We start from the raw sequence: 72,089 nt of genomic DNA on the forward strand, positions 1-72,089 counted from the left end.
ACACTGGGCCCAAAACAGACCACTGTGGGGCTCCGCTTAAAACCTCCTGCCTTGGATCTGACATGGATCCGTTTATAATTTCCCATTTGCTTGAGGATATTGAGACAATTGTTTATCCACCTTACAGTAATTTTATCTAACCCGCATTTGTCCAATTTGTGTATGAGATGGTCATGTGAGACCTTATCAAAAGCCTTGCTAAAGTCCATAGGCAGACAAGGTTCTTTGGGTAAATATGATATATTTTATTAGACCAACTTAAATAGTTGGAAAAATTTTTTGGCAAGCTTTCGGGTTTAAAAACACTTCATTGGGCTGAGGAAGTCTCTGAAGCTGGTGTGTGCTCTTCCTGGATGGAATGAATAGTAAAGAAGCCAGAGGCTGGGCTGTTATGCATGTCAGTGACTGGCCATCTTACATGCATACCATCCCGGCCTCTGGCTTCTTTACTATTTATTCCATCCAGAAAGAGCACACACCAACTGTGAAGGCTTCCTCAGCCTGTATAGGTTACAGGAATGGGCTGACATAAACAGGATGCGTTTCAATACTGACAAGTGCAGGGTGCTGCACTTAGGCAGTAGAAACCAGCAGCACACTTATAGAATGGGAAACTCCCTTCTTGAGAGCACGGAGGCAGAAAGGGATCTTGGAGCCATTACTGACTCCAAGATGAACATGGGCCGACAATGCGAGGTCACGGTTGGCAGGGCTAACCGGACCTTGTCGTGCATCCACAGGTGCATCTCAAGTAGAACCAGGGAGGTGATCCTGCCCATCTATGCGACGCTGGTCAGGCCACAGCTGGAGTACTACATCCAGTTCTGTGCGCCCCATTTCAGGAGGGATGTGGACAACATTGAACGGGTCCAGAGGAGGGCCACCCGCATGACCCGGGGACTACAGGGCAGACCCTACATAGAAAGACTGCAGGACCTAAACCTGTTCAGCCTTCACAAGAGAAGGCTGAGGGGGGAGTCTATAAACTCACTAGGGGGGACCAGAAGGGTTTAGGGGAGACACTGTTTCTCCTAGCGCCCCCTGGCATGACAAGGAACAATGGACACGAGTTATTAGAGAGTAGATTTAGATTAGACATCCGCAAGAACTACTTCACAGTTAGAGTGGCTAGGAGCTGGAACCAACTTCCTAGGGAAGTGGTGCTGGCTCCTACCCTGGGGGTCTTTAAGAAGAGGCTTGATGACTACCTGGCTGTACTCATTTGAGTCCAGTCTTTTCTCCCACCCAGGCCAGGGGTCGGACTTGAAGATCTACAAGGTCCCTTCCGACCCTACTTCTATGATTCTATGATCTACTTAGGTCCCTTCTGACCCTAACATCTATGAATCTATGAACCTTATCTACCTATGTCCTGAGACCAACGCGGCTATAACCTACACCGTTGCTGAAGTCCAGATATATTAGTATCCACTGCATTCACTTCATCCACTGAAGTAATTACTTTGTCAAAGGAGATCAAGTTTGTTAGCCAAAATTGTTCTTAATAAATCCATGCTGGCTAATTGTGATCAACCTTTCCTCCTCCAGATGCTTGCAAATAGCCTTCCTTAGGATATGTACCAGTAGCTTCCCAGGTATTGAGGCGCAGCTAACCAGTTAGTAATTCCCTGGGTCCTCCTTTTTGCCTTTTTTAAAGAAGAGCATTATGTTTGCTCTTTTCCAGTCCCCTGGTACCCTGCCTGTCTCCCACAATTCTATGAATATCATTGCCAAAGTTTCCAAGATCTCCTCTGCCAATTTCCTCAGTACCCAGGGATGAAGTTCATTAGGCCCTGCTGAATTGAATTCATTCAGACCCATCAAAAGCTCTGTGACTATCTCTCCTGTAATCTCATCCTTCATCTTGCCACCTACCTTATCCAAATAATCCTTATTAGGTGTCTAGTTGCAGCCTAAGGGCATTTATACATGTGCTGGACATCTGTTCCGATGTGTGCTAATCAAGTCTGCTGGAGTGTGCTAATTAATACACTGCAGCAGCGTCCATGTCACATCTATTTAGCATCCCCATGCTTGAAAATGGTGGCGGGGTGCTTTAATTAAAACTCCTCAAATGAGCTTTAGTTTAAATGTCTCCCACAGCCATTCTGAAGTGTGGGGCGCTGAATCCACTTAATGCTGTGGATGCTTTTATTAGGGTGCGTCTTGGAGCCACTCTAATTAAAGCACCACCCCCTCTACCCTGGAACATGCATATAAATGCCCTAATTGTTTTGTGAAGACTGAAGCAAAACAGCTGTTGAGTAGCTACACCTTCTTTGCATCTTCTTTATCTAGTTCTAACACTGGAAGACTCCCATATTCTGTTAGATAACAACTAGCATAGATAGGTATTTCCTTGAAAGGCTGGATGCCAATACTATGTCCTTAATCATGAATATACAATGCCTACCAACTAAGTGAAAACTGCAAAGGAAGTGTCAATACAGAAAACTCTTTATTTTATGTGATTGTAAAAAAACAAAAACAAATCCTGTTTGGTACCTGCAGCTAGCATTGCTATCAATACGGAGCTATAGTTACTTAGTACTTTGAAAGATTCATCCTTGAGACACAATGCAGATCACATCACATTCTTCTGCAGAACTCTGATTTACCACTACACTACTCCAGTTTTATTCACTGAAGGCATGGCAGTAAAACTAGAACAAGGGTGGTGAATCAAGCCCAAGAAGCTGAAATGTGCTGCTACTGTTGTCTTTCATAGCTATTTATAGAACACCCAGCTATTCTGGAAACCTTGTTAACAGCCTCTCCCTGAGGATTGGTCACTTTTCATTCATGCTGAAATATAATCATTATTCAACAGCAGAATGACAGATTTAGTATGTACTATAGTTAACCCTTTGGCCCAATTCAGTTTGTAAAAATAGATCTGACTAAGCCTAATCAGAAGCATTTTTGAACTAGCGTTAATTATGTTTGTCATAATTAGCTCACCTGATGTGTGCTTCTAAAACAGGAAATAAATGACAAATTCGAAAGGATGGTTGAGCACAATAAAGAGAAAATTGACTATTATGAAGTATAATCATTTGTGAAAAATTAGCTGAATACAACAGAATCTCTTAGGCTCTCATTATCATTGTTATGTCCATACTTGCTATTTTTCATTATTGATCTTGTCAGAATTTTTTATTGCCATCAACAGAATGGTGTTCATCTTACAATACTGAACCAGGCTTTAATGATTAGCAGCAATTTCTGTAATTCCCAGATGCAAGATGACGTGATTGATGGAACACCACAAATATCATGATTTACAAAATATTAAAGAATAAGTAGAAATACACATTTTCATTTACATGGGATCACCTAAATGCCCTTAATAGTCTTTTTGCATGGCTTCCTATAGAAATACGCTGGCTTGAAAAATATCCCCCCTCAACAGAAGCCAGGTTTACTGTTTTCCCTTAGGCTCCTCATGCATTGGCACAAAATGGCAGGTAGCTCAAGGGTTTCTAAAAGAAATACTGTATTTTGTAGTTCTTTTCTGCTAGTGCCTTCATGCTTCATTTCTCCAGTAAGTTTTGGGTGAACAGATCCCTACAGTCTTGTGGAACCTCTCCTCTTCAAAGAAGGTCTGTGTACATTCTGACCATTGCAAGACAGGCCTGGTATTCTGAAATTCATGAAAAAGTGCTCAGAATGTGCAAATCTGCATTGGAGCCTTGACTTTTCGTTTTTTTTTTTTTTCCATATTTTTAAAATAGGGATGGGGTTTGTATTCCTTTTTTATTTAACTTGCCTGATCAATATATATAGTGTACCTCCCCATCATAAACATTCTGTGTTTAGACTGCCTGCCTTTGATCTGAGCGATAACTTTACTGCCATGATAAAAAACAACAACAAAAATGGTTTTGTTTCTTTAGATACAAAAAAAATATTGCTCTTCTTTCCATTGTCTTATAAGTTAAATGGGATTTCCCTTTGTATAGTATCATGCAATCAGGCCTCTACAAGCACCATATTTACTTGCATACCACATCTATCCTTCCCCCAAAAATTAGCCCCCAAAACCAGTGTGTGCATTTTAAGTGGGGGAAGCTGATTTTCTGCCCAGAATAGAAACACCCTGTTTTGATTCCTACATCACCAGGAAGCAGCAGCAGCACTTTTATTGAGGCAGCCGTGGGAGACAGTTGACTTGATGGCCCATTGTTCTTCACTCCAGAAGCATTCAAGATCATCTCTCCTTTTTAATGGTCTTACTGCTAACCTTTCTTCTGGCAACTTTACTATCAGCTATATGATCCTGGTTTCTTTTCTCATTTTTTCACAGCTCTGGAGATTCTTTTTAGCTCTTTGTGTCTCATTTGGGGGGAGTGATAAATGAGAAAATATGTTACTTTAATGCCAACAGAGGTTATCCTCTGGCAAGCACCTGCCTAAAATATATAGTGGATCTGATTTTATTTTCAGCATTCTGATGCAGGTTTATTTCAGAGATGATCAAGTCAAGGTGGCTAGACCTGGATAGACAGCTGCAAATTATTCTGAATATAAATACAGTTGAGAAAATAGTAGGTGGGACAATAATGAAAAAGAAACAGCTGTGGGATAGGAAACTCATAAATTGAACCTATTTGTTTCTTGTAAGATTTTCAACTTCCAGCTATTGAGGGTATCTTCTACCACTTAAGGCATATTAGTAATAGACCACAAACTGTGATTACTGAGTAAGCAATGTATCTTCACTTACAAAATTGAAATGCCTAATGCATCAATATAAAAGTATTACCTAAAATTATTCTAGCTTAGGAAATATATTACTGTTGCACCTCGTAACCGGCATACCCTTGACCTGGAAGCCTGGGTCAGCATGACCGGCTTGGCGCAGAAGGGATAGATGACCGGACAGGTGGGGAGTAGCGGCCAGTAGGAGTCAGGCAGCTTGAAGCGTATTGGTTGTATGAAAGGTTTATTATACTTACGCTACCGATGGTTGCAGCGTAGGCAGGATAGCTGACTTGTTCAGTTACAGTGCATAAAACAGAACAGTCTAAAGGGATCTGTTGGTTCACAGGGTTCCTGAGCCGAGCCCTTGCTTTCTAACCCAGAGGCTAGGTGTGGCTGCCCGACTCAATAGTCCCAGAACTGGTCAACAGCTCATGCACAAGGAAAAACTATAATGCACTTTCGATCAATAAACTTCCGAGAGCTCTTTGACGAGACAATCAGATGAACCGGTGAGCGAGATATACCAAATGAAGAATGGCTGGCGGGGAGACGTCTACAGGTGGCCAATCTGCTGACTGTGTCTCCTTGGTGTGCTCGGAGTTCTCCGCTTAATGGCGGGAATCTGCTCTTAGTTATAGTCAGCAGTGACCAATCACTTCATGCCAATTGTGAATATTTACTGACCGCAAATTACATTTTTAAACCAGTGACCTAGATACATATTCATCTGACCTAGATACCTATTCATTTGACCTAGATACATTATTCATCTGGCTGCCCTCAGCAGGTTCAAAAGGTCAACCTTATGATTGGCACCTGCAATACTTATCATTGCAGACAACAAGCTTCTAAGTGTGGAAAACAACTTTTAACAAACTCCAATTGTAATGCTACCTTCAGCAAAGAAATAAAGACCACTAATACTGAAGGATCTTTATGGTCTGCAACCCTACCAAATTATAATGGTCTTTTGGTTTGCTGGCATTGGAACTCTAACTTGACAGAGAAAATTCAGACATGACAATTACTATAAATGAAATACTTGAACTAGAAAGCTTCTGGACAACTTAATTCCAAATTGTGAGAAATTCTAGATCAGACACTAATGGAATTCCATTGAAATATTTTATCTTTGGAGGAAAAAAGGACAAAGTTTATTTTACTTTATTCATTTGGTTATTTTAGGATAAGAAGGATAATTATTATAAAGTTCACCCCGAGGCAGACACTCAACACAAAAAAGTTCAGATTTCTAATATTTGGCCACATTACAAACAACTGGGTGCATCTACATGAGATGCTATGGCACAGTAGCAATGAGCTACTGCACCATAGCTCATTGGTATGGTGCCATAGCATCACCAGGCATGAACCATGACAGTGACACTACTGCATAGTAACTCATTGCTACTGTGAAGTAGCATCTAAAAAAAAAAAGTATGGTGACAGTACTTTTGCACTTAGTTAAGCAAATACTAAAGCAGTAACAACTGCACAATTCACCACTAGCGTAGACACCATCACTGAAACGGTATCTTATACTTGTCAGTGCTGTGTGTCCCACCTATAATAATTTGGGTACTCTGAATAAACAACTTCAATACCAGAACCAGAAGGTTTTGTTTTTAATAAAAAAAGCAAAGTCACTAAGGTATTAAATCGTGCCTGCATCTATGTACAAAACAGCTAAGATAAAACTTGGCAAGATGTAAAAGAGATGTTGAGTCAAATGCACTAGGATCACGTTGGGTTACATTGGACAATAGGTTGAATATAAGTCAACAGTGTGCCCTTGCTGCCAAGAAAGCTAACAACATAATGGGCTGCATTAGTAGGAACGTTGCCAGTAGATCAAGGGAAGTGATTCTTTTCTTCTGTGCTGCACTGGTGAGGCCACATCTAGAGTAGTGTCCAGTTTTGGCCCTCCTACTACAGAAAGGACGTGGACAAGTTGGAGAGAATTCAGCAGAGGGCAACATAAATTGTTATGGGGCTGAAGCACATGACTTCTGCCAAGCTGAGGTAACTGGGTTTATTTAGTCTGCAGAACAGAAGACTGAGGGGGGAATTTGATAGCAGTCTTTAACTACCTGAAAGGGGGTTCCAGAGGGGATGAATCTAAACTGTTCTCAATGGTGATAGATGTCAGAACAAGGAGAAATGGTCTCCAGTTGCAGCAAGGGAAGTTTAAGTTAGATATTAGGAAGAACTCCCCCTTGAAGGAGGTGGTGGAATCTCTGTCCTTAGAGGTTTTTAAGGCCTAATTCAACAAAGCTCTGGCTGGAATGATATAGTCGGGTATGGTCCTGTTTTGAGCAGAGGGCTGGACTAGATGACCTCCTGAGGTCCCTTCCAACCCTAATTTTCTATGATTTTATGATATAAAGATAATTATTAAAAGAACATGCCTGGAATTAATTTGCTCCCTCCCCCCCACACTTTGTACTATACTGAATTCCTGAATACCTTGCAGGAATCAACAGTCAAAAATATGAGCAATACCACTTATAATACACCCAGTTAAACCCCACTCACTAACTTATATTAAAGTGTTAGCCACTAAAGCCATATCATGTATAGCAGAGGTTCCCAACCCCCGGGCTGCGAAGGGTTGGCTGCCAGTCTGCTGGAGGGATGGCTGCTGGTCCAGAAGTGACCAGCATACTGCAGAGTGGCAACCAACCCTTTTTTATAGCTGCCAGTCTATGGTATGCCAGTCAATTCTGGAATGCAGTTTGCCAGTCCACAATCTAAAAAGTTTGGGAACCCTTGATGTATATAATATTCTAATGTTTGAAATTTTTTCAAGCTATCCTCACTATTTCCTTAAATATCTAGGGTAGAAAGTTCTCATCACTCTGATAGTTTCATTTTTGACTACTCAAATACTTATAGTTATTAAATTGTTTCTAAAATAGATTTTTTTTATTTATCGTATTCTTACACCTCTATTTATAAAAGACTGCTGTTCACTTATTATGTGTGCATTACTTCTATAATTAAGTGTTTTTCTACCTTACAAGTTAGCGGAGCATGCCAAGCAATTCACAAGACACTAGCTGTTAAAGGGGCCACAGATGCCAACAGAAAGTGCAGAAATGCATAACACATAGCAGTATGCGCTTCTGCCCAAATAGCGGAGCTGTGATTGTAGCTGCACTTACAATGTTCCTGGAAAAATTCAATTTATTTCAGGAAAACTATATAGAGTAGACTAAGTCAGAACCATTCAAAACAATCATGTAAAAATATCAAATGTATATGAATAAGCACATTTATTGATTAAAAATTCAGTATTCAAATCTAGGTAGCATTTTAAACTATATTATATAAAACTACATCTATATTACAATAAAACTCCAAATAGGACATAAAATACAGTTGATGTAGCAAGTGTAACTATTTAATTAGTAAGATTTAAGGTTTACGGAACTGAGTTATGTGATACTATAGTCTCAGAAGTTGGGCTAGTCAGTTTCAATAAAATAAGGTTGCATGTTCTAGGGAGGATTCAACATCTCACCCAGCCACCATTCAATGTCTTTTCACTCTTCTGTCTTTCATTATTTTTGTTGTGTTATTATCTGGTTTGATTTTAAAGTAGTCACCAGAAGCCACGTTTGGAAATCCAAATAGTGGTGCCTGTGGTGTTTTACAATCATTAGAATTAAATCTGGTCAAAACTTTTCAAATATTTAAAAATGTGCTTGAAATTACAAATAACAAAAATCTAGGGGGAAAAAAAAACAGTATGCCTTCTTGTTATTATAGCACTCATTAAACAGCAAAAACTAAAGTTGTAGGTCTTTTTATTTTTCCACTGAACAATCTTATGCGTGATGAGCAGGGATCCTGGTTTTCCCTGATTAAAAAAAAATCCCCAATTTTCTGATTTAAAAACATAACGCTAAATCCTCCATAGATATCTATATCTATATCTATACCTATAACTATACTGATAGATAGATAGATAGATAGATAGATAGATAGATAGATAGGAGGTGTTTCATTTTAATCATGGAAAAATGTAGACTTGGGGTTACTTTTTTGAATCAGAAAATTGGGGTTTTTTTTAACAAGAGAAAACCAGGATCCCTAGGGATAACTCAGCACATTACTCCACATATAGTTATCAGAAACATCATTATAAGCAGCAGTTTGGCTCATATGGAAATTGCTACCAGGCAATATGAAGGGCCTGATGAGTAGTGCCACAGACATGTTTTCCATTGTCCCTAATCACAAACCAGCAGGTCCTATGCTACTATTTTTGGAAAGACACAAACTTAATACAAAGATTATTTGTTCACGCTGGATAAATGAAGATGATGAGATTGAATCTAATGGTATACACCTTCTGCCAAATGGAAAAGGAAGGCTTCTGAGAGCTAATGACTGAAGTATCCTCTAAGTTTATTACAAAATTGCTTTTTCTTATAATATATTAAAATGATGCTACTAAAAAAAAGTGTAGGAACTGCAGAATATGAAAATGTCAAGCAGCTGTTAGTTAATTTTCTAATAATATGCTTATTGTATTAGATGTCACATGTGCAACACTAATGAAAAATCTTAGCCAATTTTAACTGGCCAAATGAACAAGTAAAATTGAGATAGATGTCATTTCTGTCCAAAAGTAATGAATGACCACACTTTTATGGATACGTTATCAATATTTCTTGAATCATTTGCACAGCAGGTAGCAGCAGTGACAAAGAAATCTCCATAATAAATCATACCAGCAAAAATTTGAGTAGGATTAGTGATATATTGACACATGCTGACAATGCACTTCAGAAAACCTGGTCTTTAACACATTTGGTTTTAAATCACATTTCCTTAAAACAGTGATTATGAAATTTCTTCATATGGCCATATCTCCAAGATATAGAAATTAACTTGCTTTCTTTCACTCAGTGAAGTTATATCAGTTTACCTCAACTGTGGATCTGGTCTGACTTCTTCAGAGCTTAACTGACAACTTTTAAAACTTTTTTTTTTTAAAGATCGCAGCAATAAGGGGAAGCTGAGAGTATCTACTATGATAAATTCTTTCCGAGTGTAGATGTTTTACAAGTATTGGCAATTTTCTCTAACCATAAAATAGGGAATAGGTTTAGGTCCATAACCAAAGGACACCTAACAACGCATAATAAACCCAGAGTACAATCCAAAAATATCCCCATTAAGAAGAGGCCTAATCCTGACGCTACCCAAACTCTTAACTTTTTTACTTTTCCTCAACACCTGCAGTTCTACGTTCTGTAGAAATTAGGTGAAGGAGAGCCTGAGTTCCTTGAGCACCCCAATAAGATGCGTGTGCTCAGTGCAGAGTATTCACATACCAACAGCGTTAAATTCAGCAGAAAAATGCAGCAGACATTTATTTCACTAAAATAAATGCAGCCATCATTTAATAATCTTGGGGCTATTTCTGGTTTTTATCCAGTGTTTGGTTAATGTAATCTGCACACAATCAAAGAGTAGGGCCTAGACCCCAGGATGCTTTCCACTTCACTGAGTAACCTAAGCACTAGGCTGCAGAGTCTGGCTGTCATGTTTGCTTTCCTGGCCCCTTGAATATTGCATTCTTTTTCTGCATCACGTTTGTCCCAGTTTAATTGAAAAGGTGCACAATGCCCTTGCCCAAGCTAGCTTACAGCTTGGTTATAACCTTCTCTTGGGAGGTGGGAGAAATGGATTTGAACCCAAGTTTCTCATTTCCTTGCTTGGTAGCATAAGACTACCTCTCACCACTGGGATTCACACCTGGAGTACCCGAGCCAACAGGCAAAGGCTACGCCTACAGCACCACCAGGGAACTGCTCAGACATCAGTCCCAACCTAGCCTGGTCCTTCCCATGAGGTCATTGACAATGAGTCAGGTGACCAGGAGGAACCTGTGGGAACTGCAAGCCCCTGAGAGGCTTGTGTAGTAGCATCTCTACATGAGATGCTACTACACATGGTTACTGTGCATGTATTTGTTACTTGTATAACAAGTGCTAAGTAAATACATAGTAACCCACCTTATGCGCAGTAATGCTGGCAAATGCCTTTTTTGAGACACTATTGCACAATAGTCACATCACAGTTTTTGCTATGCAATGCTACTGTGCAGTAGTATCAGGCTACTGAACAGTTAGCATGTTATGTAGATGCTCCCAGTGGGGGGGAGGGGCTATAAAACTCCTCCTACTTCCTGTGGGACATTTACCAACAATATTCCCAAGAGTGCTTCTCAGACCTCTGCCTTGCTCCAGCCTGACTCCAGCGCTGCTACTATTATTCCTGTTTGCTCTTGCCTGATTTCAGCCTCACCACAGTCCCTGCTTGTTTGGACTTTCTGGCTCTGATCTACCATTCACCCTTAACATGATAGTGCCACAACCCTTGGCCTGATGGCTTGAACTGGAATGGATACCTGGTGCAACCCTGGCTACTTACAGTAACTTGCTAAATGACTACACATAGCCTGGTTGATCCTTACACTACCACTGTGGTCTCTTTCTTTTGGCATAATTTTAAAAGTGTGAACTTTGCTTAGCTCAAAGAATGCTACACCTACCCTCAGGAAAGGGTTCTGAGTTTCAAATTTAAGGAGATCTATAATGGGTGTTTAGAGACACTCCAGTTCCATAGAGGGACAATAATTCATACATGCCTCTATGTTTAGCTTGTTGCATGCTAACTCTACGACAGTGGGGTCCACCTTTTTCATAGGCATGCCAGAAGTTAGCCCCGCACTATTACTGTATGTCACTCCAATTATCTCCCTCTGTTTGATCTGCTACTCTGTTCTGTAATCCCTTCTCCATGGTCCCTACCCAATCTCACAATCTGTTTCTTGTCCTGTGCTCCCTGTTTGGTCTGCTGCTTTGCCTTCTGCTTCCATCCCTATCTACCTCTGCCTGATCTGTCGCATGCTACACATGGAGATTGCCTGTGCCACAGGTTGGCCACCCCGATTTAAGAGGTTCCCTGCTTGGTAAAATAACAAAAGTGAGGAGATCAGGGCACCAGCACCACACACCTAGAGGACTGCAAAAATTGAAGCAGCTCTGCTGCTAGCCTAGCTGTCTCTGCACCACTGATACTGCAGTCACTGAAGTAACCCCATGTGAATTTGCCTCCCAGGGCATGCAAGTACAGTTATATATCTGCCCCTGGGCTTTTTAAAATTAGATCACCCTTTTAAGGGGACTATCTATATATATATTGTATAGGGAGTCTAAGTGTCTAATTCTGGACTTTGGATTCCACTCTGGGAACCAAGCAGAACACAAACACTGTGAAACCTAACTTAGAAACACTAAAATGTTTCTCTGAATCAGGACCTTAATACTTGTAAACAAACACATTTTTCAGTCCTAGAAAGCATGTGCCCTTATATCTGGGATCAGTGTGATGCAGCATATTATGGTATTTAATGTGATCAGCTTAAAATATTGAGTCCATTCTCAGAACCATAAACTCTGATTAATGTCCATTCGGAACACATTTAGAACACTGGGGAAGTTTCCAGAATACAGAAAAAAAGTTAGTATTTTGCCACCATTTAAAAGGGTAAGTGAGATAATCCAAGTAATTATAGATCTGTCAGTATTCATCTTGGGTAAAACAAAAGAAGGACTAATATGATACTTAAATAATCAAGAACTAAAGGACAGAAATACAAGTAAAGCCAGTTAACATAAGCTTATAAAAATTTAGATGTCTTTTTTTTTTCAAACTAAGATTAAAGTTTGGTTGACAGGGGTAGGTTTTGATGCAATAAACCTCCATTAGCTATTTCACTCAGTACTGCACGGCATTTTCATTAGAACTACAGTGCTCCAAAGTCAACATGGCACTGAAACAGGGGACTGTCCCGAGGTCAGTCACAATATTGGACCCAACCACCTGTCAAAGGCAGCCCACCCACCTAACTTACCTGCCATGCCTTAGTTGGAATTAAATGGTTGTTTCTAGTGGGAGGCTTCCCATTTAATGCCTTGATGCCAAGAGTCAAAGACACAGCTCCAACCTCCCCTTTACCGTGTCCCATGCCTTGCAGATAGCATCACTATATGGATCCAGCCCTACACTGGGCCCCACTATATTCTCAACTGATGTTCGGATGCCAACCTGGATCCCTCCTACTCAGTTGGCCTAACCTCCACCATCATCCTGGGCCTCAAACCCCCTATACCTCCTTCCCTGTCAGCAGTGACCCCATATGGGACCTTTGACCTCATAGCCCCTGTGAAGGTTTGAGGGCTCGCTGCTGTTCTAACTTTCCCCCTTGGAGTGGGCATGCTGGAACCAGGGCCACTTGGGCCCTGGCCCCAGCTTGAGCTAGCAGAGAGCCCTGGGTCAATCTACAATCAGCTGGCTCCCCCACTTGATCGGGGTCCACTCCTGGGCCCTACCATAAAGCCATCCTTTCGCAAGGTATAAAGCAGCCCTTTACTTCACTGAGCTCATCTGAGCCCTGCCAGAGACCCCCCTGCCCCCCAAAGCAACTTCATTTCCTGGGTTTCCCCAGGCCTAGCCTCAGTTGCCTATGCTTGTTCTAATCAAGGGCTTACCTAGCCCCTCTGCAGGCTCACATACTCTAAGGTCCTTCTGCTCAAGCTGTCCTGTGCTTTCGCTGGGCCCTTGTCTAGCCATCCTCTTTCAATAGGCCATCCTGGCCTCTCACTTGGGCCTCTGTCTATATAGCCCCTCCCTCTAGGCTGGCCTTCCCACAGTCACAGCCATTCAGCCCCCTCCTAAGAGCTCTGAACCCCACCTGGGTCCCTAGGAACCTCTTCTACCCGCATAGTTCCTACCCTGACCTCGGGGTGTTCTGGGAGGAGACTCTTCTGGCTGAGCAATGTTACTTCACTGGCATCCCTGACGCACCTGGCCATCTCTCCTCTCAGGGCCTGGTCTTATACCCAGGAGGCCCAGCCCTCCATCAATCAAGCAGCCTCCTGCATGCCATGTGATGGTGTCTGCTCCCACCTGCAGGTTGATCCATAGCCTGCTCAAACCCTTAAAGTGGCAGGCACCCAAAGGTGCTCTGCCATAGGCACCCACTAAATAAATTAAAAACTAGACATTATTCCAATTTGTAATCTATTAATTAAACCATGGTGACCAAGCGCATTTCTACTGGGTTCTCACATGCATTTCTTAGTTCTTTGCCATTTAAGAATGTTGTCAATGATTTAAAAGAAGAAAAGATCATTATTGATAAAGACTACAGATGATATAAGGATTTCAGGAGCAGTAAATAATGAAAATAACAAGTCACTGGGTGCATCTGTGCAGTAGTGCCATTTACGGCACAGTAATTTAGTACCTGTAATAAGATACTAACTTAATTTGCCATAATTACAGCATGAGGAAACAATTGAAATGGAATAGAAACAGCTATATTATATCTATACGTGGCACCCAGGTGGCTGTTACTGGAATAGCATGTCCCATTCTGGGGCCCATACTCCAAGGATTTAGAAAAATGTTACAGAGTTCAGGGAAAAGCTATGAGAATTATTAACGGACAGGGAAACCTGTACTATGCTTAGAGTCTGGAAAAAAATATGTAGCTTATCAAAGAAAAGAGGAAAGAGTCATTTGATCAGTCTATAAATATCTTCATGGGGAACAGAAATTGAGCAACAAAGGCTTCTTCAATTTAGCTGACAAAAGATTTTACAAGTTGTTGAAAACTGAAGCTACACAAATTCATGTTAGAAGCAAAGGAACAAATGTACACATTTAGAAAACCTCACTAGTTTCCCCAAGTCCACCCTGCCCCCAATCCACCCACCCACACACATGCATTCACTTACATTGCCCTGAATGTTCTTTAGTACTTCCATAACACATGACTACATCCCAATTTCTTAGCTCTTACTTATGTTATATAAGTAGTCTTTCCTACGTTATACCCTTCTTGGTCCTCCTCCTCTTCCCCTCCCTTCCATCCTCTGGCATTTAATTTTCATTATTAATAGTTTTTTGCATATGCCCTTAAACCCCAAGTCTCAGCTCCATAAAGTTGAGTCCATTATTCCTTTTAGATGAAAGCTAGATTGCTTCTATGTCATACTCTTTATTGTTTATAGCTTATTTGATGAATGACAATACAGTTCTAGAGCAAATGGGGAAACTGCACTCACTATTAAATTGCTGGGAACAGAAAAAAGTAGATTGAAATTAAATGACTAATTTCCATTAGAAATAAAAAAAAATAATGAAGCAAATGAAGCAAATGGTTCAACAGCAGGTAAGTGGAGAAAGCTATCACCTTTTGAAAGTCCATTTCAAATTTGATTGTATTACAGAAGAGGCTCTTTTCTAATACATATGGAGGCAGTATTCATTTTACTTCTAAAAGACAAGGCTGTTTTTCTGAACTAAGTTATCCAACCCTTGTTGTCTTCTCTTTTGTTCCCACGTACAAGCTAAATGTTTTAGGGAAAGGCAATTTTCATTGCAAGTCATGAAAATTCCAGAAAGGAGATATGTAAAAAAAATTAAAAAATAAGCTACATTTAAAAAAGAAGATGCAATGGCAACAGTATTCACATGTATTAGCCCCCAAATTATCACTATATCAAAAAGTGTTTACAAAGTAAGATCTGAGAAACTGAATTAATCTGTCCTTTTCTTATAGGAAAACCTGAACTCTCTCCGGTTTTCCTGGTATTCAGGAAGACTGATATTTATCCATGGGTATTTTCCATCAGGTTAGTCAGAATTTAGTTCTCTGAATGTGGCAGCTAAAGAGAAAGTTAACCTTTTGTGTCACTGATGAAACAAGTTCTAACCCAGCTTGTTCATGGTATTTTAATTTTAGGCCCTGATATGAGTGTCACCAGAAAACACAGCATTAACCTTAGATAGATTTCCACAGGGAATTTCATGTATTTATAGTACAACAGAACACTGACATGAATGGTAGCTCCTCTCCTCCTGCTATTCTCTTCTGACTTAGCGTGTACCAGATCTTAGGAAGCCTCCACCATTTTGCATTTCCATGGAAATAAATCATGGTCACAAAAGGGAAGCAGACACCAATTTTGGCATATCTCTGATATTTCCTAGCTACTTTAGTAATCATTTGAAGTCAATGGAAATTTTTACAAATGGCTGCAAAAGGAGCAAAATTAGGCCAACCCCACAGATTTTCAAAAGTATCTTGTGATATGTTCAAGTTAATGTCCAAATGTTTAAACACTTATTTTGTTCCTTCTCTTTTTTCTTTTTTGCCCTTTCCCATTTTGAATAGCAATGCACTAGCTTCTCTCACTGCCCTTCCACCCTGACAAGTTGTATATGGCTTTTCTCCTGAGGCATCCTTAATTACATCAGGTTTTACCAGTTGTTCATGTAGCCCATTGCTAGTGTTCTTTTGCAGGGATACAAAATGACATAGGAACGATATTGCTTTTTCTAATTAAGTTTGATAATAAACTTGCTTAGATGTGTTTATGAGGAGTCATAAAGGGACTATGGCCTTTTTATTCTTTCTAGGTTCTTATTCCATTCCAATCAATAAGATGTCCATATGCCTTTCATATTTCATGTAGAAATTCTGTCCTTGACTCATTCCATGGAAAAATATTATCTAAGTAAACTTTCTAGTTTATTTAAGGGAATGCTGGGTATCTTTTGTTTATTATTCTACAACATCCCTCCTCAATTTTATTCTACAGCTGAAATATATGGTACATTTTGCTTAGAATTAAGAAATCCCTTAAAGAGCTGTTACTTAGAACCACTGTGATTCTTACACTTTAATATTCTCATGTGTTATATTTAATGGGGGAATAAAATAAAGTCATCCTGTATTCTATCAGGTTATTTAAAATCACAGGGGGACATCAAAGGAGGAAACAAAATAAAATGACAGTAAAAGTTAACTATACTAAGGTAACATCAGCACATGGGATATATTCTATAAAATACCAGTGTTACACATGTATATTAAGGCATCTTGAATATTCAGTGAAAACTCTTTTTCTCCATCATAAACTTTAACTGATAGGTTTTCTCAGGAGACACCAACTGTTAAAAAAAAAAATTCTGTCAAATGCCAGAAGGCATTTAAAAAATTACACAGAAAAAGTGAAGGGCTAGCAGATGCTTGTGAACTAAAGTTGAAGAGTACCAACAATTTTACCATGAACAACAAAATAATCTTAGTGTTGTGAAGAATCCCCCTTTTCACCTTTAGCTACCTATTTCAATAGTCTCAGTGCATTATACACCCCACTTGCCCCAAGCGGGGAAAACTCTCGAGAGATCAGATGATAGAAAAAAAACTGACTAACCTGCAAATTTGAAACCTTTCTACTTACCCAGCCTATCTCCCCTGTTGCTACTCCACCAGCCCTTTCTTTTTTCTGACATGACAGATGAAGTAAATTCACAAGAATTTTTCTTTATCTTCCTCAGGAAAAAAAAAAAAGCTTACCTTGAATGCTAGAAGTAAATTACTACTCTGACTCATAATGCAGAGATACAAGACAGATTTTTGCCTTATTATTATTGGAGTTGAATTATTCAGTGGTGCCCATTAGCAAAACGATAGCATGACAATTTTATATTTAGACTTCCTTGTACACTGCATCAGCATCTTACTTCCAAGCCACTTTTAAGCATGCCTGACAAGCAATGTGTGCACTGACTCAGAGATTAGTGCAATTAGTAGCCATCTGATGTTTATAAATCCCACTCCCCCAAAACACACACTCTTAAAAAAAGATAGGGTCTTTATAAAGCCACCCCCAAATCTCCCCACATAGAAACAAATTACACTTCTGGTACTGTTATCCACTAGGTTTTTACTATTGTTCAGTTTACAACTTGTAAATGTTGCATTAATTGTAATCAGCAAGTTTAGAGTGATACCTTAAACATCATTTTTCTTATCATATAGTCTACATGGCTTTCCTGAGAGGCCCATTTGTCCTGATTAGTCACAGTTTTTTAAAGAGGCCATATATTTTTCTTAGGTTGCCTGCACTGTAATTCATAAACTGCCAAGCAAATCCTTTTCCACTTTGTTAAAAGCTGTTGCTTTCTCAGATTATTTTATTGCAGAGCTACCAAATTGAATCCTGCAGACTGAAGTTATTTCAAGCTGAGAAGAAAGCTAACTCTTTCCATAACTTTCTCTAGAAGATTTGCTGTAACTTTCTTCAACTTTGTGAAAGAGAGAGGCAACTTTTCTTCATATGAAGAAAGACAAAACTCAAACTTGGGTAAATGTTTTTGGGTCTATTTTTGCCCTTAAGGGAAGACAAATACCAAATTGCTTCTTTTAGGTATCTCAAATAAATCATATAAAATTAAGGATCTATTCTTTAAAAATTACAAATAAGGAGCCATATTTTAAGTGCTTTTGAGGAAGGGGAGAGGGTAATAGTAGCTTTACAAAGCCTTTGCATTTTCAGAATTCTGAGCTACTCTACAGCTCAGTGGATACCTTGCCATAAAGTAGTACAAATCTACTCTCTACTACCATTTACAACAGCTGCCCAAGTAAAATCAGATCCAGAGCCTTTGAGGCAGGCTTTTCCTCTGCCAGTCTTCCTCCTATTCCCAACTAAGCCTATATCAGCCCTCCATTGTACTTGTGGAAGCCAAAAGAAAAGCAGATCCAGAAGATATAGGATTTTGAAACAGCAGGGGCAGCAAAGGTGTTACTGGCACAGTGGTGTTACTGGCAGTGGCAACCAGAGCTCTACTATCAGAGAACTCACTGTGCATGTACTACACAGTAGGGCTGTATGATGCTTCGGCTGCTGATTTGATTAGGAGGAGATTCGGCCCAATTCAGTGGCTGAATCCAGAATCTGAACTGAATCAGGAGACCCATTAATCTCCGAATTGAATCAGAAGCCTCTGATCTGATTCAGAGAGATTCGACGACTCGGCGATAGACACAGCTTTATATGTTTTTTTAATTATCTTGAGTACCATATGTACCATATGTGGCTCGAGGTACATAGAAAAAAGATACAAAGCTGCGTCTATGGCTGAATCGCTGATTCTCTACATTGGAATTGAATCTTCAGATTCGGCCAAATCTCATCAGGACAGTGATCTGAATCAGCGAATCAAATCACTGTCCCCTGAATCAGGCTGAATCTGAATCCAAATTGAATATTACCCACTTCACACACCCCTACTACACAGCTGAAGGGGTGTGATCTGCCACTGATCAGATCTAAATTAAATACAGAAAAAATAGTTTTCCTATATTTCCTAAGTGTTGTTTCCTTCCTAACTCTGTTTATGAATAAAGCCATTTCAGTATTGAAATAACAGTAAGAAAGTCATGATAAAGACACAATTTGTGGACATTTTTTTAAAATTCTGTACTACTGTACAGTTTTTAAAAGATGTCTCAGGCAATGTAGCATTTCTTTGCAAAATGTTCACCTGCAACATCTTATAGTACTTTTCCAACTCCTATGGATTTCCAATTTACTGCCATTTATGCTAAAACAAAGAAGTACAAGTTAAACTATTAAGTCAATATATACTGCTGAATGGAACATATGGCTATTTAGAGGGAGAGGCAGTAGACACTAGCCTTCAACTCAAGCACAGGCTTGAGTAGCTATATCTATCCACTAAAATGCTAAAATACTGCCATGTAAAGCATCACTGTAAAGCTTCAGCTGGAAAAATATGGGCCAGATCTTATTCCTGTTAGGTACCTAAATGGATTCATATGCCTAAGTGTGATCCCCTTCTATCCTGCTTGTATCACTTAAAAACTTGTATTCACTGTTTTTAACTAACTTTCTTAAAGCTAGCATGACGCATGTTACAAAAATAGATACAGTTAGGGATTTTCAGTCATGCAGGATGGGGTAGGATTGTGCCAAGAAGGTAGAGCAAGAGCTGACTCCATGGGTGAAATTCCAGAAATGTTGCACAAAAGGTAGATCCAAAGGAAGAGGCCTTTAGTGTTTTAATGCCTTTGTAATCAAAGCATTCTAACTGATGCAAAGGCCAAGTCATAGAATCAAAGATAGGAAGAGCTAGAAGGGACAGACGTAGATCATCTAGTCCAATCCCCTACCTGAGGCAGGTTCATCCCTATCCAAACCATCCTATGTAAATCTATAAAGTAACTTCTTAGAAAAACTACCATTAACCCTGACACAACACAACACAACACAACCACCCCAATCTGCCACAGGTAAAGCAGAGGGACTATGGTAGTCAATGCCCTGCTTCTGTAAAAGGCTGTTAATATATGCTCAAGGGATCCCTGGTAGAGGGCCATGCCCCACTCCCCTGCAGCACTGTAGGGGAAGGCACAAAATCCCCATAGTCCATACTAACCTTACCATGGGCTAAAAATTCCTTCCTGACCCCAGATATGGCAATCTGTCCAACTGTGAGGGGAAGGGCAAGACTTCATAGGCAAAATCTACAGCATTAATTCCTGGTAGGAGCACTAGCACACACCTGTCAAGATCCCCATCCTTGGCTGCAGGTAGCACCCAATGCCACTGAGGGAAGCTTAAAAAAAAAAAAAATAACACCATGACACATGGTGGAATTCCCCTTCCAGACCATTCAACAACCAGAAAAGCCAAGAAGTATGGGAAATACCCATCATATAGCTTAACCAGACAAGGTTCTTTGGGTACATGTGATATATATTTATTAGACCAACTAAATAGGTGGAGAACTTGTTCTTTGCAAGCTATTGGGCACATATACCCTTCTTCAGGCATAGGGGGAATCTGCTACTATTTTGCACTCTCCTGGATGGAATAGAAGCAAAATTCAGCTCTGTGAAAATGCAAATGTGTGGCAGTGAGGATCACAGGCCATGGCAGACAACAGGTGAGAAACACATATGTGTGGTGCAGGGAAGAGGCGAATGTTGACCTGGCAATAGACTGTAGCTGGTAATATGTAGAGATGTTACCTGGGGTTATTGAATGGCAGGCAGGTTATAATGTGCCATAACTCCAACATCTCTATTTAGTCCATGAGTTTTTGTATGCAGTAGATTTATGAATTAGGCTCATCTACAAAAGGTATTTTGTAAACTCCCTTTGAGCAGTAGAACTGAGAGACTGGAGAGAGAGAGTGGTTGTTTTGTGAGAAGTGTGCATCCACAAGTATTTGGGTTGTTTTGTCTTTGACAGATTTTTAGAGTGCATTCATTCTGGTACACACTTGTTGTTTGGTTTCTCCTACATATTTCCCATCAGGGCATTTAGTGCACTAGATGGGATATCTTACATTTGTGGTGGTACAGGTGTAAGATCCAGTAATGGTCATGGTTCTGTTGTGGGGTGTAGTAATTGTGCTGGAGATGTGTTGGCAGGTTTTACATTTCTTGTCCTGGCATGGTCTGGATCCATTTGATGAATTTTGGCCATAGGAAGCTTGCTTCTGGTGATGAGATTGGCAAGGTTTGGTGTTTGTGTAAAGGCTAGGAAGGGTGGTTCTGGGAAGATCTATTTCAAAACTGGATCGTCCTCTAGTATGGGTTGCCAGATCTTGACACGGCTGCCTCTCCAGCATAGATGTTCCTCATGCCCTATCATCCTTGGGGAAGGATAATTAGCTGGGCTGGGTTCTAAGCCTGCGATCCCCTTGAGCTGGTCAGCTCTCTTCTTGGGGTCCGAGGGTGCCCTTGTTGAGCAGGGGTAAAAGAATAAAATGCAGAAAAGAAACCAAAGGAAGGGACCCAAAAAGGTCTTCCCATCCAGTGTCCTACCGGTTGGCTTTCTCAGCCCTCCTGCCTCAACCTGGCAGTGCTCCCCCAACACTGGTCCTGCGGGGTTCCTCTCTCCTCTCCACCCCTAGTCCCGCTCCCTGCCCTGGTACCTGGGAATGGTCGAGCGGGGACACCTTTGTTTCTCTAAGGTTGGCTTCAGCTTCTTCCCTGAGCTCGTGTCCTGGTTGTGCCGCTGCTTGGCGTCTCCCTTGATGAACCTCCTTGGCATGACTAGGGGGAAGTCACTCCCAGCACTCCGCCCCTCCTGGGGCTTGATCTCAGTGCCCCCAGTGTGAGGAGCTCTCGGTGCTTCCCCAGCTGCCTATCACCTGGGCTTTCCAGATTTGCACCAGCCCCACCTACTACCAGCACAGAGAGCCTTCACCTCCTCACTGGCTCTCCCCTCCCTACTGCTGGCAACTGTTTTTATCCCTGCTGACTGGTGCATCCTTGTGATGTCACCTACCGGCCTTAATTGCATAAAGGCACGGCTTGTAAACCATGCGGGCTTTTCTCTTAGATCTTCTAGCATCGCTCCTCCTGCAGGTAAGTGATTGTTTTGTATTTCTTTTTTTATTTTACTTTTTCTTCCCATGTTGAACCCCATGGGCAGGGCTTCCTGGCCCCTCCACTCACTATCCCCAGGACACAGACACTATGATTAATACCCAGAATAGTAAAATACAAAGCACTATATACAAAAAACCCAGACCAACATACATATCTGCACAGAGCCAGGAATACCCAATTACCTATGAGTGCATACTTCTCACAAGACAAACACTCTCTCTCCAACCTCTCAGTTCTATTCCTCAAAGGGAATTTAAACAACATGTTTCATAGACAAGCCTACAAACTTCACTTTATAAATCTGTTTCATACAAAAAATTATAGACTACATATAGACATTGGACTGATGGCACATTATAACCTGTCTGCCATCTGATAATCCCAAGTAATCTTTACATTTTACCAGCTACATTCTGTCACAAGGTCAACATTCCCTCCTTTCCCTCCCCTACCTACCTGTCTCACACCTATTGTCTCTCATGGGCTCTGATCCTCACTGCCGTATATTTGCATTTTCACTAAGGCTGTGTGAAATTTCTCCAGCTGTTTCATTTTGGCACTGTTTCGACTCATTTTGAGCTTGAAACAGCAAAATCAAACTGAAACAAAGGACTTCAAAACATCCGTGAAATGAAACGAGTTGAAGCTGAAGCTGGACTTGTTTGCAGGGAAACAGAAAGTAAGGAGGGGGAAGAAGGAGGAAGAACTGCTCTGGTTTTGACCATGTAGCTGGCCAGCAACTGTTATCCTTCCCTGAGGTCGCTCCCAATCCCAGTGCTCTGGGGGAGGGATAGAAAAACAGCATAAAAAGCATCATTGTGTGAACTGAGCTGCTTTCTGCCTTGGGGTCAGTTACTGAGCTGACTTCCAGAAGCTCAGCAGCATCAGACAAATCTTTTCAAATCTGTGCTTTCTCTCACAGTGTGCAGGGAAACACAGCATAATTATATTGTATATTATAATACAGAATTTATATAGGAACACATACATAAATTTATATATTTTTGTTTTATTGCACAAATACATGCATACATTACATAAATACACACACATACAATGATCTTGTATTACATAAATCAGACATTACAGAAAAAGACACAGATTTTCCAGCACACTGAGGCAAAGACAAGACACTATGAAACACACCATAAAGTGTGCTGGCAAGCCTTCAGGGAGGGGTGGAATTGGGGGGGGAGGATAGAGGGAGAGCTGTAAGTCCCACACCCCCAAATTGAGGTGCAGCCTCTTTACTACATCAAGCAGGCATGAGGTTTCCACTCACTCTACTGGCAGCAAGGAGAGGGGAGCAGTGCCAGTGACAATGTCTGCACCCCCTCCAAGACTCTGCATCCCCTCCAAAAGCACCTGCCATAAACCCCCCACTACCACCATGACAACAAGCAACAGCATCAGCATGACAGTCTCCTCCACCCCCATTTCACTTCCCATGCTGAGCCTTCCAGTGCCAGAGAAAGAGCTGGAGCTGGAGCTGGATCTGAGTGCTCTAGGAAGGGAAATCCTGGGGAAGGAGGGAGAAACATCTAAGTTTGTGCTCCTCACCCCTCAAATCTCCCCTAGAGCCAGGTGTCCTTCCCCAGAAGGCACTTTGGAGGAGGAAGAGGTAGAGGGTGTGGAGGCAAGTGGCTCAGCTGAGTCCACTCCTCCTGTTGCTGTGCCTCTGCTTGCTGAGGAGAGGGAAAAAGCAGCATCCACATGTGAACCCATACTCCAGAAGCGAGTGAATTCCCTTTGAGGATCAGACCTGAGGGACTGGAGACAGGTGGTGTTCTGTTCTTGTCTTCAATAGATTTTTTTGTGTGCACTCATTCTGATGTACATTTGCTGCTTGATATCTCCATGTATTTTCCATCAGAGCACTTGGTGTATATAATAACTTTGTGCCCTGATGGAGATATGTATTGTATTGTGAAGATATTTCCATATTGGAGATATTGTTGGCAGGTTTTGCATGTCTTGTCATGGCATAGCCTGGATCCATTCAGTGTGTTTTGGGCTGTAGGAAGTTGGCTTCTGGTGATAAGGTTAGCGAGGTTCAGTGATTGTTTGAATTTGCAAACCACTCTTCACAGATGAGCCTATGAACTGCACTTCATCAACCTCCTAGGTACAGAAATTCATGGACTCAATATAGACACTGAAATTATGATACACTACAACCTGCTGGATATCTGGCTCCCCAGGTACCTTATCATTTTTATTTCCACTGCTACATTCCCCTCCTCCCCCACCCCCAGCCTGTCCCTCACCTCCTGATGCCTCCATTTCCATTTTCACTGACTGACTTTCTTGCCTAAATTGTACGCCAGCCTCTGGCTTGTTTACTATTCCTTCCATACAGGAACAGCATACACACCAATTTCAGGTGCTTCCTATTCAGTTGGTCTACTAAAAGGTACCAGATTGACACACAAACCTTGTCTGCCAGTGCCATGTCCTTAAACCAACACCCCTAGCACCTGACCGGAAGGACACAGGGCCCTGGGCACATCTAAGCTCCAGGGCTGGGGCTGGTAGGGAGAGTTCTCTGGCAGCTGCTGGAGAAGAAGCTCCTGCAGGAAAGGAAAGAAAGGCTCTGTGACAGTTTGGCTGCCTGAGATGCTGCTATTGCTACTGTGCTGCTTACTTATTACCAATTGTTATTTAAAGTGGTGGACCACGATGGGACAGTAGGGGAGGAGGAGTTCTTCACTGGGGCACACAACTTTGTCATGTAGCGGTCCCAGTGCCAGTGAGGCCATGCCTTAGAACATACACAAAAACACATGCCACGAGTTTTGCTTGTCAGCAACCTGAGGTGCAGTTTCCCAGAACCCCCTGCACCTATCTCCTTGAAATGTGGCAGGCTTTATGGCCTCAGCAGGGTCTGACCTCTCTGCATTTTTAATTCAAATCAGGTAAGAAATGACAAAGTTATAGGCAGTTTTGTGATTCCCCATTATAGCCTATGGGTGAAATGTCGAAACAGCAAAACAGTTTCACTGAAACGAAATGGAACAGTGCTTCGAAACTAAACGAAACTGCAAATAAAACACTGACCCATCAAAACGGAAGCTAAACTGAAATGGTGCTGTTTCAAAAAGTCCTAACTTTCACAGACCTGCATTTTCCATATTGGCTTCTACTCTATCCAGGAGAACACAAAAGAACATCACACTCTCCCTATGCTGAAGAAGGATTTGTGCCCAAAAGCTGGCAACGAAGATTTTTCCACTTATTTAGTTGGTCCAATAAAAGATATCAGTTTTACCCAAAAAACCTTATCTGACCAACACGGCTACAACCAAAACCCCCATAGTATGACTTAGGAACAGGAAATACTAGATTCCTCCTGACCAACGCTTATCCGGATTATTCTTAAACACGTCCAAATGACGGAGAGTCCACAATTTCCCAAGGTAATCTGTTCCACTCCCTCACTGTTCTAACTGTACAAAAGCTTTCCTGATGTCCAAACTAAACCTACATTGCTGCAACATCAAGCCGCTGTTCCAGATCCTAACAAAAATAACCTTTGTCTTCTCTAAATTATGGCACCTGATCTTAGGTTGTGGCATTACCCAAAATCTATTACCACACCCATCTAATTATACAGAGGTTCTGAAAACTTGTCATTGTCACAGACCATGGGGAAATTATATAAATACAAGCCCCGGGGCAATATAAGGTGTATGTTTGGTTTTTGTCAGTGCTATTTTTTGTTTGTTTTGTCTTTTACTTTTTTAAACACATAAGCAATAAAATATCGAAAAACTCTACTGAAAAAGTTAGACAGGAATTAGACATCAATGGCAACAATGCTCTAATACAGACTAAGCAGAAATTCTAAAAAGGCATAAAATTCTCCATTAGCAGTGGTATAGATCTTTGGTTTTATCTTTTGTTGAACTATGTTGGCTTCACCCATATTAGGGGTTCCAAGATTTCTTCACTGTGGGGTAGGTTAAGTTTATTTTGTATAATAATGAACTAGATGTGAGAAAGAAAACAGTCTTTTAAAGTATTTCCAATAACATTTTTTTCTGGAATTTCCTAACAGCATTACAGTATTTATGAGCACATGTTAAACAATACCCTTGCACCAGACCTTGCCAAACTTATAGTAAATCATACTATTAAGAAGACTGCATCTAAATTGCATAAGATCAATATGCAATTGGTTCCTGACCTTTTGACATAAAGAGGAAGACTTTATGTAGATCGTGAATGAGTACTATTGATTTGATTTAAACTCCATTAAATGTATTATATATATAAATATACTTGTTTAAATCTTATGCATAGACTTTCATGCATTAGTATTTTTCATTCCATTTCAAGCTGCATTTGCTTATTAGGTTTTAAAAGTATGGTACACCTATATTTGTTTGTTCTGTGGATATGCCTAATAGCTCCAAGTAGGATGAGTAAGCCACTGCATTACTCTATAAACACTCAGTAAAAAACAATCCCTACTCTGCATATAAATTAGAAACTGTTCAGTACCTAAAATAGTAACACAAAGTTTAGGTTGTTTTGTGGAATTTCTGTGCCCTTCCAGAATGTCATGCTGAGCAACAAATATCTGTAAAACAGAAGATAAAGAATTAAGTAACATATACAATCAACCTTAACTCTACCCAATAAACTTATAGTACACATACATGCTATCTGCCTTTGAAATTACTGAACAGAAACAATCTATATTTCCTATATATCCAAATGCATGGCCTACCTCCATTAAAAAATAATACATTGTATGCTGCTGCCAAAACATCTTCACCCTTATTCCAGGGTGCCACCTAACAGCACACTTTCATTTCATCATGCCCCCAAATCATACTTTTCTTGAACCTGCTTAGATTCTCCACGAGATGACTGCCCTGTGTTCCACTACTGACACAGCCTACATTAATTCAGTGCTAATATAAAACATACCAGATGCTTCAAAGAACACAAACGTTTTTACGTTGATCACAAAGAAATCAGAGGGAAATATTTCTTGTAGATGTCAATGGTCATTTACGTAGTTGCAACTATAATGTTGGATTTGCAGCAGAAATCCTACTAAATAAAAGTAAAGGATCCTACATGAGTTCTAAGTGCTTCTCTTCCCTCCTCTACACTGTTTTACTGTGGAAGAGGGATTAAGATTGAGCTTTGAAATGTTTAGACTTGTACTTGTTAGTTGTACCTGTGGTTTCTCTCTCAAAACCTGACAATTTTAATACACAGAGGTTACAGTGAGCATCTCTACATGTGAAATTAATGCAAATGAGTAAACTCCAGCAAATATCATGCTGGAGTTTATTGCTCCCAGATGCAGCATCTTCACGTGCCAGGGACCACAGTACATTGAGCTGGGTCAGAGCAGGCCTGGTTGGCAGGAGGTACAGAGGGGTCAGTCTGTCTGCCTGGGGCTGCTCTGACCTGGCTCAATGTGCTTTGGAGGGGCTGGCTGAGACACAGGCTTCAGTGTGGGGCTAGCTGGCAGGAAGCCCCTGCACTGAAGCACCCTCATGCCCTAGCTAGCCTATCAGCATCTACGCATGTGTTGCTACACATTAATGTACGCCACCACATCTTTACATATGATCGGGGGTGGGGGGAGAGTTGCTTTACTACAGCAAGTCTGAGAGCCCACTGCATCTTGTGTATCAGTGCCCCTATGCTTCAAAAATGGCTGAGGGGTTGGTGAATTTTAGTTAAAGCGTCCCCCGCCTACTGCCATTTTGAAGCATGCAGATGCTGATACATGAGACGCAGAGACTGCTGGAGCATGCTAATTAGTATGCTTCAGCAGACTCAATTAATCAAATTTACTGTGGAGCTAATTAGGCAGTATGGCAGTAAGCATCCCATGTAGATGTGGACAGTAACTAATATAAGCATGAGTAAGAGGACTGGTATGGTTTTTCCCTTTTCTGTGCCCCTCTCTACCAGCGACTTCAAGCTTTTGTAAGCAGTTCTACAGCATCTTCTTTTTCCCCATGCCATTAATCCTTTAGCATCCTTAAAACTTTCCCTTGCAATCTGAGATTTTTTCATCATAGACAGCAGCTTAGCGTATGGACACACTTTACTTTATTTTTCATTACTTTAGCATGAAAGCCTGAAATGTATACTAAATAAATCTGCTCCTTCTACAACACACTTCTCCAGACTGAGCACCTGAGTTCCTTGACCTTCCCACGCTATGTTTCTTGCTCTACCTCTAAGCTAACAACTTCTTTCTTATATCAAAGCTAGCCTCCCTATGGCATGCAGGCCAGGTCAGAACTATAATTATTTCTCTAGATTTCAGGAATTTAAATTTGTATTACCTTCAGATGTCCATCTCTTCCATATCCTGACTCACAAAAGGAAAGAGAGAAGGCTCTGAGCCATGCTAGGAAAATATTTACTCTATGGACCCTGGCACATTAGTAGGGGGCTGAAAGAAAACCTTTATTTTCTCTCCTCCCATCCCAAATACTTGGACCCCCAGATCCAGGAGTAACACAGAGTGGTCTGGACACAATAGAAGGACAAGGACTCTCCAAGTCTTGAACATTAATTTTGTTCCATCTTCAGAGATTAATTCCTTTCCTGAAACTGTCTTGACTATTGCTTCCTACAAAGGATGCCATATACTATCTGGGATGAATATTCCAGTGATTGAAAAGTGATTAAGAACTTTTGCAGATCAGTAGATTCAGGCGAGGGCTGAGAAGCAGGAATGGGGAAGCTCAAGTACTCAGGGCTCTACAAAAATCCAAACTGGGATCACAACATGTCATTACACCAAAGTTCAAAACAGCCCAAGAAAGCATATAGATTTTAGAACACAGAGGAGAGTCGACCTTTACACAGAAGTGGGTTTTCAGAAAGACATAAATGGCCTATTCATCTCAATGTTTTGTTCTCAGCTGAATGAGAACACCCCATGGAGATAAATAAGCCTTAAATAATAGGTCTGAAAGGTGTGAACTGCTTCATTCATCTCAGTGGATGGATCATCTCCCTTTCTCAGTGCCAGTGAATTAAAACCAATGATACCTTCAAGCCTACCTGCTCTCAGCTCAAGCCAGCATATGGGCTTACTACAAACTTCCAGTATGCCTGCTGTCAGCTTCCTAAGCAGAGAGGCATGGCTTTTCTGGGTGACAGATCATATGAGAAAATCAGGGAAAAAGACTTAGAAACAGTAGGGAAGAGATCCACCATTCTCCATGCTAGGTTACTCCCATGTCACCATTCTAGTTTTTTAGGTGTATAAGCTGCCAAACACATGCTGGGGAGGGTGGGGGAGATGGGGAGTTAATTAAAGCAGTTTCTGAAGAGCTTTTGCAATTAAAATGCCATAGCATCACACATTAAGTCCCTACACATTTAAAAATGGCCATGGGATGCTCTAAGTAAAACTCATTTGAGGAGCTTTAGTTAAAGTGCTCCAGTGGCCATTTTTTTACCCTCTGGGGTTTATGCATGTGATGCTGTGGTGATGCTAATTAAATTGCCCAGACCATCATGTGCATCAGCATCTCTGAACTGAAAAATGGTGGTGGGGCGCTTTAACTACAGCTCATCAAAAAGCACTGCCTTTGCCATTTTTCAGTGTGGGGATACTGATACACATGACACTGGAGTCTGCTGGAGTGAGATAATTACCATGCTCCAGAAGACTATTAATCAAGTCTGCTTCACTACACTGCAATTACAACAAGACAGAGCAGTCTCTCTGCATGTGTATAGGCACCCTTTAGTGCTACATACTGTAGTTCCACCCAAAACACGTGGAAAGTATGCTGCTTCACTGCAGGAGGTCTCTCAGTCCACCAACATCCCACAGTTCTCTGATCTCCCCCTCTTAAACCACAGCCATAAGACTGTGGTCCCTATTGTCCCCTGGCTGGGCTGCACACCACTGGGGCTGGAAACAGATGTTACCTTTGTGCTACCATAAAAATATTTATGGAGGCACAAAATGAAAACAGACGGACATCCATACTTTCTGTCATGCCACAAATGATCAAATTTGGGGCCATGACCGAAGGCAGAATTCACCTGGGCTGATTTATTGTGACCTACATCTTCCTGCTTATGACAGAAGAACTCAGGCAGTGTGAAGCTGCCTGGGCTCCCCATCCTCCCTGGGGCAGGATCAGCCCCTTCAAGCCTTGGAAGCATCTGCCTTGCTTTTCCACTTACCCACATGCCTCCCTCTAAGGGATACATCTGGGTTAGCAGAGAAAATCTGGGTTTCAGGGTGCATATCTACAAACAGGGAACCCTGCCTGCTAACATGCACCCTGTGCAGCATGCAGGCAAATCCCTCTGTAAGAGGATCTCCCTGCACACACCTGCAAGCATGGAGGGGAGAGGGGTGTGGAACTCCAGTGGGGGTGTTCCTCCCTCCATGTTTTTGGCCCATACTTTGTTCTACTGCCATAAATGTACACGGACTCCTTGCAAAAAAATTTCCCTGTGTGTGCCCACAAATGCGGGGTGGAGGGGTGTGGAAAGAGGGAGCAAGTTTTCCCTGTTTGCAGACATGTCCCAACTTAGGGCATGGCAACCGGGGATGTCTATAGACATCCCTGAAGCACAGCCAGCTGTTCCATGACATGTGGCAGCACAGCTGATTATGCTTCAAAGCCATCTTTTTCCAGCCTGAATGCCTTTGCAGAAACTTTGCAGCACTTCAGCCAGGAGTACTCTGCACATCTTGCATCACAACATCACATTTTTGTAGCGCTTCAGTTCCTATGGCGCTAGTAGCACTCAAATGGACAATTGTCCACAGCCCCATTCTTAGTCCTTCATCAATGCGTTAACTCTTGACCTGAGTCATCTAAATCCTCTCCCCTGACACCAACCTCCATTATATCCTTTCCCATAATCTCTTCTTCACAGCTCCCTCTCCACCTGTTCTCCTTCTCCTCCATCACTTAATCTCCCCCTCCTCCCAGCAAGCATTCACATGTATAGTTTATTTTCTTTTTGAAAATACTTTGAGTTCCTTCTGGGTTTTCTGATATACACTGATTATGTAATTTTCCTTTCCTGACCAAAAAAAAAAAGGAAAAAAGGAAAAAAAAGAAAACAATAACCTTTTGACAGAGCCAAGACATCTGCTTTCCCTGACCCAAATTTCTGCCAGAGGTCATCATCAAACTAACTATGTCTGGGTATAAATCAGGTTCCGGGCTTACAACGTGTTTTCATGACTCACCCAGCTCATACACAAAAGTACCATTTACCAATCCACACAATCACACCCAGCCACTTATATGGGTTATTGGGCAGAGGCATAACAAGCAAGGTTTGTGCCCTAGGTATGGGTAGTGGCAGTGGCAGTGGCAGTGAAAGCAGCAGCGGCAGCCATGCTCTAAAATGTCAAGATCCTAGGGGTGCCCATGACACCCCCTGGTGGCTCCATGATCGTGTCCTGCTCTGCCCCTTGTCTCATCTGCCATGCCTTGGTGTTAGTTATAATATATAGGGGGACTGCCCACAGGCCTTCCTCTGGACCCCACTGGTCTCTGCCTGTGCCCACTGGTCCCTTGATGGGCTCCACTGGTCTTTAGGTCCCTTACTGAGCCTCACTCTAATCTGCTGTGCCCAGCAAGGTACCCAAAGTTTTAAGGGCTAACTGCATGGCTTCAAATCCTGAGTCATCTAAATCCTCTCCCCTGACACCAACCTCCATTATATCCTTTCCCATAATCTCTTCTTCACAGCTCCCTCCCCACCATCACTTAATCTCCCCCTCCTCCCAGAAAGCATTCACATTTTCTTTTTGAAAATACTTTGAGTTCCTTCTGGGTTTTCTGCTGTGCCCAGCAAGGTACCCAAAGCTTTAAGGGCTAACTGCATGACTCCAAATCCTTCCCTTTACCATGACCCACGTCTTGTGGGTGTTAATTCCTTCTGTTAGGGCTTCAGCCTCATCCCCTTTAATCTAGCTAGGCCTTCTAGCCCAGGCCCACTCTGTTGGACCTGGCTTTGAGGTACTACTTTCAGTCTGTCCCTTCTAGTCACTGGGCCCCTGGACCCTGTCTGCTGGGCCCCAGGCCCCTGTTTGGCTGCGCCCTCTCTGGCACCAGGCCCCGGTCCCTATGCAGCTGCATCTCTGCCTGCTCTCAGATCAATAACTGCTTGAGCCTTGGGCCTGCCTCTGGCATGGCTCAAAGCAGTCAAGTGGCCCCTGGGCACTAATAAGGCCCCTCTACCTCCAATTCCAGCCTCATCCCAAATCACCACTTGAAACAGTAAAGTAAATAAGCCCCTGGGCTGTAACGAACAACAACAATGGAAGCTGTCCCCTGACTCTTTAAGGGGACATATTTTTTTTCACCCCTTGTACCAGTGAACCTCCTAGCAGAGGCTCCTTATGAGCTCTCCGAACCTCAGCGTTCCTAGAAGGCAGCAAAGCAATCAGACCTGTGTCCCTGGGTGCTTCTCCTGGGCAGGATCCTAACCCTGCAGCATACAGGACTAGCCTGGCCTGCCAGCCCAAGCTCCAGGTTTATATGATTTATACCTCTGGCCAGCTGACTGTCTGTAGATACTTGCTAATTGCCCAGTAGCCTGTTGCCCTGGCAACCTGCAGCTGCAGTGCCCTTTCTGCCCTGCAGTGCTCCCTGACTAGGCTACTTAAAGGAACAGAGAGACCCAGGCTCTCTGTTACACATGCCAGAAGTTGGATATATCCAATCTTGCACCCCTTCTAAATTGACACCCAGGGCTACCGCCCTACATGCCCACCCCTAGTTATACTACTGGTTGTCTATACCTAAATTGTTGCCAGAAAACATACTTATGTATGTAAAGTTCTGCTATTGTGTGTGTCCTGGACTGTATCATCTCACCTAAGATTTTTAGCACCTTTCCCCTACTTATGCCTGTTTAGAATTTACAAACTAGATTCCCCAAGTAGTTAGAACCACAGTCTCGCTCTGAGCACAGCAGGCACAACTACATCTACTTAAAACGAGAAAAGGAGAAGCAGATTCTGCTGCTGCCCACCTTTTATATAACTGCACAAGAAGTTGAAGACCTGAGTTTTTGCTTATTTTCATTCATCTGTGGTTCAGAGATACTGCTCTGAATGCCCTGCAGAGTGTCCTAATCACTAGGACACAGATTAAGATGAGGTGGGGAATACTTTATCATCCAGTGAGCTAGACACTCCTGCAGGAGGAGTTCTGTGTTCAAGTCCCAGCTCCAGGAACTGCTTATTAATTAACCCTTACATCAGGGGTGGGCAGAATGTGGCCCGTTAGGCCATTCTATCCGGCCTGCAGGGCCTCTAAAAATTTAGAAAATTAATAGTTATCTGCCCCTGGCTGCCTGTCATGCAGCCCTCGATGGCTTGCCAAAACCCAGTAAGTGGCCCTCCACCCAAAACAATTGCCCACCCCTGCATTAAATAGTCTTTAGGAAAATATTCCAAGCCAGGAATCTAGGACTCTTACTCTCATAGGGTGCCCAACTCACTGCACTTCATAACCATGCTCCCTCAATTACTATGCCTCTGATCACATAAATATAATATTTCTTTCTACCCCTGAATGAAGTTCAACAGGACACCTGGAAGGTACCTCTGGCCCAGTCTAATAGTTAGGACTCCTTCTGGGGGCTTCTGATTTAGTAAGATTTACTAAAAGTTAGTCAAGATTTTACCCATTTCCTTGCTGAGCACTCTCCCCATAGCCTATTATATATATGGCAGGCACTATGGGCACTTGTGCATGTGATGCCATTAACATGTGCACGTGATGAAAATGTCATTTGGTGTGAATTAATGGCATTACAATATACACATGCAAGACTTTTGGAGGTTTTAAATGACTACATCATTGCAAACTGAAATATATCTTTAGTTTGCAATGTTGCAAAATGCAATGATGCAGCTGTCAGCTTGCCCCCTGGCCATGGGAGAGGCAGGGAGGCTCTGAGAAAAAAAAAAGGATTGGGCCCCTCTCCACTTCTGCCTTCAGTGCTGCCTCTGAGCTGGGGCAGCATCTGGCCCACTAGCAATCCACCCAGGTGGCCCTGGGGGTGCTACCACTGCGTAGGGAAGGATAAGGGCCCCCTGCAGCTTCTCCCCCTGGCAGCTCCTCCCCATCCCCCACCCCTCCCCATTGAACAAGCTCTAACAGATGCCAAAAAAAACATAGAAATTGAAATGGTGGGTTTCAATTTAGAGGGCATAGAATAAAACATTGGGAATTAAACCCCCATCACATACACAAGTGCCTTAAGATTACATCCACCTGCTGCATTTTAAGAGAAAAGGATGGGTCACCCCTACCCAAAAGGGTGCAACTTAGGATCCTACATTCAGGAGAAAGCTTAAGCCTGTGAGTCCCAGTCTCATCAGCATCTTACTCAGAGATGCATGGAGATGCCAAAATCCAGTAAAGACATGGGATTTCAAATACAGCTTTCTCTTAAGTGTTTACTATGACCTGATTCATATATAATCCTCATCAACATGCTGACTTAAATTTCTTCATTTTCACCATTCACTGTATATGGAACTTGGGTGCCTACCTTGGATATGCAAATTGTATTACAGAAGCCAGGTACCAACGTGTTATCACCGCCAAGCCTAAGCCCCTGTGTTGATGTGGCTGTTTATTTACTGGAGCTCTGACTCAGAAAAGATTATTGCTTTCCCTATTACCATTCTTGTAGGCACTGCTGCTGCTTTAAACTTTCCCTGTGCAATGATCTACAGTGGGCAGCAACATATGTTGAGTTCCCACATTCTCCTTCTGTTCTAAAACAAAAGTAATATTTATATAATTGTTTTTCAACAGTAGCAATATGTTCCAAGCTTCATATTGTGGAATGTGTTCCTAGATTTTTCAGTCCTTGTAAATTTTGTATTTAACTATTCTCTGCTTTCCTGTTAACATTTTTCAATGAACATACTGAAATATTTAATCCATCTCTAGCCCTAGACTCCAAGCCTGCAACTGACACTGTATAGGCAAGCTGTCAGTCCCACGACAACATCTGTTTACTCACTGAGTTCAATGAAGCACAGTGTAGACAAGCAGGTCTGCCTTGGTAAAAATCAATTGTAGAACTAGACCCCCCAATATTTATTTAAAAGTTTTTGGAATACCTTGATTCAGAAAGGATTTTAAATGGGTAGAAAATCCATTTTGAAATTCAGCCGTCTAGTGCTCCATGCCTGGCATTTTTCTCTTCTTTATTGGCTTTATTGCTTGCATGACCTTTCATTTTGAAATAGGAGCAGTCAGCAAATCCTTGGCAGTTTATTTCAGCTGAAGATTTCCTAGTCTCTTAAGAAAGGCTGCATAACTCTTTTCCTGTTGTGCAGGACACTGCAATGTATAACTTGGCCAAGAAGTTAAATGTTTTACTGATCACCTGCTGATCAGTAATTAACTTCATATCCTCCCCTTGGCTTAATGCAATATGAGCATATTAATTTGCTTCTCAAGGAATGCTGACAATTTGCCTGACCATTCACCTATATTTATGAAATATGTGATTTAGAGAGAACAAAACAACTCTTCTGCTTGGTGTGCAATTATCCATACAGTGAACTAGTTAGTTTGCAACTTCTAAGACTCTTCTTCTACTCTAAAACTTGGAACTTTTCTCCTACCTTAATTTTTTTTGGTTATTCTCTACTTTTCAATTCAGATACTTCTGACTGTTGAGGTATTGGTCAGATCAGAAGTACCAGAACATTATAAGAAGCGTCATTACATAAAAGCAGAACAGATGTGCACACCATTCCTGCCTTGATCTCAAAGACACTTATCTCCAGATCACAAGGCATAAATAACTTTACCAATTTCAAAAAGATTACTAGTTTCCATAGGAAAGGACCTGAAGAAGCAACTTAACTCTGGGAAAGGGTGAAAGAGCTACAAGACTGCAACAAGTGGTGCAAAAGCGAAACAAGCAGGTCCAATGCAAAATACATCCCATGCATGTATACTTATGCAAGAATAAAATGGAGAAAAAAATAAACTGGAAGCTTCAGCTTGTGAAAAAAGCTATGATCTGATTGGCATCACAGAGACCTGGTGAGATAGCTTTTATGACTGGAGTGTCAACATTGAGGGCTGCACTGTGGTTTGGAAGGACAGGGCTGGGAAAAAGGTGGTGGTGTTTCTTTGTATATCAAACACACACACATGTTCCCTGGTTCAGGAGGAAGAAGACTGCAAAGCAGAAGGCATTTGGGTAAAGATGACAGGTGAAAGATGCAGCACTGATATAATCATATAATTATAGGCTACCAAACCAGGAAGAAGAGGTGGATGAAGCACTCTTCAAGCAAATGACAAGTATATCCAAAAGCTATGGGATGGTATTGATAGGAGACTTCAATTTCCCCAACATCTGCTGGAAGAACAATATAGCCAAATATAAAATGTCAATCCAGTTCCTAATTCGTGTGCAAAACAACTTTGTGTTCCAGAAAATGTAAGATACAAGTAGGGAAACATCTATCTTGGATCTTGTCCTGACCAACAGGGAATAATTGGTGTAGGATGTGAAGGTGATGGGTAACTTGGGAGGAAGCAATCATAATACTGAAAAATTACAGATCCTGAAACAGAGAAAGCATGAGGTCACCAAAATTAGGATGTTAGATTTTAGAAAGGCAGATTTCATATGACTTAAAGTGTTAATAGGTATGGTATCATGAAAGGATAGATTGAAAGATAAAAGGCACCCAGGAAGGCTGGGAGCTTCTAAAGGGAAGCCAAAACATAAACTGTCTTAGCACGATGGAAGCACAAGAAGAATGACAAGAGACCAATGGTGCTGTACAAGGAGTTTCTAAAATACCTCAAATGAAAAAATGAAAACATATAGGCAATGAAAGAATGGGTAGGTCACCAAGGAAGTATTACTAGGAAATTGCAAGGACCTGGAGGGACAACATCAGGAAGGAAAAGACAAAGATCAATCTGCACTTGGCAAAGGAAGTTAAGGACAAGAAGAAGAGATTCTATTTGTATGTTTGCCAAAAAAATAGGAACAAGGAAGCTGTGGGTCCTCTGTTAACAAGATGGGGGGACTCCTAGTAGAAAATGCAAAGAGGTAGATATGACCCTATAGCCAGGAGCCTCCGGCTTTGGTCCCAGCAGGAGCATTGGCACACCCCAGTCAATTTCCCAAGCCTTCATAGAAACAGGGACACTTACTGCCATGTTTCCCCTGCTTTACTAGTGGCCAGTTAAGGTCTTAGGTCTGTGTTGTGTCAGGGTTGACTGTAGTCTTATGCAGAGTTTAGATCATGGCTTGTATGGGATGGTTGGAAAGGAATGATCCTTCCTCACACAGGGGGTTGGACTACATCACAGATGCTTAACCCCTGGCCCATGGGCCATATCTGGCCCCCTGGTGCCACATCATCTAGCCCACAGGGCTCTCCATGGGTCTGTGTGGAGCCCTGTGAGCCATGGCCCTGCATGCTAGAGCAAGCATACAGGGTGGTGTGGGACCTTAGGTCCCAATCCCAGCACATAGGGGTGGTACAGGGCTCTGGTGCCCAATCCTGGCACACAGGGTTGGCTGGGCCTAATCTGGCCCATGGAACAGCCCCGTAGAATACATCTTGCCCACGAGACCAAAACCTTAAACACTACTGGGCTACTTGACCTCTAAAGGGCCCTGCCAGCCCTACTTATATACAACTGTATAATGTCAATTTATTATTCCAGGGGTTTTCAACCAGGGGTACATAGTACTTGGGAAGCCCCCAGGGGCTACATGGCAGCAATGAGAAGTGGAGGGGAGACACTTCTGGTTGTGCCGCTGACACTTCTGGTTTTGCCACCAGGACTTCTGGTTTCACTGCTGCACGCAGGAATCTCCCCCCCTCGCTGAACCCCTCTCCACTTGACTCACCACTGGAGGACCCCCACACACATACTTGTCAACCAGCCAGGGGACTCCCTGGTTCTTGATTTGCTGCCGGGGGTATACCAACCAAAAAAGGTTGAAAACCAGTGTGTTATTCAAATGTTCATGAGTTGTACTTCTGTTTTAGAAATGGGGATACAGATGCAGAGAATACAGTGATACCTTCAATCAATATAGAGGAGATAAACAGAATAGATAGAAAGAGATATGGACAACCAAATCTTCAAATTTGATTATCCATACTTACACATTTGTGACAAAGGATGTAGGATCTATCAATAATTAACAGTGTGGGGAGGGAATTGTATTAAGATTGAGTCACAAAAAGCCTTTGAATCACAAAGCCAAACTGCTATCTGTTTGGTCAGTTACCATACCTAGAAGACCTGTTTCCCTTCTAAACCATTTTCTGGACAACATGGGAATCCAAGGCTAGGAACAGACACTCAAAAAGCCTGAGCCCGAATTGATTCAATCTTTGCAAGTTAATCTAGCTTGCAAAGCTTCAACAGACTTGGAGTTGGATAGACAATCCCTTTTCATTCCAGAAATGCAGGCACATGACTGCAGTGGCTCAGACTAGAGGCCAGGGTGTGCTACAGTAGCCCTCTCTCCCCTTCTACTGAGCTGAGCCAAGAAAGGGGGGCCAGGCCCCAGCAGGACACATGGGAAGGAGTTCCCCCTCCACCACCGTTGATAACAGAGCATTTAGTTGCACAGCAGGGAATTACACAGGGAGTCATTAGCATTTATCAGGCTCAAACAAATAACAAGTATTTATTAACATCAAACAAAACAAAGCCTCTCTCATTAGTCCAAGCTTTTCTTAAACAACTTTTTCCAAGAAAGGAACAGACGGACATTACCAGCTGCCTATGATTAGCTCCAAAAAGCTCTAAGCTGACACTCTCCTGTCTGCCTCTGCCCTGTCTCCCACAGCATGGACTATAGCCAGCATGTGGTATACTAGCTAATGCTGAGAGGTGTCTGTGTAAGGCAGAGGGGAGGGGGTAATCCCTGCTTGAGCAGGGAGTGGTGAGGGGGAGGGAGTTGTACGCAGCCTGTGCCAGAGCTCCAGCCAGGGAGCAGAGGGAAAGGGCCAACCCAGCTCTCTGGAGCAGAAAGCCCCTCCCAGAGCTGCAAAGCCTCTGGGATGCTGGGGAACTTTGGTTTAACTTAAACCAGGAAGGGGTCTGGGACAGACATTGCAAAAACAGGTTTGACCCAAATCAGTTAAGACTGATACTACCTTCAACCAGGTTTATCTCAAAGCAGTTTCAACCATTTTCAAACTGGTTTATGTGCACAGACATCTCTTACAAGTTTAAATCAGTTTCTAATAAGTTAAACCAGTTTATGTGTAATGTCTGTCCCTAGCCCAAATGTTTACACAACTATTGTATATGGTCATTTTCCAGGGACTGCTTGGAGACATGGACGATTGCATACATGACTGGGTATGTTTGTTACCAAACATTATGCAGCCAGCTAAGGAAGATTTAGTTTCAGTAACTTATTAAATATCGTAAGCAAATCATCATCAGAGTTAAAAACAAAAGTCAGATCTTTGGGTATTCATGCACTTTAACCTCATGTTTCATGCACTTTAACTTCAAAACTATCATCCTTTTACCCTATAAAAATGGAAGGATGAGAGCAAAGATAACATTTCTGTGCAGGCACACAATACCAGTTGAAGACATAAAAGCAAAATCAAATAGTACAAAGTAAAATAAATTAGAAATGAAAGAAAATAAAATTGCAGCAGAAAGTCACAAGTGATATCTGTGAAAGAGAGCTTCTAACATGCAGTAGGTTTTACAAGTTTCAGTAGCCTCGGGCCTCTTTTGGCATAAATTATTAATTTTTGCAGGGCTAATTTTTGCAGTTCAGAACTTGCTTTAAGTAACAGGGAACGCTCAAACTATTATTGCTCATTATCATGAATGAAAGATTTTCCAAGGCCCCTAAAGATAAAGGCATTAGTAAAGCAACATTACCCTTTACTAACTCCTAGTTTCTTATAAGTCACTTGCATCAGAAACTCATTTCCACTTAGCAGAACTCTCTGTTTTACTCCTTTATAATAAGATTTGTGTCACATTGTGGCATTTTGAACTTCTCTATGTAGGAGAGTTTGCTGGTAATATTATCTTGTGTGGGCAAAAGAACATTCTTGGTACACCCAATGGGGGAGAGTAAGAACCAAAAAAGCAAAACAGAGGCCAGGAACAGGGCACAGAAATGTGCAGAGGAGTCAAAGTTCCTGTACATCCTGGTGCTTTTCTGTTATCTAGACCGAGCATGAGTTAGTTATTTCATCCAAACTTGGGGTGACTAAAAATGTTCACTACCGAGAAAAAGGATTTGTAGCCCTGTCTCTGTCCACCGATCATTCTAAAACCCATGAAATCTCACTGAACATCCTCTAGTAATTTCCTATAACCAGTCAGAAATTACTAACTTTGCATGAACACCTCTTGAAGTTAAACTTGGAGTTCACACATGACTTGCATAAGACAAGCAATCAATGTGTTGTATGCACTTTCTTTCAAATTCTGTCTGAACTAAGAAAGGCAATAGATTTTCTTAAAAAATACACTGGCAACTAATGTATTAGCACAGGAATCAGTAAACCTTTTGCAATGACAGGCTGAACTAATACAGCTCAGCCCTGGTTTAAGACCCAGATATTACCATTTCTGCTGCCACTGAACGCCCCTGTTGCAAAATGTTGTTGCATACTTTTGTTTCCCTATGGCCATGGGCTGGATACAATCTCTTTGCAGGCCAGATTCAGCTCATAGATTATAGATTGCCAACCCTTGTGTTAGTACAGTCAGACACTGTAATCATGTTCAATGTCCAGAGATTATTTTTTTCTTTAAATCAATAAGAAAAATTGAATGCTAAACACATACAGAAAAAAATACTAGCTCTAATTGTTAAGCACCAAGAATGTACTCAGTACGATAGAAAAAACTTTGGCTTGATGTAAATAAAGGTACAAAATAACTGAACCTAAAATCTCCCTGACTGACTGGAGAATATATATATATCCTTTTTTAAAATAGCATGTGAATCAATTTAAATTAGGATTAGCAGAAAATATTTTAAAACAGAATTTGAAATAAGATAGGTGATTAATATCTGTCTTGGGTGCCATGGATAGGAGGAAGTTCAAATATGGGACAAGTTGGCACTTAGTCCTACACTTTCTCTACGTAAATAAAACTGCAGTCACTTTACTAAAAACAGTAGGATAGAAGAAATCTGTTTCATAGGAGAGGAAAATGACAAAATCAGATTACCTTACAGAGGCTATATTCTAAAACTTTCACTCTTTGTTAGCAACTCCTGTTTCCTTTCTGTCATGCCATGTGCCCATCATTCAAGATGTGATTCTACTGCTTCACTTTGTCTAAGCAACATAGAACAATCTCTTCACGATAGTATTCAAACAAATAGGTGGTAGTTATTTTCTGTGATTAGCAGCTTCTGCACTGTAACATTAGTCTCAGGAAAGTGGAAGACGAAACATTACCAATAATTCCTTATGATGGAATTACCCATTAGCGGGCATTTGGGATTTGAGGCTTGTTTCCTTTCTTCCATATTTATGGGTCACTTTATAATGCCAGTATGTTCTACTGCCCATGATAGTACAGGCTTCTAGCTCTTCTTCAGTGCCTGTGATTATATTAAACTAGAACGTTCACCTACAAAGTTGATATATATGCTAGAGAGCTTCAACTATTCTCTTAAGTCAGGTGAGAGCAGACTGTTTTTGAAGAGGTCCTGAGCCCTCACCATGCTGCTGGATGAGTATAGGTGAGCTAATCCTGTTGATATCTCTTTATGTGATATGTTACAAGTTGTAATGTAGAAGGAGGTTCATCTGTATATAGTAATTATATCCCTCATTGAAAATATATATAAGTTCTTAATGTCTCCCTTTTTATTGAGTTTTCATGCATCTTGATGGCTTTCAGTTTGAGCTATCAGTAATAGTCTACAGGTATACAAGAGGAACAACTTGAACATCTCTGAAATACGCTTACACAGTAAAGTATGTTTTAATTTGGCTAAATTTTAGTACTAAGCTGAAACAAGAACTAAAAGTACAGCATAAAAATATACTGCTAAACTCACACTTTAATACCATTAATGGGAGAAGAGATTCATCATAATGAAATGGACCTCCTTTTGAGGAACACAGGGGTACAGAGGTTCCTTAATGAAGACTCCCCCAGGCAAAAAATGTAAAATCTGCCAAGTGACTTAACAGCATGGACCTATTCAGGAAAAGAGAAAGCTATAACCACAGATGCAGCCAAGTCCATAGCAACCCTAGGGAGACAATTAGGACTGCAGTATATTAGGCCTATGAAAGGGCTGAAATAATCTGTGTATTCTGACATGTCCTCGTGTAATTAGCCAGGTTTTGTTCCTTGGATATTTTATTAACAAATCTAACAAGAAGTATCTTAGAAGAACCAAGAGCTGGAAGTCATGTATGTGTATGTGTCTGTTTGAGTGTTTTGTAGTTGAGCCTTTTATGAAAGGTGTTTTGTTATAACAAATTGGATTAGGAAAAACAGCCTCGTCTCACATGTAATGAAAATCTATTTTATTCTTTCATTAGCAGGTGAAGAGCCTACATATTCACCCATTAGACTTTCCTCAGGGCAAGTTTCCAGCAGTGAGAAAAGTGCCTGGCTTAATATACTTTTAAAAATATGTAGAAGTACACTGATAACACCCATTAGTCCTCATCTGAGTAGTACAGATTTAGAGCAGCAGCTCGCACCCCACAGTGCTACTAAATTAACAAAAGTGCTTCCAAACTTAGCAGCAAATCACTTACAGAGAGTAATTAAACTGAAAACAGGCCATGAAATAGTTCGATAAAACATGATACTGGTCAAGCAAAATATTCAGGAGCAAGGCACAGAGTTCGGTCACACAATTCCCATTAAAATAAGAGGCATAATGCTCAGATTTGAGATAACAAGCATTTCTGAGACATCTAAATCAATGTCTAATAGATAGAAATATCTATACCTTTGAAAGTTAGCTGTGGGGTACCTGAGCCCTTCAAAATGAGTCTGCAGCTCCTTCCAGTCCCTCAGCATGTAAGCTAGAGCAGTGCACTCTTGCTGCTTTAAAAAGGGAAATATCTAAAAGAATAATGAGTATAATTAAGCCTAAATAAAGCCTAAATAATTCACTTCATATCTTCACTGAATTTGGACTATCTTTTCAACAATGCTCAATTTCAAGTAAAATTCCTTGTTTTTTTATTGAAAATGTAATAGCCAAGTTGTGAGAGCATCTGACATACTTGGCAGAAGTAATTTATTGCATTTAGGCAAGACTTAAAAATGAAAGTACAGAGAACGTGTATAGGTAGTAGTAGCAGTTACAGCAACATAGGCTTGCTATAGAAAACAATCTGATCATAGACTTAATCTGACTCAGAATCCTGAAAAGGATCTCTACCTGTACTTGTTGGTCATTTATTCTCCCTTTATTTATTCACACTTTAGTCTTTATGCAAACGTTTTCCTAAGAAAACTTAAACATCTGTGTGAGAGAACGAGCACGTAAGTGATGAAAAGACCTGGTGGATGCCGCTTCCAGAGCCAATACCATATTAAGATAGAAGCTCCGAGAGCGGAGCAAAGAGAAGAAATGGGCATTTCAGCAAAAAAGGGAACTGACAAGGAGTGAGAAAAAAGGAAGAAAGAGGATCTCTAAGGGATCAGAGACTTACCTTGAGACTCCTCACAGCGCCAAGGAAGAGCGGATCCCTGAGGAGATAAACCGCGGGATGCATCAGATGCTGTGGATTTGCAAAAGTAAACAAAGAAAGTTTTATCTCTTAGCCTGGGAGACGGTGCCCAGTTGTACACCAGTGGAATTCAGGACACCAGTCAGGTCTAAGGTAAAAAGTAGACACATTTATCATCTTGTCAAAGACGGTGTGAAGAGCGGGGTTTGATAGAAGCCCGAAGAAAAAAAAACATCTTTTGAAAACAGACAGACAAGGTAGAAGGAGATTTGCTCATTAACACCAGATTCTGTTTAGCTTAGTTGGTAGTTATTATATAAGGACTTTATATAAGTAGAATTACCAGTATTGTTATTTGAGTTAAGGTTAAAAAAAAAAATTGTGCAGAGTGTGAAAAGATAAATATAAAGACAAATTCAATCTGAATCCAACTGTAATTACCTATATCGTCAAACGCGTGCGGATATCCAGAGAAGCAAGTGAGATAATTTACCCATAGTGGTCGTGAACCCCTGATAGAGACATAATTCGAACAAACGATCGACCGAAAAAAAAGAGAGATAAGACATAGCAACCCTCCCGACTAGTGACATTAAAAAAAAATCTGAATATAATTATAACATCCAAAACGTGGCAGGTGGGAAAAGTCGGGACACCGGCAGTCCGTTAGGTGATTATATAGGGGTACGAGCACCACCACCGCAATCTATAATAACATGTCTTAAACAACAACGTCATTTTTGTGAACAGCAGTTGATTTAATAAGGTACTTAACTACAGAAAATACATTTTCAGCTACCTCACAGTGACCACTTCTTTGTATAAATGCATTGGAGACGTATGTGTCAAAGCAGACTTCTAGGGCACAATAAAACTCATAAGGAAACCCTGACTCAAGGCACTATGCAGCTAGCCTTTGTTTTAAGAGAATATGCAAGAATATCACTTTGTTTTCCTGTTATGGTATCACTAAGTGATTTCTCATTCCAAAAGTATTATTCAACCTTTATTCTTCAAGTACAATTAAAATGGTATAGTTCTATAGAAAAAAAAAATCTAGGCATCATGCTACAGTGGGTAGAGAAAACATATAGAAAAGTTTTCTTCTAGAAACCCTGGTAAAGTCATCTTGCCCCCTTGCCCCAAAGCAGAGAAATCTCCATAGTCTTCACCTTCTTGTCTAGAAGCTACCTTTTTTTTTAACTTCCCTCCCCAACAGGAATACTGGTGCTTTAGAGAAATTTTAAAGTAGGCTTTGGTGAACTTACTGTTTTTAGTACTAAAGAAATTTGAGCATGCAGGTTTACATTTTGGCTTCAACATTACATACTTTACATTCTACTTAAGTGAGATGGGGTGGGGGGTAGAGGGGAAGGGAATAGGAAAGACAGGGAGAAATAGAAGAAAAATCCACTGACATGCTAGAGACAGAAAGATTAGAAAGGGACCCTAGGTTTATTACCTCATCCCATGGTGATGGTGCTATTACTTCACTTCCCCAAACAACTTATTTTGAATTCCCTCTAAGGTGGTAAGAAAGTTTAACTTGGACTTCCTTTAACACTATAACTCCCTCCCTCCCAAGGTCTATGAGCTCTTTTGTAACAGGGTTCACAAAAACTTCCCTTCTTTAGCATACTTTAAAAACTAGAGATTAGCTCCTGAAGTCAGTCTTCTTCTAGGCCTAGTTTTCCATGCAGCCATCTCCCACCTGATTATAGAGACTTCTCTTAGTCCATCCTTTTCTAGAAATCTGTCCAGAGACCATTGAAAGAAAGAAAATGCTTACCCTAAATCAATTCTCAAACATACTTGTTTTCTCCTCTTGTCCAGCTTCTCTTTGCTTCAAGCTTCTCCAAAAAGCCCCATCAAGTCTACCGGTTTTTCCCAATTCTTCCACCATTGTAACAGATTTTCCTCCCTGGGTCCCCATTTATGAAGAAGCCCAGACTTCCTGCCTTACTTCGGACTCCTGCCTTCAACTCTGATTTTGTAGACTTATTAATACACACCAACCCTTTTTCAGATTTTCTCATAGTAAGCACTATTCCCATGCATGTATTTTCCTGCCTCAATTCCCAACATGCATTGCTGCTCACCCAGCAGTTATCAGGTCCCGTTTAGAACTGCATCCAACAGAATTCTTTGGCTATAAGCCACTTTGGGATGAGGTCTTCTAGATTCCTTTAAAGAGATTAACAAACTCTTTTAGAGGGAAATGAAACATAAATTGCATCAAGCTATGGTTGTTTAATGTGGGTGCTTATGGGTTTTAATGTGGGTGATGCACCTTACTTCCCCCCCATATTCATCACATTTTCTCCTGCTGAACAGTGATCAACCACAGGCTTTTTGTTTTTCTGCTCCTTGAAACTCACCCAAACCTGTGCACATTATAGCAAAAGGGACCTGCAGCACGCAAGACTCTCCGGTCCCCGTACTGGTTAACAGAATGGACTGAGTGAAGGGGGCACTCTCAAAACAGTACAACAGATGCACTTTTCCTGTTTCCTTCCTAAGGAACAATGCATCTTAATGTTTCCACTGAGAAAAATTAGCACCACACAGACCCTAGTACAAAGCTGCTGCCGGGAGCTGCAGTATAGTCTATTACATAGAACATAAGTAGCATAGCTATTGTGGCAGCTAAATTTGGCATATTCATAATTCTTAATGTATGGCACTGACTATAAAACCATATGGTCTACTTTGAAAATTGCAAGTACTCTTAATTACAAGAGAAAAGGTCTGCAAGCTCACATTCATTTCTGAAATCTAAAGTCATGGAAAAATAGTTTGAGTCTCACAGAACCTTTAACTCTAAACAAGACTCATTCCCTCTAGTTTAGGTGCAAAAACAGCACTCCTCTCAGAACAAGTTCAAATGATTTGAGCTAAAAGCCACTAATGATGAAGGCACTCAGTATTACAGCCACTAAAGTCATTCAGCAAAAGATGGTATGAAGGGAGGGCCTCTTCAGATTCGGCCATAACTGTAAGGAAAAATGTTGGAGGTATTACTGAGGAGCTATACAAAACCGCTTCTGCTTTCATTACATAAAAAAGGTAAAATATAGAAGGCCAAAAGGAAAAAAATGTAAGTCTGGGGTTGAATTATACCTATCTAGTTGCACTGAGGCTAAAAACATTTACACAGAAGGAAATGAAATATATTAATGGCAGTGTGTTCTTAAAGACTATTGGGGGGGGGTTAACACACAGAGAGAAATTCCATATTTTATGTAAAACATTTAACATTAACAGCCTTAAAAGAATGTTTTCCACGGAGCAGGCCTGGTTTAAATTTCATTTTCACTTTTCAGTGAGGTCCTGTTGAAAAGGAGAAAAAAAATCTAGCTGTGATATTTGTATAATAGCTTGTTATCAAGATATCAAAGGGCTAGATTCACAATGGGGACTTAGCTGTTGCGGCACTGAGTAGTCCATCACCTAATGTTTAGGAATCTGCCCATCCAAGAGAATTCATAATGTTTAAATTGGGCCTTCCTGTACAAGGTACAGGACGTTGGCACCAAAGTAAGGGACGCAACACAAGCCAGCTGACTGAGTGGTGAGTTGCAAAAGATAGCCAGCATTGAACTGAAGACAAAAAACAGTTAAATAGTTTGAGACGTAGTTACCATATTCAGATTAGCAAACTGCTGCTACTTTCCACTTAGGATTTGCAGCTCTGGACCTAGGGTGGTGGGGAGGGAGTAGTGGTGCAGCTGCACCGCTCTTTAATTCCTGCTCCATCCAAAAACTTTAAAACAAACTGCCTGGGTGGGGCAGCAGCATTTCTACTCAGGTAGTGATGAAGTCAATTGATTCCATGGCTTATTATAATCTACCTGATCCCTGCTGATCTCTCTTCAGAGAGGTTAATGGCTCTCTCTCATTTTTAACAGTTTTGATATTCCATTAATCAAACTATTCTTTCTTCTGCAATTTTGGCTCTCTGTTTGCTATTCCCAGTAATGTCTCTCTTCTATTTCACAGCCCTGCAGACCATTTTTTAGCTCCAGCTAAAAACTCTCTCTCAGATGGGGTAATATTAACTCAGGTGTGGAAATGACTGATAGCGAAGTGTTAGATGCATTGTCAAGATGCTCCAGCAGGCTAGATTTTGTATTACAAATCTTAATAAGAGAAGTTCATTTAACTATAATGATTATAGGACTAATAAAACAGTAATCTTTAAATTATTTTGCCTTCTTTGATGTGTTTTTTTTAAGCTTAATATATAATCTAGTATATTAGTGCACATTCTAATAAAGCTTTACTTAGTTTTACTTTGATGGCAAACTGAATAATACTGCTCTGGGACCCTAGAATATATTAGTAAATCTTCTAGTTTTTTTCTAACAAGAAAAATATGTGTTGTGTTGATGCACCACAACATCAGCATTCCCTTTTTCAAAATCCTACATCTGCCCAGGAGGTATGCAAGTCCTTTCTTTCAAAAAGAATGGAGTACTTATCATTCCTTTCTTACAAACAGTGGCTATAAGTGGAAAGAAACCCAAGCTTTATGAAATAGCTCATCAGTTGAAGCAAGGAATTTAAATTTAGTTCTCTCCTCTTCTCACATTTTCTACCTCCCAAGAGAGTAGACTAGGTATCTGTCTAGAAGGTATCTGGAATAGGTATGTTGTGGGCGGTGGGGGGGGAGCATGGAAAAGAGGGGAAGAGGGGAGGAAATCTTCTTACCTCCTGTTGAATCTGTTCTATTTTTTACATGGAAAAAGTTAATGCTAATTTGTTCAGAAAAAGGTAGAGAATAATGTTTGTGCATAATTCCGTAGCCTACAGGTTATTGCACTTACATGAAGGTGAGGAGTCCTGGCTTTCAGTCTCCTCTGAATACTTAACATGAAATAGTGAATTATTCAGTGAAACAGCAACCAGAACTCAGGTACTGGCTGATGTTGAAAGGATAGCTGTCTTCAAAGTTAGGCTTGAGTTATTTTATATGTGCATGTGTGTATCTATCTATGTAAATCTAGATATTGATATCTAGATCAGTATCTAGACATCAATATAGATATCTATATAGATATAGATATCAATAGATTAGATACATACAGATGAACACGCACATACCTAGGGCTACCATATTTCCAGTTTCAAAAAAGAGTACACCTGTCGTGGGGGGGGGGGTGTTATGATTGTGGGGAGCAGTGATATGCTGATGCCCTATCCCTGCCCCTTCCCGTTCCATTGTCCCTCACTCACAAACCACAACCCCACCCCAGCCCTGCTGCTGCCCCTCAATCCCAACCTGCAGACCACTGGCTCTACCGGAGTCGCTCACTTGTAACCCACAGTACTCCTGGGCCATGCTGGTGCCCCTCACTTCCAACCCACTGGCAGCCCCCTGGTGGCTGCCAGTGGCCCACACTCCTAACTTACAGTCCTCTGTCCCCCCAGTGCCTCTCACTCCCAAGTCACATCCTCCCTTTCCCCCAGACCTGCTGGCACTTCTTACTCCTGACCCACAGCTTCCTCCTCCCCCAGACCTGCAGCATCTCCCAGCTACCCTTCCCCTATGAGTAAGGCCACCATCCCCAGTGCTGCCTGCCTGGCCATGAAGCTCCCTTATGCCCCTGCCCTGCTGCAGCCCCAGGCAAAGGCCAAACATTAAAAAAGCCTGAGCTTGAATTGATTCAATCTTTTTAGGTTAGTCTAACCTGGCTAGGCTAAATCAGTTTTCTAATCAGACAGACATCCCAGAAATGCATGCATATGCCTACATTTGCTCAGGCTAGAAGCCGGGGGGCACTAGAGCAGACCTCCCTTCTTTCCACAGCACTGAGCTGAGGGACGCATGGCTAGGTCCCTGCAGGATTAGCCCAGCAGGGAGTTGATAACAGTGTTTATCACCACCTACCTCAGTGTTTATCATCCAATTAAGAAAACAATAGAGGGACATTATCAGCTACTTGCTGATTCTGCCTGTTGATTAAGCAGGGATGGTAGCCAGCATGTGGTCTTCTAGCTAATACACAGACACCTCCACAGCAAGAAAAAGCAGAGGAAGGAATTCCTGCTTAGCAGAGAGTGGGGAGGGGAGAAGATGAAGCAGCTCATAGCCTCTGGAGCTGCAGCCAGGGAGCAGAGGGGGTGGGCCAAACCCGCTGTGGAGCAAAGAGTCCCACTCAGCCCAGAGAGCATCCCAGGATGTGGGAGGTGTCTGTTTTATCTTAAACCACCAAGGGGTCTGGGACAGGCATTGCATAAACCAGTTTGAGCCAAACCAGTTAAATCTGATACTACAACCAAGTTTATCTCAAACTGGTTTCAGCCATTTTAAAACTGGTTTATGTGCACTGAACATCTGTTCTGTTACAGGTTTAAATGAGTTTCTGATCACTTAAACCAGTTTATGTATAATGTCTGCCCCTAGCCCCAGTGCCCAGACAACTTCCCCCAATGCTGGCCGTCACTCACCCCTCTCACACACCCATCCCCTCCATGCGCACACATGTACACACCCCCCCAAACACAACTCCCTGGACATTCCCCAATCCCTGGCCTTCCAAATGACCCCCCCACCCCAGACTTACCTACATCCAGCTGCTGAGGCTGCTCCCACCACCCTACTTGGCTGCACGTGAGCCATGTGCATGTGTGTCCTGCCTCCAGTTGCCCTCCTCGTGCTCCCCTGCCTCCAGTTGCCCTCCTCATGCTTCCCCTAGCTCAAAGTAGTTCCTTGATAGTACAAGCCAGGAAAAACTTGGAAGCTGAGTGTAGATGCCCACGTGTCTCTCTAACCAGATGTCTGCTTCTCATGGTGCAGTCTCCTATACCCTTGCTCTTATAAGTGGACAGTTTGACCTAATTGCCTGAGTGCTACAGTGACAGATTCTCTCACCCACCACATCTTGATGTTTATTTTATTTATTTTTTTAAGTTTAGAGGGAGGAAGGTCTGGTATTCCTTACACTGACATTTGGCATAGTCAAGTGATGCACTGTGGGGCTGCACTTCCCCTACACCCCATCCTAGCACCAAGCCGGTGTTAACACCACAATGAGATAAATAGGACCCACTGTATGTCTGCAGCACCTTTGCAAATGCTTGTACTACTTGGACCAAAACCTGAAGTTTTAATGTTAACAGCAAAGTCTCAAAGGCAACGCGTTACTTTTAACTGCCAAAATTCTGTCTTCAGGCAAGGAGCTAATCCCTTGTATCAAACCAGTGCTCTGTGTTATGTATCTTTTATGTTTTGTAAAAGTATGTGAGGGAAGAATGAGAGTTTGCCTCTCATCTTCCCTCTTCACTCACAATAATATGTTCTCTTTCTCTCTTCCTTCACAGGGCTGTTGCAGCTTAGAGATAACCCAGTGCTCTGGATCTTCCAGCTGCCACTATCCTAGTAAGTAGGCAGGCTCCTCTGAGCCTCTGTCCAGGGGAAACTGCTCTGGCTCCCACCACTCGTCCCTCCTGGGGCACTTTAACTGGGATGCTGGTTCCTCCAGCCCCTGGCTTCTGCTTCTGGTCTCTTCTTCCCACCATGTGTCCCATTTTTATATAAACATTCAGACTGTGTCTGGTCAATTGGAGCTGGCATGCACTGACAAAGTGTGCCAGGAGCGGAGCTGAGGTTTTTTCCTGCAGCACCCGAGTTGGACATGCTGATTCATCTTATTGCCACGATTTTCCCCGGCACTTCCAGTTTGTGCTTCTCATGGCAGCCTGTCTCTTGCTGCCACACTGAGCTGACCAAAATCCCAGACATCTGATCATATTTAAAAAAAAAAAACCTGCCTGGACAGAGATTGGAGGATCCAAAAAGAAGAAAAGTGAGAGAAAACCCAGATGTATGGTAACCATAATACACACACACACACTTTTGTATTGAGGCATTTATATCTACTTGTTATTTTAGTGCTGAGTGTCTCAATCTTTCAATTGTACTTATCCTAATAATACCTCTTTGAAGTAGGTAAGTGCTACAATCTCTATTTTAAAGATGATACCTGAGACAGAGATATTTAGGCACATGAACATAGATTCCAATGGGATTTAGAAAGCCAAACATATCTAGGATGTATCTGAACTTAAGCTACTTGCTTTGAGTCACACAGGAAATTTTGGCTAAAAAGTTAACAGAGCCCAAGTTTCCCAAGTCCCAAATTAACACCTTTATCAGTGAACAATCCTTCCTACATTTCATTCTCCTTCAATCAGCATTGCTTTTTTTCAAATCTCTCTAGTGGAAGGCACCTGCTGTGGTTTCCTGACACAAGAAAGACCCACATTTCTTTCTAGTTTCTTGCACCGGAGGTTGGCAAGGCATGGGTTTGCTGTAGGTGCTTTTATCTGCAAGAGAAAAGTCTCTGACCTTGCTCAGTAATGCATTTACACCAAATCAACAATTGACATTAATAGTCTCCAAAAAGATCTTATTTAGTGCACTTGCCTCCAAGAGAGGTACTCCAAAGGGGAAGGCAGTATAACATTGAGATAAGATGTATTCCTTAAGAGATATTCTCTGACTCAAACAAGAATTAGAGTCTTCAGGCAGGAAGCACTCAAGAAAGTACTATGCCTTGTGTTGGGCAGGAAGTCAGACTAAATGGTCATAATGTTTGAACTTAAAAACTATGAATCTTTGACAATAAAAATGGGAATCTGAGATCTGAAAGTGTTACTTAGTAGGCAAGCCATTCTCACTCTTTCATCTTCTTGGTCCTTGTTGGCTAAGGCAAACTTGGATTACTTATATTGTATTAGAGTTAATACATTTTCAAAAGGTTCTCATTTACCAAAGACACTACCAAATACATGAAATGCAACCAAAGACATCAAATAATTGATTACTATACCATGCCATCTGATCTAGAAAATGTAAAAACAACAGTTTCTCTGGAACACGTGTAGCATAAACTGAACTAATATAGTTACCAGCAATAAATGGCCGGGCTTATTGAGTAGATGATGATGATTTGCACCTGTGAAGTGTCTGCCCAGGCAGGACCACCATTTGTCAAGGATTCCACCCAGGTCCTGCCTTGACACTGAAGACTGTGACTTGCAGGTTCTTTTCAGCAACACCACAGGCATTCTCTCAGGTGGGTTTCAACAGCATTTCCTGGTAATATCTCAGGAAGCAAGCAACAGAGCTACAGGAGGATGCAGCAAGGCTCTAAATCATCTTCTGCCATGAGGAGTTCATCAATCTGATGCTGGAGGAAACCACTAGGACTGTAGAGGAAGCACTGCCAGAGGCAGTACTAGAGAAGGAAGAGGATGTAGACTCCTAGAAAGGTAGAAGCCAGTAGGTTGTGACATCTGGCAGTAAACAGCAGTCTTCATTTCCATGTGCACCTGAGCCTCATGTAAAATACACCCTGCTGGCCCAGTCTGGCTTGGGCTGCGTAGCTCGTGTGCATTTTTCACAGGAGCCGCACCTCCTGGAGCAGTGCAACCCATTCTGATGCAAAGCCGGACTAGTAAGCCATATTGGGCCAGGTCCCACCAGGCATCACCTCCCTGCAGGCACAGCAGGACAAGAAGTGATCCCACCAGAGGCAGGACCTGGTGCAGTGCACCGGGACAGAACGCTGAGCCAAGCTGGGTCCTTCCAGCACTGGGGCTGCTCAGTGTGACACATGGTCCCCGAGAGCTGGGAGCTGGCAGCAGTGGGCTCAGAGCCCCCCGCTCCTGCTGCTTCTGCAGGAGGTAAGTTATGGGTCCTTCATGGGGGTGGGGCTATAGCCATTCAACAGGGTGGTAGGAACCCTATGTGGGGTGGGGGTATGACCCTGCAGGGTGCCTGAGACCCTGTGGGGAATAGGGGCTGTGGTCCTCTAGGGGGCAACTGTGGCAGTCCATATGTTGTGTGGTGTGGCTACATCCTGTTGGGGCCAGGGAACATGCCCCTCCTGATCAGCCCCCGCTCCCCCATACCCACAGTCCCCCCTGCAATCATCCTACACCTATCAGCACACCACCCACTTCGCTCCACACTCACCCACACACTCACCCACCTGGTTACCTATGATGAGATGAATTGCTTTGTGGATGCAGGGAAAGCAGTGGATGTGATATACCTTGACTCAGTGTTTGCCAACTTTTTTTGCCCCATGGCACACTTACCTAACACTTACCTAAATAAAAAAGCACTGCAACACACCAGACACAATGGACGCAAAGCAGGGGAAAGGGGGTGGTGAACAGCCAGCTGGACACCGACCAAGGGAGTGGCATGCGGCCATCTAGAAACCAAAGGGAGGGGGCAGACACTGATGGGGAGGAGTGGGGTACAAATGATAGTTGGCAGCTGGTATCAAGTAGAGTGCCCAGCTGGTATTGAGCAGAGTGGCCCTTTTGTTCATTGTCTTCAACAGCAATCTGGAAGATGTGCTGGAGTGCACCTTCAGCGTCTTTGTGGATAACCCCAAGCTGTGGGGAAGTAACAGATACACTGAAGGGTAGGGGTAGGATTCAGAGACAAATTGGAGGGAGAACTGGATTAAAACAAATCTCATGAAGTTCAATAAGGACAAGTACAAAGTTTTGCACTTAGGTCAGAACAATCCCATGCACAAGTACAGACTGGGGACTAACTGGCTAAACAGCAGCTCTGGGGGTTACAGTGAACAGTAAGCTAAATATGAGCCAAAAGTGTGCCTTTGTTGCTTATGGCTTACAGCATACTGGACTACATTAATGGGAACATTGCTAACAGATCAAGGGAAGTGAATATTCAGCACTGGTGAGGTCACATCTGGAATACTGTGTCCAGTTTGGGGCCCTCCAGTACAGAAAGCTTCTGGACAAATTGGAGAGCCAGCACAGGGAAACAAAAGAGGCTGGAGAGCATGACTTTCTGGAGAGTATGAGGGGACCGAAGTTTTTTCTGGAGAAAAGAAGACTGAGGGGAGGAATTTAATAATGGCCTTCATCTACCTGTAGGGTGGTTCCAAAAAAGGGTGACGCTAGACTTTTCTCAGTGGTGGAAGATAACAGAATAAGGAGTAATGATCTCAAGTTACATTGAAGGAAGTTTAGGTTAGATATTAGGAAAAACTCTCACAAGGTAGTTACTAAAGTACTGGATCAGATTACCCAGTGAGGTTGTGGAATCTCTGTTCTTAATGGTTTGTAAAACTGGGGCAGACAAAGACTGGGTTGGGATGATCCTGGTTTGAGCAAGGGGTTGGACTAAATCCCTTCCAACTGTAATTTTCTGATTCTATGGTTGTATTTAGAGCAGGGTAAGTGTACATACAGGGAGTTACTGTGCAGTACCTTGTGCATTGTAAATTCACATCTTAAACTTACCTCTTGCTAACTTGCTTATGTAGTGATATCCTTAAGTGACTTTCAAGAGTGGCTGCACTATGATGGATGATTACTCATTGCTGCCAGATGTCAGGTTCTATTACAAAACAAAAAAAAAGTTTTTGTGAAGGTGGCTGCCACTTACCTATCACAGGATTTCTGATATATTACTCAGAGATGTATATTTGTTGGTTATTAACTTGGACATATATTATTCAAATGGATCATAATTTGATAAATTTACAGATTAGAAAGACTCTGCCAGAGGCATGTAAAAAAGTTGTGATGCTCGTTGTATGGAAACGTGTAACACAGTGACTCACATTGTATTTGATGACAGTTGGCTTGCATTTCAGTCTTTCAAGCATGAATGGGATGCACTGATTTCCTGCCAATATTTTAAATAATATTTAAAATATTGAATTTTCTAATTTCAAATTTCATGTATTTATTGTATTAAAATATGCAACTCTAAAGAGAAATGTAATGACCTACGAAAAAACATAACATGTATCTGATTGTAAACACAACGTTGTATAGTTATCTAGATTGCTTGCAAGATAACAGGCATTTACTTATTCTTTAGATATTTGAATTATTGTGCAATATTACTGTTAAAACTAACCTAGTGACAATGACATCATGGGGCTCCAAAGTTTTTCTCCTCTCAAAGCCTTCCATAATATATCTTCTTAGTATGCAATTCAAAAACCTGATTTCTGGAATTGCCAGCCCTAAGAACTGAAATGCAAGATGGTCATTTATTGGCTCATACATAAACACCAGTAATAAAGATCCTGCAATTAGAGTTTAGTGGACATTTTATATTGTTGCATGAGAAAATTATTCAGGTTTATTTTGCATAACTTTCAGCTTTGTGCTGCTATCAGTAGTAAAATCTATTTCTCAGTAAAATAATCTGTTCCCTAAAAATAATATAAGAAACTGTGTCAAATAAGAATGTAGCATTTGTGAATACTTGTTTTTCTGACCATAACCATTGCAGCAGATTGAATAATACAATGATTTTCTGTGTGAATAAATACTATTCCTATTCCTCTGATGTTGATGGCATCTGTTTGTTTGTAGTTACAAGTATTTGGTGACTATATGTATATTCTTGGAAGTTTTCCTGAATCCTCTTTCACAAAATTTAATAAATGTTCTCCCAAAATCATTGCCAAAATGAGTTATTAGTTTCTATCTGTGCAATCTATGATATCCCGGGTGAATGTTAATATACTTCCATCTTTAGAAGTTCTCAGTCAATTGAGAAAGTAGTAGGAATAACATTACTGGATTTAGATAACTGGCAATACACCATAAATTCCCAAAAGAAAAAAGTCAGAGAGAACTCAAATAATATATTTGAACACACGTCTGTTGATGAATACTTTGGAAAACTAAATAGTTTCACAGAAATCAGGAGTGCTCAATAAACTATTATTCCAACCAGGAGCTCTTACAATACTTTCAGCTTTCCATGAAATATGAATTTTCATTTTCACCTAGGAGAAATTTTACAATCTTTGCATTCTCCTATGCCTGAAGAAGGCTGTGTGCGCCCCAAAGCTTGCAAATACAGACTTTTTTTTGCAAGTATCTAGTTAGTCTAATAAAATATATCATCACCTCTACCACAAGTTCTGATTTATTTTGCCTGTAGACCAATATAGCTACAACCTGTAACCCATAAGTTTCTTAGCATATTTGTGTAACCCCAGCATTAGACATTACAAATTCACTTTAGAAAATTTAAAAACTCATTCAATCATTTTAGATCCCAAATTCCTTAACATAAGTTGAAACTTTCCTGTTAAGGTCTGACTAAGAATGGCCAGTTTACTACCAAGGATCAAATTTTAAAAACACCTAAGTAACTTAGTAGCCTGTGTCCTGATGATGAAACATAACCTTAAAACTCTTTTCAAAAGTACTAAAGTCCACAAAAGAAACCAGACATGGTTAACTGTCAGCTTAGGGGGCTTATTCCAAAATTTGGAGTTTTACAACCACCATCTAACTTTGGAGGTTGTTAGGTTTCTAACATTAAAACTCTCTAGGTTCCTGATGTCCTATTAAAGGGCATGGGAATAAGAATCACTTGACTCTGCTGAGCTAACCACATCCAGGTCCTGTTGGCTTAGAAATGGTATTTAAAGGTCTATTTTTGAGGAATTGACTTGTAGGTACAGATTTATGCATTATAGTGTTTAAGATGGGCAGCACGGGTTAAATGATTTCTAAAGAGCATGGGTCTCACACACATAGTTTCTCATAGCAGACCAGCTGTCTAACACAACATCTGAAAGCAGACCTGCTGTCTCACACAACAAGGCCAATGGATGGAAACGGCCTAAGAATTGAGAGGGCATATACACAACAAGATCAACAAGGACCCAAAGCCTGGGAACCAGGGAAGTATGTACCATACTGCCCATAACATGAGATATGTTACACCAGCTACAAGGCCTCAGAGTAGGGGGGCTTGATCCCCGGTTTTGGGGGAACAGACCAGATTAGGAAAAGGCCCAGAAGACTATGTGGATGTGTGACCACAGAGAGACAACCAACCAGAGATAGCCATGAATGAAGAGGAATGGAGAATATAAAAGCAGAGGCTTGAGAGTAACAAAGGGTCCCTACCTGCTCTTTCTCCTCCCCAAGAGGGATCCCTGTCCTCCTCTCCCCCTGGGAAAGGTCCCTGAGGCCACCATGACATGAGGGTATACAACCAGCCTGTCTCATGCACCCTGCTGGAGAGGGACTGTGGGCCTTGGCATCCCACCTCCAGACTGCTGACACCTGAGAAAGAGAGCCTCAGACTGGAGCCTGCATCCTGACCAGATGTACTTTGACTCTGATGACAGCCCTAGGGTTTGATAGATATATAGAATTGCTTGATTGTTTGTATTGCTTCTTTTCTATTATTACTGTGTATCAATAAATTTGTCTATTACTGAATGGAAAGGTTGTGGTTGGTCTGAGAGTGGGTCCCTGCTCTCCCCTCCCACCCCAAACAAGGCCTCTGGGTCCTCAATGCAGAGTCAACAGGTCCCAGTGGGAGTCACAGAAGAAGCACCCCTCTGCTAATCTGGCTAATACAGACTGGTTCATAACATGATCCTAAAGAAATCCAGGAAGATTGGAATTATTAGGAAACATCTCTGGAAAAAAAGAAGGTAGTCATCCCCATTTAGTCAGGGTTTGAAACATTCACCCAGGATGTCATAGATTTGGTTTTGGTCCTTACCTCCTTCTAGGAGGGATTGTTTTGAAGCCCAGATGAACACACCACTCCCAAAGCTAAGGAACATTCTGGTTGGTGTATATATGTGTGTACTCCTGGAACCTCGTCCTAATGCTGTTCCACTTTGTAAGGATCACAAAGAGTCATTGTGCTAGAAAGAGGGCAAACAAACAAATGTTCCAGGACCCTTGGGCTTGAACCCACATCTGCCAGGCTTGGGGACATAAGTCTGGGCTGTAGCTCTGCCATCCAACTGGCTGGATGCTGGGCCCAGCTCAGCCTGGGCCCTCCCAAGAGGTTCCTAATGGGAAACCATGTGACCAAAATGAGCCAATGGAAGCCACAAGCCATTTATGGGAGGACTATAAAAACCCTACCAGTTTCCCTAGGTCTTTGGCCTGGCATAAGTGTTGTAGCTCTGCTATTTGGGACTTTCTTTCCTCTGCCTGGCTCTGCCCTTTGCCCCTTGAACCTTGTTACTGCCTTGCCTCCTGCCTTGGACCACTGTATCTTGTTCTTGGTAGCCTATTGCATGTTCTGGGCATTCCAGCTTAAAGACTGTAAGTTTGTTAGAGAGGTGGAGTTTAAACACACATGGTTCTCCTATGTTTCCTATGAGTTATCTTAATTCACCTCCTGGCTCAGCATGATGATTTTTGTAGATCTCATTCTGAGGCACGTAGTTTTCAGTATCTTTTGTCTCATATGGTTACCTCACTTGATTGTTGTAATGCCTCTAGGCAGCTGGGAACCTAAACATTAGGTACTGCAATTCTCAGTACTGCAACATCTCAAATCCCTAAGTCACCTAAATATTTCACAAAATGCTTATTTTTATTCAAATGATAAGATGCAGGATAAGTATGCAAAATGTAAGAAGACTGAGGGTCCCCTGACTTACCTGTGGTAGACTAGGGTGTTAGGTCTTGCAGTTGTCAGGACTGACACAGAGTTTGGCTAGTAGGTTAGACAATGGATGTGTGTACAATGGTTTGGATAGTGATGATCCTGCCTCAGGCAGGGGGTTGGACTCGATAGTCATTTCTGGTCCTGGTTTTCTATGATTCTATGAAATAGCAGCATTATTTTACTAGGTGATTAAAGGGAATAGAATTGTTATTTTGAGTATCAAAATACTGGCACTAAGAGTATTGTAAATACTTCAGCTGAATGGAAGAATAGAATGACCTGATATTTCATGCTCAGGCTGTAAAATTGATCTTAATGCTATTTGACAAGAAACATTTAAATGTTTTATTTTATTTTTCCCTCAGATATCCTCACAAATAAACAGGCTCATAAGGAATGATGAAGAGAATGACAAACAACCTTTACATCTCTCTCTCCCTCTTTCTCTCTCTCTCAGGCTGGAAACTGATGTAACCTTGTGCCTCTCTATGCTTCTTATCATGCCACAAATGCCCAAAATGTGTGGCTATGACATAGGTGATATGAATTTATGTTGCAATTTGCAACAGATATCCCTTTGCTTTAAGGTTGGGGTGTTGTCCCACAGGATCAGGTCCCAGCCACTCCAAGGATATCCTGGCCCTATGGGGAAGTGGGTGATTTTAGTTTTGCCACATGAAACATACCAACTGTTCTGGGATATATACTGGCACAGCTGATATGCTTCATTGCTGATGTCTGTTTATACCCCAAGATCACCATTTAGTGCTTTGTTGAGTATATCTGTATTATCTGAGCTGGCTGGATTTTAAAGAAACCTTAGTGAGGGCACAGGAACAAACTATCCCAATGTGCAGGAAGAATAGCAAATGTGGCAAGCATTCAGCTTGGCTTAGCAAAGAACTCTTCACTGAGCCTAAACACAAAAAGGAAGTTTACAAGGAAGTTTGCATACCTGACTAAAGAGAGTATAAGTATTGACCTACTGAATTCATGGTGGAAGTAGGCTGTGCAGCAACTCCTTTAATCTTGCAGGTTTCCCCCATGCTCCCCTGATCAGCAGGGAAGTTTAAATATAGTGCTGTTTTTTCTTCCTGGCTGGTCAGCACCAAACAGCAAGGTCCCTCAGCTAATCACCAATGTGGCGGGGGGGAGGCAGGGTGGTGGAAAAGATGTGTGCAGGGGAACCTTGAAGATTAGAGGAGCTGCCATGCAGCCCACCTCTACCACAAATTCAGTAGATCCCTAAATATAAGAATAATGCTCAGGCAGGCAGGGTTGATAGCAGGCCAAAGCACAATTGGAGTTGCAGCTAGCAACATGTGGGTAGATACATGTTGCAGATAGCAACATGAGCTATCTTATGCAGGACATGAGTGTAATGAGGAGGATTTCTACAAGCGATAAGAAAAAGGTCAAGAAAATGGGTCCCTTACTGAATGGTGGAGGCAACCTAGTAACAGATGAGAAAAAGGCTGAAATACTAAATTCCTTTTTTTCACCTTGGTCTTCACTGGCAATGTCAGCTCCCAAACTACTGCCCCAGGCAGCCAAGTTTGGAGAGGTAAGCAGCCCTCAGTGGTGAAAAAACAGGTTACAAACTAATGAGAAAACCTGGAAATGTAAAAGTGCATAGGGCTAGACGCAATTAATCCAAGGGTGCTGAGGGAGTTTACTCATATGATTGTATAGCCAGTGGCCTTTGTTTTATTGAAAACTCATGGCAATCAGGGGAGGTTCCAGGTGATTGGAAAAGGACAAATATAATGCCCATCTTTAAGAAAAGGAAGAAGGAGGACCCAAGGAATTACAAACCAGTCAGCCACATCTCAGTCCCCAGAAAAATCATGGAGCAGATCCTCAAGGAATCAATTTCTAAGAGTTTGCAGAAGAAAAACATCAGTCAGCATGTATTCACCAAGGGCAAGTCATGCCTGACCAACTTGGCTGCCTTCCATGATGAGATGACTGGCTCTGTGGATGCAGGAAGAGTGATGGACATGATATACCTTGACTTTAACAAGGTTTTTGATATGGTCTCTGTGAGAGAATGAGTGTGAATGCAATGAAAAGACCCAGTGGATACCGCTTCTAGACCCAATACCATATTAGGATAGAAGCTCTGAGAACAGAGCGAAGAGAAAAACGGGGCATTTCTGCAAAAAAGGTAGCTGATAAGAAGTGAGAAAAAAGGAAGAAAGAGGATCCCTAAGGGATCAGAGACTTACCTTGAGACTCCTCACAGCGCCGAGAAAGAGTGGAACCCCAAGGAGATAAATCGCGGGATGCATCAGATGCTGTGGATTTGCAAAAGTAAACAAAGAAAGAAAGTTTCATCTCTTAGCCTGGGAGACGGTGCCCAGTTGTACACCAGTGGAATTCAGGACACCAGTTGGGTCCAAGGTAAAAAGTAGACTCATTTATCATCTTGTCAAAGACAGTGTGAAGAGCAGGGTTTGACAGAAGCTCAAAGAAAAAAAAATGTCTTTTGAAAATGGAGAGACAAGATAGAAGGAGACTTTGCTCATTAACACCAGATTCTGTTTAGCTTAGTTGGTAGTTATTATATAAGGACTTTATACAAGTAGAATTACCAGCATTGTTTTTTGAGGTAAGTTTAAAAAAAAAAAAGATAAAAATAAAGACAAGTTCAATCTGAATCTGACTGTATTTATCTATATTTTCTAGCATGTGTGGATATCTGGAGAAGCGAGTGACATAATTTACCAACAGCGGTCGTGAACTCCTGATAGAGCCACAATTTGAATGAATGATTGACCAGAAAGAAAAAAAAGTGGGATAAGACATAGCAACCCTCCCGACTACTGACATAAAAAAAAATAATCCAAATATAATTATAACATCCAAAATGTGGCAGGCAGGAAAAGTCGGGACAACGGCGGTCCATTAGGTGATTATATAAGGGTACAAGGTGACATTCCAAGTACGACCACCACAGTCTCCCACATCATTTTTGCAATGAAGCTAAGGAAGTATGAATTGGATCAATGGACTGTAAGATGGATAGAAAGCTGGCGGGACCATCAGGCTCAACAGATAGTTATCAATGTCTTGATGTCTAGTTGTCAGCTGATATCAAGTAGAATACCCTGGAGTCAATCCTGGGACTGGTTTTATTCAATGTCTTCATCAACAACCTGGAAGATAGCATGGAGTACACCCTCAGCAAGTTCACAGATGGCATGAAGTAGTAGATATGCTGGAGGGTAGGGCAAGGATTCAGGGCTAGCCAAATAATAGAATTAGGCCAAAAGCAATCTCATGAGGTTCAACAAGGACAAGTGTAAAGTCCTGTACTTAGGATAGAAAAATCCCTTGCACTGGTATGGACTTAGAACCAAATGGCTAAGCAGCAGATCAGCAGAAAATGACCTGGGGGTTTTACAGTGGACAATAAGTTTAATATGAGTAATTAGTGTGCCTTTGGAATGGGTTACCTAAAGAGGTGGTATAATCTCCATCCTTGGAGGTTTATAAGGCCCAGCTTGACAAAGCCCTGGCTAGACTAAGCTAGTTGGGAATGATCCAGCCTTTAGCAGGGGGTTGGACTAGAGGACCTCCTGAGTTCACTTCTAACCCTGATTTTTTTTATGATTCTATATGCAGTATGTGAGAAAAATATAGTATTTAGTGATTTAGGTAACTTAATTGTAATATCTATGCTAACATCTAGTTTCCAAGAAATGAAACTAACTGAAGTACTAATGAGCTTTTGAAGACAGCTAGTATAAAATTTGTGAGCAGATTAAATAGTGAAAGAATTTGTAGGTCCTTGCTAGTTAAGAATCCAGATGCAGAGGTGGGAATGCTAGGAACCAGATCTTTCCAGACTGTTAAGTCTGGTTTAATGGAACCGATTTCACGGTCTCCTGAAGAATTGGTTTCGTTTGGTTTTCCAGGATACCAGAATAAAGAAACCTCTCAGATGTTCCACACTTTTTCCCTAACAAATACAAATTACAATCTCAAAACATTCACTTTGGGCCTGAAATAAGCAGGGATGCTACCAATTGTGTACTGTAACCTTTGGGGAAGATAAAGGATAGAACACTTTGTATATATTTTTTTACCTTGTTTCAGAGATTTCATAGACAGTAGGGCTAGAAGGGACCTCAGAAGATGATCGAGTCCAGCCCCCTACCTCAGGGGCAGGAAATCAGCTGGAGTCACAGGATCCCAGCAAGATAAATGTCCAATTGACTCTTAAAGGAATCCAGAGTAGGTGCTTGTACCACCTCTGGCAGAAGTCTGTTCCAAGTCTTGGGGTCTCAGACTGTAAAGAAGTTCTTCCTTATGTCCAGACTGAAACAGACATGGAGAAGATTGTGACCATTTCACCTTGTCATTCCATGGGGCACTGTGGTGAACAGGCATTTCCCCAGATCCTGATGTACACCCCTTATATACTTACAGGCAGCCACCAGGTCCTTCCTGAGCCTGCGCTTTTCCAGGCTGAAGAGTCCCATAGCTCTCAACCTCTCATCACAAGGCCTGTTTTCCTGCCCTCTGATCATGCATGGGGCTCTCCTCTGGACTCTCTCAAGCTTCTCCACATCCTTTTTAAATTGTGGAGCCCAGAATTGGATACAGTACTTCAGCTGCGGCCTCACTAAGTCTAAGTACAATGGGAGGAAGACATCCTGGGATCCACTAGAGAAGCATCTATGGATGCAAGCCAGAGTTTTGCTTGCTTTCCTAGCTGCAGCATCACACTGGTGGCTCATATTCATCTTGTAATCAATCATGACCCCCAAGTCCCTTTCGGCCGTGGTGCTAGCAAGTGTAGCACTGCCGAGCCTATAAGCATGCTGTGGGTTTTTCTTCCCAAGGTGGAGTACCTTGCATTTTTCAGAGTTGAAGGCCATCAGGTTTTCATCCACCCATTTTCCAAGTCTGTCAAGGTCAGCTTGGATCACCATCCTGTTCTTGGGTGTGGACGCTTTACCCCGAAGTTTGGTGTCATCAGTGAACTTGGCCAGTCTGCTTCTGACACCAATGTCTACATCTTTAATGAAGTTGAAAAAGATAGGTCCAAAGACAGAGCTTTGAGGGACCCACTGGTCACAGCACACCACAATGATTGACTTCCATCAACTACCACTCTCTGGGTCCGACCTCAAAGCCAATTCCCCAGCCAGTGGACTGTGACGTAGCTGAGGCTGCAGTTGGCCAGTTTTTCTATAAGATGATTGTAGGATACCAGATCAAAAGCTGTTTTAAAGTCAAGATATCTGACATCAATCTCTCATCCCATGTCCAGGTGACATATTACCTGGTCATACAAGGAGATTAAATTGGTCAGGTAAGACCTACCCACAACAAACCTGTGCTGTTATCCCTCAAGAAGTTGCCTTCAGCCAGTTTGTCAGGAATGGTCTCTTTGATGATTTTCTCCAAGATCTTCCCAGGGATGGAGGTCAAGCTGCAGGCCTGTCATTCCCTGGGTCTACTTTCCTCCCTTTCTTAATGTTAGGCATCACATTGGCCTTCTTCCAATCCTTGGACACTTCACCTGAACACCATGAGTTCTCAAAGATCCATGCCAGTGGCTGAGCTATGATGCTTGCCAGCTCCTTAAGTACCCTGGGGTGTAAGCTGTCTGGGCCAGCTGAGTTGAAGGTGTCCAACTGTTGCCCTGTGGGTTCAGGGAAACTCTCAGGATCTAAATATTGTGCTGTTAGACAGGAGGGTGTGACAATTGCACATATACAAACACAAATCAATTAGGTGCATACACACATACCACCAACTCAGGCACATACACATCCAAACCAGCCTAGGCACATGCATACCTATCACCAAGTCAAGCACATACACTATACATCCCAAAAGTTAGACAAAAAGCAATTGTTCATACTCGCACAGTCAGTACACATACACAGATCACTAATTTGTATACCATGCACACAATGACATACATACATACATACACACACACACACACTCACTCACCAGTTCACATACATATAACCCACCTACACTAACACACAGGTAAGTTCCAAACTTGAATGGTACAGTGTATATGTGTGTGCTTTGGGTACCTGGGATACTTGGGGGAAGGTTAAGGTGTGTGAGAGAGAGAGAGAGTTAAAGTGTAGGGAGTGAAAGTTGACAGAACCAGGATTAGATCCGGTGGACTAGAGAGAAGCTGGCTGAGGAACTGAGGCTTGGGTTTACTTAAGATCAAGTGGCCCCAGGGTTACTCGGGGTTACTGGTGCAAGGAAAAGAGAAAAAATAAAAGCCTAGTGGCAAGGAGGAGACAGCCAGGGAAGAAAGAGAGACAGAAACCTGGGATCCTGGGGCTGAAAACTGAGGCAGACAGCTGAGATATCGGGGTGGGGGGGTGCAGATAAGTGGCAAGGAAGAGACAGCCAGGAAAAACTGAGGCAGAAACCTGGTTGCTCAGGGGAAAAGAAAAGGCAGTGAGATAAGACAGTGGCAAAAAACAGGGGGTTTGGAGGCAAAGCGGAGCTCAGGACAGGTGTTAAAGGTGGCAGTGAGCCAGAAGTAGGAGAGGGAGAAATGATACAGAAGTTAGAGGGGCAAGGAGCAGAGATTGGAGCAGGGCCAAACCATAGTAAAGCAAAACCCAAATTAGGGGTCCAAGTAACAGTTTTATTAAACAGACAATACTCTACACAGTCCCATGAAGTTATTGGTTTGCACACGGACATGCGCACACGCACACACACATACACACAGATGCACAAGCATTCACAATGGCAGCAGGAGAAAGAGACTCGGTGGAAGGGCTGGAGTCCAGGCAGGGAGGAGAAACAGAGTCTAAGTCCTTGGTTGAAGAGAGGGTGGGGGGGTGATAGCTACCTATCCAGGCTGGAAAGGGGTCTTTGTCCAGTAGGTGTTGCCCAGAGGGGGGTTGCTGGCAGGGCCTCTGGGTGGACGTAGTACTCCAACTGTGGACAGGTGGTGTGGCATGGTGCTGGCCCAGATGGACAGGGCATCCCAAGAAGTCAGTCTTCACTACCCTTTCTTTGGGGCAGACTACCTCTGATCTCCTAGGGGGAGGGCCTGTCCAGGCAAGGTAAGTCCTGTTCCAAAGGGCTCCAGGTGTTCTTACTGAGCATGTGCAGCTGGGCACAATGGTGGGTTGCCTCATCTTTTGTTTCTTGAATGCTGAGGGTGGTTCCAAGGGCTGGGTCATTGGTCCAGGTATTGATGTTGATGGTTTGGTCATTCAGAGGGAGCTATTTTTAGATCTACTGCCACTGTCTTTCAAGCACCATCATTCATCCCCATTCATTCAGGAACCAAGTTACATAGGAGGGGTAGGTGCGAGTCATGGGTTACACAACGGGGCCTGGGGACAGGATGCAGACTTGACAAACAAAATGGAAATGTGACATGACTTATGCTAACTTACGTATGTAGGCCTAAATCATATAGTACCAGTAAAACAGTAATATAGAACAGTAAAAATCAATATAAACATAATAATTATACAACATAAAGGAGGAGAAAAAACAAAACAAAAACAACTTGCTACCAAAATAAAATGCTGAAGCTTATCCTATGTCTTAGCTCACTTATACTTACCTATAGGGAATAGAGAGGGAGAGACACATTCAGAAATGGTCGGGGAAGGGAAGGGAATGCATTTTAAAAAAGAAAAAAGAAAAAGAAAAACTGAGAGGTTTTTCTACACAACCTTTCAAGGTGTTCCTTCACATGGTCAACATTGATGTATGGTAATAGTTCTCCCTCACCCTGGCTGTCCCATACTGTATTGGGCAAAGCCATCCCTTGAGGCTTGTATTCTTATACATTTTTCTTTCCTTCTGTTTAGCCCCCTTTTGCTAGTTTTTTTTATACTGATTTGGCTTATCTAAACAAGCTAGTTTTCCATTCAATTATTTAAATTACAAGAGTGGGAATTTGGCAGGCAGAACTCAGTTGATTAACGTTTAATCAATTGATTTGCTCCTGTGCTCAACTTTAATCCAACAAAATGTGTTTAACAAATGCAACTTAATGGAAGGCAGTGTATCTAAAACAAAGAAAGAAGGCTATACATACACTATGGGAAACTAAGTTATTGTCTTCCAAGATGAGGAAATGAAGTCATCTGGTTAACCACTGTAATATAAATGGTCAGTGCCATGTTGTTGCTAAAGTGGGTAGATGAATAAAATGACCTTGCCTGTATACACAGCACTAGTTACATTGCTGCTAGAATGCTATGTCCAATTCTGGTGTCCACACTTCAAGTAAATCATTACACTAATGGAGAGAGATTAAGAAGATGACAACAGTGATCCTAGGTTGAGAACATGCTTTACAATCTGAGGCTCTGTGAGTTCAATCTGTTTATCTTACAAAATTCAAGACAGACTTGAATAGTAGAGTTTTACAAGTGGAAGAATATCTGACAGTGGCAGGCTGAGCAAAATCCAATGGCTAGAGGTTTAAGTTTGTCAAATCAACCTTGATATATGACAGAGTGCATAGAAAGCATAATTAAATATTAGAACATTAGGAAGGTAATGGACTTGCCATTGCTTGGAGTGTTTAAAAATAGATTAAAGTATTGTAACATGATCGTACCTCAGGGTCATCTGTGATGTCCCCTGGTGGCCTTGCAACTTCTGCCCCACTCTGGCTCCCTGGATCCCCTTCCTTTATCCTTTCCTGCTTTACCTTGATGTAATAACTTGATTGGTGGAAAGAAAGGTTGTCTTAGGGTCCCAGAGTGAGCCCTCATCCATCCTTCAGTCAGAAATTTTCCCCTGCACCCTCCCCTAGGCCCAATCTTGCTCTTCAAGTGCTAACTGGACCCTATGGGCCCATCCACACTGCTCAGGGAACCTGTTGCCTTAAGGGCTATAGGCTGTACAGTGGGGAAAGGACAGGGAGGAAAGGTGGGGATGTGGTGCTCTATGTCAAGGACAAATACACATCCTCAATGAGTAGCACGGGGTAAGAGGAGGGGCACATTGAAGTGCTCTGAGTTAGAATACAAGGAAGACAAGGGGAAAGAGACTTAACGGTGGGGGTCTACTACAGACCACCGAACCAAGGGGAAGAACTAGACCAGGAATTCTTAAGTCAGGTCATGGAGGTAGTTAGATCAAACAATGTGGTCATCATGGGTGACCTGGACTTTCCAGACATCTGCTGGGAATAGCAATCTGCCATGTCTGACTGCTCATGTAGGTTTCTAGCCAAGATACAGTCCCTCCATCTAACCCAGGAGGTGCACAGCCCCACCAGGGGAGACCCCTTGTTGGACCTGGTCCTGGCCACAGTTGATGACCTGCTAGGGGGCTGCAGGTGCTCGACCACCTGGGCAATAGTGATTCTCACCTGCTGGAATTCACCATCCAGCGCAAGGTCTGCAGCAAGGCAGCAGCCCTGGACTTCAGGAGGGCGGATTTCAATGAGGTAAGGAGAATAGCTGGGGAGGCTCCAAGGTCCGGGAGGGGAGAGGAGTCAGGTGCCCAAGAAGAGCAGTCATTCCTTAAGGAGATGATCCACCAAGCCCAAAGGGAGGTAATCCCAAGATGGATCAAAGGGGGCAAGAGAGTGCAAAAGCACCCATGGCTCACCAAAAGCATACAGGAATGTCTCCTAGCTAAAAAGGAGGCGTATACCCAATGGAAGTGCGGGGCCATCACCAGGGAGGACCATCCCTTGGTTCCTCAAGGCTGTAGGAGGGCGGTCAGGAAGGCCAAGGTGGACAAGGAACTGGGACTAGCTACCCAGATCAAGGACAACAAGAAGTCCTTTTTTAAATACATAGGGGATAAAAAGAAGGTACCAGCTAACGTGGGGCTCCTGCAAGACACACTAGGAAATTTGGTCATCACACCAGACAACAAAGCTAACCTATTTAACAATTTCTTTGCCTCCATTTTTCTGAGCAGGGACCGGGTTACCCCCCATCCACCGGGACACCCATAGGACTCAGGGGAGGAGCACCCAGGCCTAGGGTTAGTGAGGACCTAGTCAGGGAACTTCTGGAGGGATTCGACGTATTTGAATCAGATGGTCCTGATGATCTCCACCTCAGAGTGCTGAGGAAATTAGCTGAGGTCATTGTGGGACCCCTGGCATGGCTTTACAAGCACTCATGGTGCTCTGGCATGGTGCCAGAGGACTGAAAAAGGGCCAATGTGGTTCCCATTTTCAAAAAAGGGAGGAAGGAGGACCCAGGAAACTATAGGCCAGTCAGTCTTACCTCGATCCTGGGTAAGCTTTTTGAGAGAATTATCCTGGCACATGTCTGCGAGCGGCCAGCAGGGAAGATTGTGCTTAGGGGCAACCAACATGGGTTCATTAGAGGCAGGTCCTGTCAGACCAACCTGGTGGCTTTCTATGACCAGGTCATAAAATCCTTAGATGCAGGTGTAGCAGCGGATGTAAGCTTTCTGGACTTTAGGAAGGCCTTTGACACTGCCTCTCACCCCATTCTCATTAAAAAACTAGGGGACTGTGGTGCCGACACCTACACAGTCAAATGGGTCACTAACTGGCTGGAAGGCTGCACCCAGAGAGTGGTAGTGGATGGGTCTTATTCGACCTGGAGGGATGTGGGCAGTGAGGTTCCGCAGGGCTCGGTCCTTGGGCCTGCACTTTTCAACATCTTCATCGGTGACTTGGACAAGGGGGTAAAAAGCACCCTGTTCAAATTTGCAGATGACACTAGGATGTGGGGGCAAGTGGGCACACTAGAAGGGACGAAGAGGCTGCAACTGGACCTAGACAGTTTACAGGGGTGGGCGGATGAGAACAGGATGGGTTTCAGCACTGACAAGTGCAAGGTACTGCACCTGGGGACAAAGAACCAGCAGCATACCTACAGGCTGGGGAACTCCCTTCTCATCAGTGCAGAGGCAGAAAAGGATCTTGGAGTCATTATTGATGCCAAAATGAACATGGGTTGGCAGTGTGGGGATGAAGTCAGGAAAGCCAACCATACCTTGTCATGCAACCACAAATGCATCTCAAGCAGGTCCAAGGAGGTGATCCTCCCCCTTTATGCAACAGTGGTCAGGCCACAGTTGGAGAAGGTCCAGCGGAGGGCCACCCACATGATCAGGGGTGAGCAGGGCAGGCCCTATGAGGAGAGGCTACGGGACCTGAACCTGTTCAGCCTCCACAAGAGAAGGCTGAGGGGGGATCTAGTAGCCATTTACAAACTAATCAGGGGGGACCAGCAGGAATTGGGGGAGTCGCTGTTCCCCCCGAGCACTACCGGGAGTGACAAGAAATAATGGTCACAAGCTGGCAGAGGGTAGATTCAGGTAGACATCAGGAGACACTATTTCACTGTCAGGGCAGCTAGGATCTGCCATGGCAGGAGGTCGGACTTGATGATCTGCTCAGGTCCCTTCTGACCCTACCAACTATGAAACTATGGTCTTCTTTTATCCCCACAGCTATGCCTATGCCTCCCAGATGTTATCAGTTAATCACACATTTTAGGCCTCCTTAGCTCTCTCTGCCCTTATTGGGGGCTTCCATCTTCCCAGCTTCCTCCCCTTCCCTCTAGCTGGGCCTCTTAGCCTAAGACCACTGTACCAGGCCTTAGCTTATGGGTTCAAGCCCTTGTCTTGCCCTCTTGGGCTTCAGGAACCTGGCTCGTGGGCCTTGGGTTTGATTTTCTAAGGCCTAAGCCATCGCTATCAGTTTTCCTACTGCAAGCTTCTGCCTGTTTCTCTCTTGAACCTGGCTCCAGGGAGGGCTGAAAACCCCATGTGAACCTTAGATATCAAAGTGACAAGGAGGCCCTCATTAAATGTTCTAGCCACACCCAGTGCACTGGCATAAAGCTTATATAAAGTTACATGCCCACTGGTTACAATTAAAGCTCCCTCTGTACTGAATCACATATCCCTTCAAGCTATAAACTCCTTACTTGCATTTCCCAGAGCAACTCAGGTAACAATCAGCCACTCTCCTATAGCAATCCTGATCAGGAGCTCCTCTCTGTGCTACTAGCAGGGCCAGACTACCCAACTGCCCTCAAGTACTGGCTTTATGTACCCCTAACACCCCAACTCTTCCTGTCAGGTTGCTTCCCAGCCAGCCACAGGAGTTTCCATTTAGGCCTGATGACTAGCCTGACTTTCTCTGTTGTGTTTTAACTGTGCTGCTTGCAGCTCTTTGCTCTTGAGCAGCCTAGGTGACTGTTCCCTGTTCAGCTTGCTTCTGATATCTAGCTCTTTAGCAGTTAGCCTGTTTCCTACCTACTGGTTCCCACACAACCAACCCGGACTGCTGTATCATCCCTTCAAATAACAGAAAACTCTGGCTCCCTGTTATAGGCATGCTTTAACTTGGCTTCTGGGAGAAATTCTGTGGTGTGGACGTCAGACTAATCATAAAGCCTAAGACTAGTTCATACACAGCTTTACCCACAAGGTTAAATCGGATCTGTTTTCTGTTTTATACAGAAAATACTGTATGAAATAAATCAGAATTCTAAATATGTGGAAGCAGAAAAGAAAATAAATATAAAGAAAATGTTATGAATATATTTAAGAAGTCACTGAGAGAAACGAAAGATGATCTTGAGACAAATAAGAAACAGTCTGTTAGAATCATCCTGTCACCCTCAACTGAGTTATCATATTTCTAATTAAAAATTCACAATATCATTTTGCTGTCAGTGAAGGAAAAACACTTTTACCATCATTGTGAAATTGGTAAAGAAGCTGCTAATTTCAGCACTTCCTCTCCTAACAAAGACGGATGTAGAAACACCATTGTGAAATAGCAATGGCTTTATTAAAACTTTTGAGACTGTCTCAGATGACATACTTAAAAGCATGATGGGGAAATAATCTAGATCTGTGATTCCCCACCAAGGTGCCATAGTCTCCTGGGGTTCCTTGAGATCATTGCAAGGGAACTACACAATGTTAGCACTGTTAGGTGTGAAAAT

The 72,089-nt window shown here is 42.3% G+C and overlaps 1 long non-coding RNA gene across 1 annotated transcript; it reads right to left on the reverse strand.

The window, feature by feature from the left end:
- Nucleotides 1-26,511: 26,511 nt before the first annotated feature.
- LOC149869033 (uncharacterized) lies at nucleotides 26,512-44,162 on the reverse strand. Its single transcript, XR_016441058.1, has 3 exons — nucleotides 43,692-44,162; nucleotides 42,980-43,095; nucleotides 26,512-26,591 (listed from the first exon to the last, which is right to left on the reverse strand). It is a non-coding gene; the product is annotated as an uncharacterized LOC149869033 (long non-coding RNA).
- Nucleotides 44,163-72,089: the final 27,927 nt, after the last annotated feature.

The sequence above is a fragment of the Crocodylus siamensis genome, chromosome 3 (genome assembly GCF_052110815.1).
Source record: "Crocodylus siamensis isolate JL-2025a chromosome 3, ASM5211081v1, whole genome shotgun sequence".
NCBI lineage: Eukaryota > Metazoa > Chordata > Crocodylia > Crocodylidae > Crocodylus > Crocodylus siamensis.